This window comes from Peromyscus leucopus, chromosome 19 (assembly GCF_004664715.2).
Source record: "Peromyscus leucopus breed LL Stock chromosome 19, UCI_PerLeu_2.1, whole genome shotgun sequence".
NCBI lineage: Eukaryota > Metazoa > Chordata > Mammalia > Rodentia > Cricetidae > Peromyscus > Peromyscus leucopus.
The window spans coordinates 73,105,393-73,177,481 of NC_051079.1; positions in this window are offsets into that span (position 1 = coordinate 73,105,393).

The window sequence follows — 72,089 nt, forward strand, 5'->3', positions numbered from 1 at the left end:
ATGCTTACATATGTGCTCTAAGTTGATGTGTCGCTGAATGAGTATGAAAAGGTGGTTTTCCTTTACATGCCCTATGGACTGAGTGTTTGCATTTCTTTCAGAGTCCTGTGTTGAAGCTCTGGAGCAAGGGAGAGGTCATAGAATAGGGCCTTAGGGCTAGTTTTCATAAAAGATAAGAGACCGAATCAGGACAACAAAATTGACATGCTCAAATGAGTGCAGAAGAATTGAATCTTCTGACCTTCTGACTCTGAGAACTAACTTTCTTTGGCTTCCATTGCCTAGTAGTACATGGCTGTGGTGATATTTAGTTTGTGCTTTAACAAATAAAGCTTGCCTGAAGATCAGAGGGCAGAGCTAGCCACTAGATAACCATAGAGGCCAGGCAGTGGTGGCACACACCTTTAATCCCAGCACTAGGGAGGTGGAGACAGGAAGTGATATGGCTGGGTGGAGAGAGGAATATAAGGTGGAAGGAGAGAGGAGCTCAACCCCTCTTTTGAGGCTGAGGATTCGTAGAGGTAAGAATTCTTTCTAGTGGCTGGCTGCTCTGCTTCTCTGATCTTTCAGCTTTCACCCTGATATCTGACTTCTGGATGTTTACTAATACGACAATTAGAGTTCACACTAACACGGCGGCTGAAGGTAAGGTATTATATTTCAAATGATTTCAGTAGTCTAGTGTTTTTTTCTTTTTTCACTTGAAGTTTGGGTAGAACTTATAGGGAAAAATCAGATTCATTGAGTTTGCAATGGTAATTTGTAAATTGATTATGTTCTCAATTTATTTCATGATAGTTGGTCTAATCAAGTTTTCTAACGAGGCAAAATTTTAAATGTATATTCTTCTGGAGAACCATCAGTTTGTTTTTCTATTTTGTAAGACCCCCCCCCTTTTAAAACTCCTGCTCTTTCAGAACTCATTTGCCTTGGTTCATCTAAAATAAAGGTGCCAGAGGGTGGCAACGAGGGGGTGACTTTCCTGTTTTTCTGCCTCTGGTGGCAATGCCAATGAGAATTGCCTTCTACAGTCCCGTCCCTAGGGCAGAGACCCTCCTGGCGCTTGAGGCCATGGATTCTTTGGCTTTACAGTCTAGTAACCCCTTTCTCTTGTCTGCCTTGCATCAGAATCCTTGTCTTAGCACATTCCCTTTGTCACTGTGGAGAAAATAAATTGAGTTTTCCTCTTGGACCTTCACAAATGCAAAGCCATACTCCTCAAATGAGGGCTCAGAGACCTGACCTAAGAGTGAGACCCAGGATGGGACAGGGAGCAGGTGCTGGTCTCTAGGCTGCTCCCCATCTTGCCTTCTTCTAATTCTTAGTTTGCAGTTTGTGCAGTTGCCCACACTGCTCTATGCCCAGTAGCTGTCTATAGCCAGTGCCATTGCTGTATTTTGGAAATCCAAAGGCAGAAACATCTGCCTTCTCTAGGTGACTGTTCTCAGCATCAAGGAAGGATGGAAAACACAGCTTTTGGGTAAGAATGTAGCCACTCCACACAGAATCAGATTTATGTTATGAAGGAAAAAGAGAGAGGGAACATGGGCATGCCCACCTCAACTTCGTTTTTGTGGATGTGAGATGCATGCAGAATCCCTGGTTGAGTATTCATACTTTGATGGTGGACTCTAAGTCATGCATTAATTAGTGTACTCACCATGTCAGAGTTTATTCCCGATATTGTGCCTCACATACTAACTGTTGTGCGCATCTTCTCTTCCTTCCCATACATCTTTCTAACCTTCTCTCATTTGGGGTTTCTTCTTTTGTTAACTAGTTTTTTTTTTTTTTGTTATTTGATTTTTGAGACAGGATTTCTTTGTGTAGCTTTGGAGCCTTTCCCGAATCTCACTCTGTAGACCAGGCTGGCCTCGAACTCAAAGGGACCTACCTGGCTCTGCCTCTGAGTGCTGGGATTAAAGGTGTGTGCCAACACCACCCGGCTGTTTCCTAGTTTTATTTATTATTGTGAAATCTATCTATGTATTTATTTTACAGCCTGGCCATAGTTACTCCTCCCTCCTCTCCTTCCAGTCCTCCCCCCACCTCCCTCTGTTCTTCCCTACCCCTCCCCAATCTACCCCTCCTCTGTTTCTTTTTAGGAAAGGGAGCTCTACAAACTTCAGGGATGTTTTTTGGGTAGCTAACCTGGTGGTCCCAGAGTTGCGTATTAGTCCTGGAGACCGCAGCTAGTGCCTCTCTGGTTTATTTATGGGTTGCATTTCTTCAGCCTTTGGGTGTTTGCTTCTCTCTTTCACTTTATATCAGTTACATATACTTAGTCTTCCAGCAACAAGAAGACTACTCAGTGGGCTTTGGTTGTTCCTTATGACTGAAAGGTGGTTGCTGCACACCCACATATATCACCATATCTGTATCCCAGGTGGGAAAAAAAGACCTAACCACATAGGCATTTCTTTAGTCAGAGAGACAGGAATCTTCCCACAACTACCTTGAAGCAAATGCTTACTTACATCTCCATCATCACCTCTAACTGCAAGACAGAATTGGAAAGCAAATATCTTGCCTAGAGGAAGATGCACCATTAACAAACCAACCAGAAATGAATTAGCAGAAAAAAAAAAAGGAAGAAGTATGCCTTGGGGAGAGAGCTAACCTAACATATCATACTTTAGAGTTAAGTCCACCTTTCAGTGTCTTCTCCTGTGGTCTCAGGATGGGGGAGGGGGCAGTATTCTCATGTTAAACCAGAACTCTCATTCTTGTCTACGTCCATTTTTCTCTCTGAAGCCTGTATTTGGCTCACTACACTTTCATTTTCAATTGCTCTTGAGTTCATTTTCTTCAATAAGGAGTTTGATCAAACCGTTCCCTGATCTCCAGGGTTGAGCCCTGACTTCCAGCACAGCGTGGGAAACAGGTCCTTACCCACCCTGCCTTGCTCCTTGCTGCTGCCTCTGAACTGTGACTTTCTGGGAGCCTTCCCAGCGCCAGTTCTTCCTTGCAGCTCCTGTTCCCCTTGTCTGACTGAGATCTTCAATGCATCACTCAACAAACAATACAAAGTCCTTCTTCCAACAATTCTTCCCCAGCTCTGCAAATGCCATGGTATCTGCTTCTTAGGCAATCATGTCACTGCACAATGATCTCACCAGAGCTCATCTTTGTGTTCTAATAGCTACTGAAGGAATCACAGTAGCTTTAGTCATCATTTTACAACAGGAGTTACCAAGGTGCTTGCACCATGGTAGGAACTCAAGTATAGGATTAAATTAACTAATCTTTGAGTACTTTTGCGGGGGAGGGGGGTGATTGTGAAAATCCACATAATATTTGTAGTTCTCTATTTTGCTACCTGTCTATTTCTTTCTTTTCCACTCTCTTAATATCCCCCTGCCCCTCCCCCTTGAGACACACACACACACACACACACACACACACACACACACACACACACCACAGACTGACTCAGGCAACAGTGTTTGGGTCATTCTTTTATTTGCAAATTCCAAGTTTCTGTTTTCATGATATTTTTGCTTTTAAAACTCATAAAGAATTTAAAATAAAACTTTTATTTTTACTCAGCATGGATGAAAGAAATATTATTCCCTCTATTTGCTGCTTTTATAAGATTTGGCTTTTTAGATATGTTCTAGAAGGTAAAAAAATGCAGAAAGATGTGGGTAGTAGCGTGGTAGTGGGTGGAAACAGCAATGGGATGCCAGGAAGTTTCAGGCTTATTAAAAAAACAAAACCTGGAGATATGCTGGATTCCAAAAGTCAAAGTCTTCATTTGCTTTGCTGTTTAAATTTTTTGACTTGAAGATATTTCTTACTTAAAATGACAGGAGCCTCCTGCTCCAATATGCCCAAGTTAGGCAGGAAAATAAAATTTGCAAAAGTTTACTTTAGTGCCCCTGTCATGGAGGGAAAAGTGGTTCTAACTAAGCTAATCAGCTAGCCTTGACTCTGAGGGAAAAGTTTGCGTTTATTTATTTTCATTTTGGTAACACATCTGCCTCAAAATGTCAGCCTCTTCCTGATTCTCAGACTTTGATCAATGGGTTGGGGAAAGTATGTTATTGGTGTCCAATGACGACAGAGCTCCAGCAGTGGAGAGAGACAGTGCCTTCTTCCCAAGGGTCCCTAGGGCCAGTTCCCCATGGAGAGCTGAGTGAAGAACACAGTCAAGTTCAAGCACAGTCTGTAGAGGTGGGTTGCACTAAAGACTGTGAGAAATTCTACACCTTATCTTTGGGGAATGTCAGTGGCAGTCCTTTTGATTTCTTCTTCCTCTTTCCTCTGGACAATTCATCATTACTTTCCTGCCAGTCCTCCAAGTATTTCATGGTCTCTCTTAAATACTGTGCCAAAGCTACACTGACAGTGCTTTACTCTAAAATGCTCCCAGCTCCATTAACTGATTCTCAAAGTAGTAACTATAAATTTTCTCCCTAGCCCAATGAATTCTTCGGGTTCTTATATACATATTTCTAATTCTTTCATATAAGCTATGTTGTCTCCGATTTCCAAGTCACTTGGACTCCACCATAGCACTGACATTTACCCACTGCCATCTCTTCATTATTAAATCAGAAACTCCTGAGGACACTGTGGCCACATTTGTTCATTTTCACATGCCTCCCAATGTACAATATGTGATGTTGGGGGTGCTAAATAATTATTAGAGAAGTAACAAATGTGTTAGGGCAATATTATCATTTGTAAATCATTGTTTTTAAAGTAAAATTATACCACAATAAGGGATTAAGTATTGTTGCTGACCAAATTAAGATAATTTGCACTAGTGAATGTAAGGAACATGGGTGGTGTAGGCCAAATTTTCCAAACTCTTCAGAGGAAACACATATATAACTTTCTCCCAGATTAAGCCAATATATTAGAAACATCAGAGGCCTTTTTTTGACCTGAAAATGACACATGACCTACTAACACAGAGATTTTTAGGGTCCTAGACTTTGTTCTTAAGGAATTGCTGCATATTAACTTTTCTGTGAGTAAAAGAGTAATCTGTGTTTCCTTCCATTTGGGATATTTAAAGACCAAGCAATACAGTGACTGTATAAAAGAAACTGCAGGGCCTGGAGGAATGTTTTTGTAATTATCCAGCTCTACAGGGGACTCTTAGAAAGTCAAGACACAGGTCTTGCATTTTGTATTTGTGATGATTTTCTTTTTTTCCTTAAATCTAATAATTTAAAACATATTCAGAGTTGCCACCTGCTTGCTAATTCTTGGAAGACAGCAGAATTCTGCACAAAGTGAAGACCACCTTTGCATGCTATTCTTGTGGATTGTTGAAAAAGGATAATTTCATTATTTTTTTGTTAGAATAAGATTCCATTGTGAATATATATCACATGTTTATTTTTGGAAATAATCATATTTTACATTTAGCATTGTCAGTTGTATTCCTGGTGATAACCATTGTGACTAGGGTGAGATGGAATTTCAAATCATTTTAATTTTTATTTTCCTAATGGATAAGGATATTGAGCACTTTGAAAATGTAATATATATAAGGGCTGTGTGATCAGTTTGTTTTTTCATGCTTTTTGAGTGCTTCATACACGTGTACTGTATTTACACCGTTCTCCACACAACTTCTCCCATGCTCACCACTCCCCTTCAAATTTATAACCTCTTCTTTCATTATTGTTGATGTATATGAAATCTTCTGAGCCATATAGAATACAGTTTTGTTCCAATGTACATGGATTTACGACTGATTGGAATTTGATCTATTTAATCTACTGGGAGTTTGTCCCTAGAGAAGACTGATTCTCCCATTAGTTGCTTACACAGCTTCCTCTAGAAATTGATGTCGGGCCTTGTGAGATTTCCTCATCTGTGTTGGCATGTCAAGTGGTCTTTCCACTATATTAGCCTGGTTTCTTGACAGTATATTTTGTGGGACTAATTTTTTTGTTGTTGTTCTTTATATATTCTAGATATGAAATTCCCAATTGAAGATGGTGAGGATTTTCTTGCATTCTGTGGGCTGTCTTTTCCTTCTGCTGACAGTTTCCCTTTCTATAGAGAAGATTTTGTATTTTATGTAATCCCATTAGTCAATTTTTGAGGTGTTGGAGTCCACTTTAGAAGGTTCTTGCCAATACCTGTATCTTGAAGTGTCTCCCACTCTATTTTTCTCTAGCAGTTCCAGATTTTAAATGAAGACTTTTGATCCCTTTTTCCCCCATCAAGTGAGAGCTATGAATCTAATGTCATTTTCCTGCAAACAGGTTGGGGCATCCAGCTTTACCAGCACCATTTGATGAAGTCTTATTCCATTGGGCACTTTGAATCCTTGGTCAGAATGCAGGTGACTGTAGCTCTGTGGGTTGGTACCTGGATCTTTTACTCTGTTCTTGTCTCTTTTGTGACTGACATGCCTGTGTGTCAATAACATGATGACTTTGTCTTTGTGACTCTTTAATATAATTTGAGGGTAGATAGATATTTGGATCCCTTGAGCAGTATTATTTCTGCTTATGTTTCAGGTGTTTGTTTTTCTGCTCTCATATGAATTTTAGGGCTTTTTCCTAGTTCTATAAAGAATGTAATTGGAATTTTGTGGGAATTACATTGATTGTGTAGATTAGTCTTGGTAATATCTCTTTCACAAAATTAGTTCTGCCAATACAGAAGCATGAAAGGTATTTCCATTGTCTAGTATCTTATTCAATTTCTTTTTCAGTATTTTAAATTTTCATTGTAGGAGAAATTCACATTCTTGGTTAAGTTTATTGAGATGTACTTTTAAAATAATTTTGATAGGACATTTTCTCCAATTTCTTTCTTGTCATGTTAATGATTGATATACAGAAAAGCTGTTGATTTTTGTGTCCTTCGACTTTCCTGGAAGTGTCTTTCAGATCCAAAAGTGTACTTGTACCATATATAGTGCATTTTAAATATAACATCATGTCATCTGGAAATAGGAATAATCTCATTTCTTCCTTTCTGAGTCATATCCCTTTTATTTCTTTCTCTTGCCTTGTTGAGTTAGATAAGAATTTGAGCACTAAATTGAGTGATCAGGAGAGGCCAGGCACCCTTGTCTCATTCTGGATTTTAAAAGAAATGTTTTCAGACTTTTACCATTTAGTAAAAATACCTGGTTCTATGTTTATAAAACACAGCCTTTATTATGCTGAGTAATAGTTCTTCTATTCCCAATTTATCCATAATAAAACACAGCTTTTATTATGAGGGCACACTGAACTTCTCTGAATGCCTTTTCTAATGTCTTTTCTATGTTGAGATGCTCAAGTGATTTCTGTCAGTCTGTCTACTTATGTGGACCCCTGGCATGAAAACAAATACATTGCAGTATATTATTTTCTTAACATGTTTTTACTCACTTTGCAAGCATTTTGATGAGAACTTTAACACACATATTCATCAGAGAAACTGGTCTACAGGTTCCTTTTTATACTCTGCCCTTATGCAGTCTTAGAATCAGTGTAATTTTGGCTTTATAGAATGAATTTGATAGCATTGCTTCCCCTTTTGTTTGGTAGAATGATGTGAAAAGCATTGGATGTGTTTTCTTAAAAGTGTGGTAGAATTCAGCAGTGAATCTATCTGGTCCTGGACTCTTCTTTGTGGGGAGACTTACTCATTGCTTTGCTCTTGCTGCTTGGAATGGGTCTAGTAAAGTCACCAAATTTGAGTTTTATAAATTGTATGACCTCCATAATGTATCTATTTCTTCTAGCTATGTATAGGTTTTCAAATATTCTGGGGGACCTTCTAATTTCTACTGGAGTTTGTCATTATAATTCCCTTTGAACTTATTGTTTTTATTAATTTGGATCTTATTGCACTTTCTTTATATCAGTTTGAGTAAGGATCTTTCAATCTTGTTTATTTTTAAGATAATTTATCTTTATTTAATTGATTCTACACATTGTTCTTTCATTCTCCATTTCATCAATTTTCTCCCAATCTTTATTGAATTTTTTTTTTTGGTGTCTGGAATATTTGAATTTATCTTTTCCTTATTTATCTTGAACTTGAGATGCATCATTTGGTCATTTAAGATCACTTTTACTTTTTACTTTTATATGTAAGAATGTATAACTATGAACTTTTAAAACCATTATAACTGGTAGGTTGTAGTATTTTCTTTTGATTCTAGGATTTAAAAGCATTTCTTCCCTGAATTCTTTAATGATCCACTATTGTTTCTAAAGTGGATTGTTAAGTCGCCAAATATTTGTATAATTTTTGTAGTTTCTCTTGAGATGGACTTCTATTTTTATTTTGCTGATGTATTACAAGGTACTAGGAATTATTTCGCTTTATTTGTTAAGACTTGCTTTGTGGCTTATAAGCTGATTGATTTTAGAGAAGGTTCTGAGGGTTAAGAAGAATGTGTGCTCCATACATTTAGGATACTCTAAGGATGGCTGTTAGATCCAGTTGATATGTGATATTATTGATTTTTTTGAATTGGAATTTTGAAGATCTATCTGTCACAATTAGCTTCAGCTGGCAACTTGATACAAACCTAGAGCCTCTTGGGAAGAGGGAATGTCAACTGCAGAACTACCTCCATTAGACTGTACTGTTACCATGCCTGTGAGGCACACATAGTCTTAACTGCTAATTGGTCTGAGAGATTGCAGCCCACTGTGCATAGTACCATCTGTAGGCATGTGGGCCTAGGTGATGTAAGAAAGAAGGCTTACTGTGAGATTGTGAGCACACCACTAAGCAGCATCCCTCCATGGTCTGTTTCAGTTCTTGCCTCCTGGTTCCTTCTTTGACTGTTCTCACTGATGAACTCTGACCTGGAAACAGAGGATGACATAAACTGTATTCTCCCCCAATTGCTTCTGATCAGTGTTAACACAGCAACAGAAGTAAAACTAGAGTGTTATTTAAAAATGGCAGTGGGATATCGAAGCGCCACATTTGCACCATATTACAACTTACATTATTTTTTATAAATTTTAGTGCTTATTTTAGGAGTTCAAGATTTGATGCATAAATATTTACAGTTGTTACAGCTCCTTGGTGAGTTGTCCTCATTTTCTTATGTCGTGCTCTTCTTTATCTCTTATGACTAGATCTCATTTGAAGTCCATTTTAGAAGTCCTGAAACACACTATGCCAGGTTGTTTACGACTTCCATTTGCTTGGTATATTGACTTCCATCCTCTAGTGTCTAGTTTTTAGATGTTTCCCAGTGAGATGCATTTCTTGGAGAAAACTGATAATTGGTTGCTGTTTTTTAATCTAGCTAGTTAGTCTGCATCTTCTAGTTGAGGACATTTGCATTCAAGTTTGTTATTGACAAGGTTTTTCTATTTCAATGGTCTTATTGGTCATTCTGGATCATTGGATCTTTGATAGTTCTTTTCTCCCTCCCCAATCTGTATTAAGACTTTATTGTTTTAGTATGTTGGATGGGATACACTCCTTCCTGGCTCTCCTCTGTTTATTTATTCATTAAATGTACTCTTTCCTGTTCTGCTGGATGAGATTGTAGTCATTGTTTTGTTGTAGTATTCATTTATTTAATTTCTAGTTCTGGCTTTGTTGTTATGGATTGTCTCAATTTGTGCTTGTCTAGAAATGTTCTTGTTTCTCTATCAATATTCAGAAATAACTTTGCTGAGTACAATAATCTTTGTTTACAGTTATTTGCTTTCAAGTCTTTAAATATGTCTGTCATTTCATGTTTGCCTGTTTTTTTACTTTTATTTTTTTTGAGATTTTAATACAATGTATCACTTCACTCTTCCATTTCCTTTCTCCAAACTCTTCCATATACTCCTCCATGTTCTCATGTTCTCTTTCAAATTCATGGCACTTTATTTCATCAGTTATTGTTACATTCATATGTGTGTATATCTATATATCTATATAGATATCTATCTATCTATAAAATCATGACTCTCAGTAATTATTGTTATATTTATATATATGTGTATATATATCTATAAAGATATTTAATCTACATCTATCTATCTATCTATCTATCTATCTATCTATCTATCTATCTATCTATCATCTATCATCTGTCTATCTATCTATCTATCTATCTATCTATCATCTATCTATCTATCTATCTATCTATCTATCTATCATGTATCTATATTTAGGTTTTATATATCTAGTGAGTTATATTTAAGAATATGTATTTAAGAAAAATAGTCCTAAATATGACCTGCTTAGCTTGCATCGTGTTACTTCTTCTTGTGTGTTCTGTAATTGGATTCCATCTGGAATTGGATAACTAATTAGTTGCTCCTTTGTGGTTGCTGACAGGAGATTTGATATTATCCTGATGTTTCTAAGTCTGAATGGGAGTAAGCGTTTTTCTCTCATATGTTTTAGTATTATTTCTTTATTTTCTGTTTTATTGTTTGTTTGTTCCACATATTGGCTGCTATATTGTGGAATGGTCCTTTTCCTGTTATTTGGGATTTTAATTCCTTGTGTGTTTTCATGTCTGTTTCTTTCTCTAAGTCTAAGAAAGTTTCTGCTGTATTCCATATTTTTTCTTGGATTCTTCTTTTATTTAATGGGTTTTTAGATTAGATTTATGGAATGTATTGCAGAGTCCTTTGAATTTTTGGTTATATTTCTTTAGGTTTTGCTTTTGGTTTTTCATTTTACATGTGCGAATGTGCTATTGCTTCAGTTTTATCTTCCATTCTTCAGTGAGATGTAAGTAAAACAAAATAGCTAAGTAATTTCAGTACAAAATTGTGAATAATAATAATGTAGTATAAAGGGCTGGAGAGATGGCTCAGTGGTTAAGAGCACTGGATGCTCTTACAGAAGTCCTGAGTTCAATTCCCAGCAACCACATGGTGACTCACAGCCATCTGTAGTGGGATCTGATGCTCTCTTTTGGCATAAAGTTGTACATGCAGATAGAAAACTCATATTCATTAAATAAATAAGTATACAAATAAATAAATAATAACTCTTGTAAGAAATCTGTGTAGAATGCAATATAAAGTTAAATAAATAAATAATAATGAAATAAAACAGTAATATGAATTAGAAGTTCTTATGCCCCTTCTTCATCATTAGGATGGGCGTTTTCTCCCTCTCCTTGAACTGTGAGTTGTTTCAGTCTCTGTAGGTCAGAGAAGAGGCTTCTCATCTCAATATCCATGAGAGCTAAGAGGAATGGATCAATTATTCTTTAACATTTACTCAGAGGAAGACTTAGGTTCTGCTGAATTATCTCATCATTTTCATCCTACATGGGCAGGGAATCTGAGGAAAGAAAGAAAATAAATGAGACTTAAAAGTATTTAGAGTGGACTTATAAAAGTGGAGAGTAGAATGGTGGGAATAAGAAGCTTGCAGCCTTGGGAAGAGTTAGGCAAAGCAGAAAGAATTTCGCCTTGATGGGAGGAATAATTTCAAAGGCTCTAGGATGCAAACTGTGGCCATAGTTTGTAGCTAGAGTTTTCCTGCCTTGCCCACAGTCAGGACAAATCTTTGTCACCCGCCAGTCCCACAGCCACTCAGACCCAAACAAGTAAACACAGAGACTTATATTGCTTACAAAGTGTATGGCCGTGGCAGGCTTCTTGCTAACTGTTCTTATTGCTTAAATTAATCCATTTCTATAAATCTATACCTTGCCACGTGGCTGGTGGCTTACCAGCGTCTTCACATGCTGCTGGTCATGGCGGCGGCTGCAGTGTCTCTGCCTCAGCCTTCTGCTTCCCAGAATTCTCCTCTCTCCTTGTCCCACCTACTTCCTGCCTGGCCACTGGCCAATTAGTGTTTTATTTATTGACCAATCAGAGATTTGACATACAGACCATCCCACAGCAATAGTTAATAAGATAATACCTTGAAAATTGCTAAGAAAAAATAGATTTTATATATTCTCACAAAATATAATATGTGAAATAACATTGATTACCTCAAGCTAACATTGATTACCTCAACAGTCAGCATATTTCAAAGCGGAGTGCTATACACAGTATGAAAACAGCTAATTAAATTTCAAAGAGGTTGATCAGGGATATGTTTGGTTTTCTTGGGCTTAGAGAAAGACAGAATACTTGGAGCAACACTAGGATAACTATCTGGAGAAGGTGCACTTCTCCTGTCAGAGGGCTCCTGATCTAAGCATCAGTTGGCCTGCCTTGGCATTCATTTGGAGAGTTCTCCTGCAATATGAGGGCATATGTGACATCAGCAGGTCCTGGTTAGAGACTTCTAAACAGTCAAGAATGTTCATGTGGTGGTATCAGCAAGACAAAAAGAACAACAAAGATCATGGCCCTCCACGTACTCTAAAACTTCTGAGATGTATGCAGGAGAACTTCCTGTTTTCCATGGCTGCATTATGATGGAGTAAGTAGTTGGTTCCATGGGCTCTGAGAGGCTGATGCTGGCAGAAGTGGAAAAGGTCTTCAGTGATTCATCATTGTGGAAGATAATGAAGTGAACTACAATACTTCAGAACAGTAATTAATTGTTAAATGGTGTTGGATAAGATTCTATGTGTCATTGTCTCTAAGATCCATGTGGGTGATAGTGCACAGTTGAACACAAGTTTTCAGTGGGAAATCTGGAGCCGGGAGCCATAATTTACTCATCGTGAGAATCAAGGACTAACAGTCACATGCAGTCCTTTCCTGGAGACAGCTCTTGGCCTTACTCCTAGCTGTCTCCTAACTCTAGAACACCTAATATCTAGATCCAGAAAAGTCAGGGTAGGAAGTAGTCAATGTTCCCACCAAAGGAAACCAAACACATAGGAAGCAGGACTGACGAATGAGTTCTGTAATCAGCAGTGGATGCCATTATTGGATGTTATTAGAATCACACTGAATGCAATGAGAAGAGAAAATGAAAGTCACATCGTGTTAATATTTACCCGCATTATTGTTTTCCTCGTGGCAACCTGCTTCCAACACAGCAGCTTAAAACTACAGCCACTCAAATATACCTAAGGGCTCGGGGGGTGAATTGTTCTGTTGGCGAATTCAGTTATTCTTTCCCATGGGGTATAAACAGCTGACTCGTGCTGTTCCTCCTGTGGACTGTGCTCAGGAGGGTCTGTAATGCTTCAACCACTTCCCATCATTGGACTCCATCAGCTTGGTACCTGAGGGTAAGCAGACAGCTTTCATGGCACTTGAGAGCTCCCACAGACGACATCAGATGGGTCTAGTTGCAGTGTGTCATGAAGCTCACCTAGTGTGGAATCTCCTGGGATGAACCGATGGATTTTGCTTTACTCTGTGGCTATGTATGATATTTGGCTGTTGGTGCTGCCAACGTCCTGGCCTTACCTTACATTTTGGTTTCTAATGTCAAAACTAGTAACTATTGTGTATCGAAAGGACTTGAGACAGTCTAAGCTGACTTGTTTATCTTAGAGAAGAGAGTGCCCAGAAATGTTATGAATAAACACTCAAAACAAAGCAGCTAGGTAAAAAAGCAACAATGGTGGCTAAGATTTCTGGGGAAAGAAAACCATGTTTATGTGTTGTGAATGAGATGCAGGTAGGCACATTTTGTGGATGCAGACAGAGCACAGCTTTCAAGGCTGGTAGTGGCCTGGCAGCTGCAAAGCCAGCGTTGCTGTTACTTCCTCCTGACTGTTTCAGGAATGCTAGCTAAATGCAGACCTCACTCCATCAATAAAGTAGACACAATAACAATATCTGAACACCTGTACTTATTGATCCCATATGCCCAAATATCTGAAGATAAAGTACCACTATAAAAAACAACCCATGGGTAACAATACTCAGGAAGAGAGCTAGAGGAATTTTTCAACTGTAAGGAGAAAAGAAAAAGACTTTACAGGTCCCCTTGGAGTGGCATCAATAATTTAAGTATCGGGATGATGTTCAATGACTATTTTTTTCTGTAATTCACATCCTGAGCAGGATAAGGTAATAAAAGTTGGAGTGTCATATGAGAGCCTGATTGATTAGATCATAAATAGGAAGGAAGTATATGACACAGAAAAAAAAGGGATAAAAGTGGTGAATACCTTACCTATGAGATTTCAAAGATATTATTGTTCAAATGGCACAGCTGGCTTGGGGGTCTTTGAATGGGCTGAGAAGTGAAAAGACGGCATGTCAGGGTGGGGTCTGGTATGGCACTAACTGAAACATCACATAGAGAGGTGAATGTCACACACCTGCTACAAATGTGACACCAGAGAACTGTGGGTTGTTTATAGTCTGGCGTTTAGATGTGGGATCACTGCAGCATGGCAATGCACAGAGACTGAACACCATCTGCACAGATTTATGAGGGTGGGCCATCCAGGAAGGGCTGGTGGCTGGGAGTGGTCTTGACATCTACTATTGAGCGTGATGAGGCAGCAGGGATATGTGTGCTCCTGTTTCTGGTCTTCCGGTAGAAGAGAAAAGCCACTGATTTCATAGGGTCTAAAATAGTCTTTGAGAGCAGCACTGTTTCAGAGAGCGTAAATGCAGCATAATCTGGGTGCCGAAAAGAAACTCAACCCTCAGTCCCAGAACCAATATCTCACTTTAGTGTGACTATTTGATGCTGCGATGTGCTGAATATATTTTAAATTAATTAATGAAAGTTATCACTGATCATAGGAAAATGAATTCACTCCCATTTCATGCTACTAGGAACATCCAGCCATGGATGTGTCTCAGAGACTAGATAAGATGAGATGAGTGATTTATGTGGAAGGCATTGCAGCTGGTTCTTGGATGGCCCATTAGCTCCAACTCAGTTTTTTGTGGTTTTCTTCATTCTCCAATTATCATTCCACAGAGAAGTTATTAGGTCTGATGCTACTTTAATTAAAAAATTTCCTCTAACCCATACAGAGTCCTTTTTGGCATCAATACTCTGACTTTTATCTGTAACCTCTCCTGTGTAGTGTGCTGATTGCAATTTAAATTATTTATGATATAAGGTTGTTTCTCAACATGTTTTCTTTTCTTTTTCTTTTTTTTTTATACCCTGAATGCTACAAAGTAACTTTTGTATCATGGGATATTGGCCTTTGAAACTGAATTCTTTTTGAACTAGTGCTAATGCATTTTATGAATTTGATGCTACTACTCTCCATGAAGTGTTTCCTTAGTCATCAATAAAACGAACTGAACACGAGCCAAATGTGTTACTAGAGCAATCTTAAAACAGAAAACAAAAACAAAAACAACCAGCCAAACAATATACTGAGTTTTGATATGTATGTGCCAGTTAAATATATTTTAAGTAAATTGAATCCCTATGAATGAATAATCTCAAAAGGTACAGTACCTTTGCTAAGAGACTAAAATGGAAGAAACAAACGTGGAAGATGCAGGGGTTCCATTTTAAACTGTAATAGCCCTTGGCAGTGATTATCTTTGCAGACTTTAATGCACAACTTCTTATCTGAGATTCTCTTCCCTCTTTTTGTAAGTAGTGGCAAAACACTGGGTCATGGAGCTGATAAGGCCTGCACAGCTGTTTTCCTGTCTGATGGTCCTATGTGCCTAGTGTTTTAGTTACTACAGGGATTTTAGGGCTGGCCTTTACATGTAGACTTCAGATATAGGTAAAAAGCAGTGTATGAAATTCCTATGCAGACCAGGTAGGTTCAGGAGCATGCACATATGAATTATGGTTATTTGGACTTAGAGATAACTTATATATAAAATTTATAATGGAATATTGGCTCATTCAAAATTTACAAAGTCAAAAAATTTAATTTTTTTTGGAGACAGTATCCTTGGAGCTTTATCTTAATATTTGGTGGATTTAAAAATACCTTCTTCTAAGCAAGTAATTGTTACCTATAAAGAAACATTCTTTAACAAAGAACATTTGTTTTCATTGGCCCTCAGAGTATGGATTTTTAGTATGATAATGAAAACAACATAGTAATAAAAAATCAAAATAGAAACACTGATCTACAAAGAAATTTGAAACTATATTGAATGTATTACCTGTGGCATGAATCCTAATTGATCTTTTTTATTAAGAACATTTTTCCATTAATTTACATACCAATCAAAGATCCCCCTCTTCCCTCCTCCCAATCCACCCCCTTCTCTTCTACAAGAAATGAACCCATGGGGAGGTACATTTAGTAGAGGCAGGTCCAAGTCCCTCCCCCTGCCTCAAGGGTGTGTGAGATGTCCCATCATTAGGTAGTGGGCTCCAAAAAGCCAGCTCATGCACCAAGGATGGATTCTGACCCTACTGTCAGGGGGTCCCTTAAGCAGATCAAGCTATACAACTGTCTCACTATACAGAGAACCTAGTCCAATCCCATGCAAGTTCCACAGCTGTTGATCTAAATTTCATGATTTCCCACTAGTTTGGTTTGGTTGTCTCTGTAGGTTTCCCCATCATGATCTTGATGCCCTAGCTCATAGAATCCCTCTTCTCTCTCTTCAACTGAACTCCTGGAGCTCAGCCTGGTGTTTGGCTGTGGATCTCTGCATCTGCTTCCATCAGTTACTAGAGAAAGGCTCTATGATGACAGTTAGGGTATTCACCAATCTGATTAATGGGGTAAGCCAGTTCAGGCACCCTCTCCACTATTGCTAGTAGTCTAAGCTGGGGTCATCCTTGTGGATTCCTGGGAACTTCCCTAGCACCCATTTTCTCCCTATCTCCATAATGTCTACCTCTATCATGGTATTTGTCTCTTTCACATTTCTCTCTCACTCCATCCCTGTTCCAGCTCGGCCATTCCATTCCCTTATGTTCTCATCCCCCATCCCCTACCCTCCATTGCCAACCCCTCATCCCCAGTTTACTAATTGGTCTTAATAAAATCCTGGAGCCAGATATTAGGGTACATGCTGAAAGATCAGAGAGACAAAGGAACAAGCCACAGTCACTTCTCACCTCACCGACTAACTCCTCAGCCAAAAGGGACTGACTCTTGTCTCCTCCCACCTTGTATTTCTTTTCTTTGCTCAGCCACATCACTTCCTGTCTCAACCTCCCTAGTCCTGGGATTAAAGGCATATGTGCCTCCCAAGTACTGGGAGCAAAGTCATGAGATCTCCAGTGCTGGGATGAAAGGTGTGTGCCACCACTGCCTGGCCTCTATGGCTAACTAGTGGCTGTCTCTGCCCTCTGATCTTTGAGCAAGCTTTATTTGTTAGAGCATACACAAAATATCACCACAATTACCAATTTTATGTTTGTAGCCACAAATGAGAACTTGAAAATATGAACTATGTAGAGTTACCTAGTTAGCAAAGGATAGCTGGGTAAGAGCATTACAGTCTTCTATCTGCCAATCTGTAATAGGTAAAAATAGAGCAATAACATCTAAAATTGTTTTCAAAATATTTTAAGTCCTTTATTAAAATGTTCTGTTTGTGTATTTTAAAAGTAAATTTTCAGCCAGGCAGTGGTGGCTCACACCTTTAATCCCAGCACTTGGGAGACAGAGGCAGGCGGATCTCTGTGAGTTTGAGGCCAGCCTGGTATACAAAGCTAGTTCCAGGAAAGGCACAAAGCTACACAGAGAAACCTTGTCTCAAAAAACCAAAGGAAAAAAAAAGTAAATTTTCTATAAGGCTTCAAAAACTAATTCATTTTTAAAACATCTAATTTTAAATTTGTAAAACTTGTATAAGTTGAATGTCATTATTGCTTGGAACCTCCAATGTCTAGCAACTTGCAAAACTCATTCCACTTTTAGAAAATTTAAATCCAGGAAGATAATTTACAACAAAGCTAAGTGGTATAAATGTTTATTTTTGTATCACAACAGCTTATATTTTGCAATAATAGATTGTTTAAATCAAGTGTGCAATTGACTATGAATTTAGATTTTTCTCTAGCTTGGTTGATTGCCATAAATATATTTTTCAAATTTGTAAGATATTTTAAAGTTCAGTATAAAACTATATAGTTCCATATTACTGTGTGATATTATTGCTATTCTGGGAAAGCGAATGATTTTACATAAAGTGGGCCAGAGCTCTTAAATATCACAGTAATGATTGCTAATTAACTTTTAAAATAAATAAATAACTTTAAAATTTGTATCTGCTATTTAAGTCTTTTCTAGTGGATGTTGAAATGAAGCAGTCATTTTTGAAGCCTCTCCCAATGGAAATCTGTAAACGCCAAATAGGATCTTGGTTTTTCTACATGCTCTATGGCTGCCAGGTCTCCATCGCTGGAAACGTTCTTGCCACCCTCACAGCATCCTCATGCAACTTCCACAGAGCGATCAAAGTCTGAGGAAAAGTCGCCTGCTCGGGTGTTGTGGGAGGTTCTTCCAGGGGAGCCTGGTTGTTCCAGTCATGTGCATTTCTCCAACTCTGGTCACCACTGTTGTACCCCTGCTGGGGCTCTTGCTGTCTTCTTCCTTTGAGTGATTCTTTCTTTATGACTTTCAACAGAAAAATGTCAACACTGTTCAAAAGTACTTCCAGTGCTCTTGAAAATGGACATATTGTCTGTGGGGGCAGAGGCAGAAGCACCAAGCTGGAGTTCTGTTTTCAAGGGACATGCTTCTTGATGTGGGGGTCTTCTGAAAATTCACTAGGATTCATTATCCTAACAAAGACACCTTTGTTATACCAAACTTTGAATGTCGGTAGTATAGGGCTATATCCATCAATATTTCTAATAGTATCTTTCTCTTGAATTGCACATTTACCAGTATCTACAAAGATCAAATGTGTACAAGTGTATCACTATAGCACAAAGACTACAGAAGGCCTTTATAGATAAGAATATAAAGCTTCACTGCTGTGGGATGGTGTGTATGTCAAATTACTCTGATTGGTCAATAAATAAAACACTGATTGGCCCGTGGCTAGGCAGGACTAACAGAGAGGAGAAAAGAAAGAACAGGAAGGCTGAAAGAGTCACTGCCAGCTGCCACCATGACAAGCAGCATGTGAAGATGCCGGTAAGCCATGAGCCACGTGGCAAGGTATAGATTTATGGAAATGGATTAATTTAAGATATAAGAACAGTTAGCAAGAAGCCTGCCACGGCCATACAGTTTGTAAGCAATATAAGTCTCTGTGTTCACTCGGTTGGGTCTGAGTAGCTGTGGGACTGGCTGGTGACAGAGATTTGTCCTGACTGTGGGCCAGGCAGGAAAACTCTAGCTACAAATGGCGCCCAATGTGTTGGCAAGAGTTTCCACCTAAAACCTGAGAAAAAAGATTCTAAAACGGAGCTAAAAAACAGTTCCTAGATGTTTCTCTCAAGTTAGTGGCAGCCTGCATGTTTGAACTACTATGGAGGGTTTCTGGCGTGTGTGCTCGACCTGCTATATGGCGGGAATGAGGCCTCTGCAAATGGCACATTAAGCTGCGTGGTGGATTTAGCCTTTGCTAGTACAAAACAAAAAGAGGTTTCTGAGCTACACGCTGCTTGGATAAAAACATTGACCCAAGATGGCTCCCAGAGCTGGCGGAAAATGTACCACCACCATGTTGGGAAGCTGAAGTGAGCGGAGCCAGCAGCCCAGTCACAGCGCTGTTTCAGGCTTAGAAGGCTGCAGTTTAAAGCAATAGGCTCAAGGTAATATAAAAAATAATAAGCCATGTAAAGATGGCTTGTGGTGGTATTCTAATTGTACTGAAATGTGATTTTGATTGTATGTTAATAAATAAAGTTGCCTGGGGGTCAGAGCTATTAGAGCCATAGACAGAGTATGGTGGTGGTGGCACACGCCTTTAATCCCATAGATCTCTGTGTGTTCAGGGATACAGCCAGCATTGGAGACATATGCCTTTAAGACCTAGGGGGCTGTACATTCAGACAGTGACGAGGCAGTCACATGTTTGGGTTTACAACCAATGAGAAGGCAGAATGACTGGAAAATCGACTTACACACAGGAAATAGCTCTCTTTTCGGAAACCTGGGACAGCAGGAGGAAGGGTGAGGTTTTAGCTCTGAGCTCTGACCTCTCGGCTTTCTCTTTTACATTGTTTCTGTGTTTCTTATTTAGTAAGACGGTTGGTTACATCTACAATGGCTACCACACAGAGAATCTGGATTATGTTCTCTTTGATATTTGTAACTGAAAAAAAAAAAAACATTTAATTGCAAAAGCTGTTGAGTTATGCCAAAATGTATATTTTAAAGGTACCTTGACTTCAAAATTTGGATGTAAGGATGTGTTGCTCACTTAGTAGGGATGAGTTTGATTAGTGTGACATCACAAAACCTCTTAAATCTCTTTTCAGTGGTTGCTCCCAAAGTGTCAACTTTAAGAAAGCAGGAAAATGTGATGACTGAAACTGTGGATGACCTAGGGCATCCTAGCTTCCCTGGAGACCTCCTGTGACATGGGTTATGAGGAATAATATGACATCAGTGAACATAGGACAAGAGACCAGATGAATGAATGTCTGCCAGTGCTTTGTGATGAATGAAACCTCATTAATGTGAGTCTTAGGATTCAGGTAAAATATGTAGAGGTTTGTGGCTTCTGTCTTGTGCCTTAGCAAGTAAATTGGGCTCTCTGAGCTGTGAATGAGAGATATATCAGGTCAATTTCACTGTTTCCTGTAGCATGAACTGGCCAGGTCCTGGGCAGAAACTTTTCCCAAGCCTCCTAGGCTGGCCTCAAACTCGGGATCCTCCTGCCTCTGTCTCCTTCAGCAAATCCAGCCAGTGTGTACCACCACAACCGGCTTAGGGTAGCTGGGGTCTGAACAGGGGCCCGCACAGCCACAAGCAAGCAGCTTTTTCATGAATTCCTACCACGAACGTTGGGTGCCAGATGTAGCATGAATCTTAAAAGTTCTTATTAATAAAATCAAACCTGAGGCCAGTTATTGGGGTGAACACTGGAAAATCAGAGAGCCAGAACAAGCCACAGCTACCTCACCTCGCTGGATCCTCAGCTGGTCTTGTTTCCTCAGACTGGAGGCTTCTGAGTCCTCATCCAGAATGGGTCTCAACTGAATTGCTGCTCAAAAGCCTGAATGCTTAACCAGGCCAAATACTTAACCAGGCCAAATGCTTGACCAGCCAAATGCTTGTAGTTTCTGGTCCTTATGCCTTATATACCCTTTTGCTTCCTACCACCACTCCCTGGGTTTAAAGGCTTGCTTTCTGGGATTAAAGGTGTGATGAGTCACCATGCCTGTCTATATCCTTGAACACATGGATTTCTGCCTCTGGAAATGCTAGGATTGTAGGCGTGTGCTACCACTGCCTATCCTTTATGTTTAAAATTGTAGCTGCTCTGTCTCTGACTCCAGATAAGTTTATTAGCATATTAGTACAATATTTGGGTGAATACAATACCACATTTTCCAAATCAGAAAAATATGGGTGTCCAAGGGCATAGAAAGAAGCTGAGAATTTAGTGGGAATGCTGGAGACAGCTGGAGAGAGAATATTGGCGATTACTTCAAAAGTGGGGAAAAAAGAAAAAAGAGAGAGTTGCAAATTCCCTTCTACTTTTCAGCCACTGGAAACTCAGTATCATTTTTAGGTAGCCTAGAGCAGTGAACTAACAGACATTTAAATTAAAAATCTGCAACATGCCTATACCATCACACTTTTAAAGCCAGTGCTGCTGTGGTGTTCTTATTTTTTAAAATTTAAATGTGTCTCAAACATTGTTAAAGTAGGGAATCATGATTTTAAAAATGAACAAGGCAGATGTTTTATTAGGGCTACAAAATTTACTATAAACTCCTTTTGACTGTTGTTCCAGCTTCCTAGCCAACAAAGAGATTCTAAAATATAATATTCCCAAAGGAACAATATAGGAAATTGTGCTTAATTCACTTGTGGTTTCAAAGGCAGCAGATATAATGCAAACTGTATCAATGGCCAAGATGAAACATGACTGTCAGAATACTTACAAAGTGTCTACAATGAATGCATTGATAACACAATTGGGAAATATATACTTACTTAGTGAATGTAAATTTATAAAGTATAGATCAGTATTTTGGGTATAAGCTATTTAATGATGTAAATTGTGTAATATGTATGCAAAAATTTTCTAGCCTCAAATTGGATGTTTAAATAATTATTTTTTAACTTTTGATACATTGCCATTATAAAATAGATTCTTGTCTCTCTTCAAAGCAATTTTCATGCTAATTAGTATTTTTTCATTGTTTCAATATGCATATATTAACATAGTATCTGTTATATATCTCTAAGCTGTATGTGAAAATACTTTACAAGGTAAGAATAACCAGTCAGTATTCTATTATGGAGAGGGAACCATTTGTCTAACCTAAGAGCTGTGGGAAGTTGATGCCTTCTTGGAGACAAAGTTAGTTTTCTTAAATTGTATGGCCCCTGGTAAGCAAAGCATGCTTCAGTGGATAGACCCACAACCAGGAGTTTACTCTCAGCAAAAATTGGTCTCAATAGGTTACTAAAAAATTAGACCAAAAAGGTATGAAGTGGATGGGGTAGGAATGGATCTGTGAGGAGTTGGGGGAGAAGTAGAAGATGAATATGACCAAAATACATATTATGAAATTCTTAAATTACTCATAAAATAAATTAAAAGCTCAAAAAGTGATTAAGAGTAATTTTCTAATTTAGATTCAAAGGAAGAGTTATTTAATATCTGTTAAGTGTAATTTTGGAGGCTGGGATATAGCTTAGCTGTGGACTGTTCACCTGATATGAATAGGTCCCTGGGCATCATCCCAACCACCACCACACACACACACATAAACATTGTTATTTCTATCAGACTTTGTTAAATAAATAATATGTACTCAGTTAACAGTTGGTTTCAGTTACTTGCATATTAATAATGGTATTTATTAATAATCTGGAGAAATTGATACTTGTGTAAAATTATATATATATAATTCCTCTGTAATTCAGGCAGATGTAAAATTATATATGAAAATCTGAATCTTGTTTCCTTAATTCTGTAAAAAAGCATATTATATTTATTATCTATTTTTATGTGTATGGGAGCTTTGCTTGCATGTATGCTTATATATCATGTGCATGCTTTGTGCGTGTGGAGATCAGAAAAGGATGATGTCTCTCCTAGAACTGGAGTTATAGACAGTTGTGAGCCACCATGTAGGTGCTGGGGAAAAACACGGGTCTTTTAGTGTTTTACCTTTTCAGCTACCTCTGCAGCTCCACATACCTATATTTTAAAATGAATGGAAAATGTTCAGGCACAATAAATGGATACCATGGCTTAGATACAGAGCTTGGTGTGCAGATGGTACCTTGAGTGATTCAGCTGTGTATATGCGTCACCGTACCCTCTGGCTGGCACTTCCTACTCCAAGTGGTCTCTTTCCTGTGAAGAATTTGGTTTCATCCCAGCAGCTGCTCATTCTCTTGAGGGTACATGTGAGGGTACCCAAACAGTGTCAAAAGCTAGCTGTAAAAACTCAAATTAGAAGTGTGAGCACATACTCCAGTGGTAGAGAAGTCCCTGATGTACCATGAAAGTGTCTGACTACCTCTTTCCTTTGTGTGCCTTAGGGGAAGGCATGCTCCATTCATCTGATTATTCCTGTGGCTTGGGCAAGTCCAGATGAGGATGCAACTACATCTGTATCTATGCTGGCTGCTGCTCCTGGACTGCTCTCTACAACAAACCCCACCACAATTCCTAATAGATCCTTAATTTTCAGGGTGCTGAAAAAATGTAATCTATCATGATATGATCAATCTTTAGTAAATTTTATATTTAAGATTTAATATTTGATGTACAATTCATATTATTTTGTTTTATTTTCATTTTATACACTTTTAATAGAAGTGCTAGTCTTCTTCAGACCTTTGGAAGTTCTGTTGGGTTATGTAGTGAGAGCTTTGAAGACTTTTTTTCAGCATTGAGGATAATTATCAGACAAGAGATGGGTGTTGTTGGTTGTTTCTGCTCTTTTGGGGGGCCTACCACCCAGCTCCCAAATAAATCACACATGGAGACTTATTCTTAATTATAAATGCCCAGCCTTAGCTTGGCTTGTTTCTTGCCAGCTTTTCTTAACTTTAAATTATCCCATCTACCTTTTGCCTCTAGGCTTTTCCTTTTCTTGCTTCTGTATCTCTTACTTTCTGGCCGGTTCCTAGCATCCCCTTCTCCTTGCTCTCTTACTCCTCCTCCTTCCAGATTTCTCCTATTTATTCTATCTGCCAGCCCTACCTGTCCTTTCTCCTGCCTCCCTGTTGGACATTCAGCTCTTTATTAGACCATCAGGTGTTTTAGACAGGCAAAGTAACACAGCTTCACAGAATTAAACAAATGCAACACATCTTTGCATCATTAAAGCAAATGTTCTACAGCATAAACAAATTAACACATCTTAGAATAATTCTACAATAGATTGGATGACTATGTTCTGATTTGGGACACAGTGTTAGGTACACTACATGGTGTTTTTGCTTCTTATTCCAATCCTGTGGATCAGGCATGTTTACCTCTGCTTTTATGAGATGATAGGCAGAGATATCAAAGAACAAATGCAAAAGCTAGGGTATAAGTGTTAGCGGCACTGGATCACTGGATTGGCAGTGCTGGTGTTTGGACTAGTTTTTTTTTGACTGCAGGGCCTGAAGGATTTTACTATTTCCTTTAATGTACTGCTTAGGAAGTAGCTGATGCAGTCAAAGACAATTTTAGTGTACTCTGGTAATTTTTTTATGAGCTTTTGTCTTGTTATAAATATCTAAACCTGAATTCCCATTGTGCATCTGAACTAAGGGATGCTTTCTACACACTGAAACATAGATCCCTGTTAAATGCTGCTTGCTCTCACTTTTGTTATTTGAAGTGACTTGTGAATATATGTGTGTGTGTGTGCATGTGCGTGTGTGTATGTGTATGTGTATGTATGCACAGATGTGCATGTACGTGAATGGTGGAGACATTTTGAATATCTTTGCATTCCTATTGTGAAAGATACAAAAGGTATAGAGGGGCAAACTGCCACAATCTGAGAGTCATTAGCACTTTTTTGCTCTTGTCCCATGAAGCTTGGTTCTGAAAACCGATTTGGGAGGCCATGGAATGACAGCCACAGAAACAAATGTGCATAAAACCAGGGGTCACAAGGAAAGTGTGCACTGTATTGGCGTAGCTTCAGCTACTGCAGATCAACTTGGAAATGCCAGTGTGTTTATTAGCGACAGCACAGAGGGAGGGTTAGTGAGTCTAGGTAGGAGATGTCTGCAGATGAGCAGTCTCAGGCTATAAACACTCAAGAAGCTGAAGCTGCCTCTTTTTGCATACACTGCCCAACCATTTGTAAACACTTGGGACAAAAAGGCTTTGTTTTTTTCTGAATCTGACTCTGGGGGAAAGACCCACGGATCTGAGGCATTGGTCATTGACATGGCTATGCTCATGCCAACAATACACATTCATTCTGGATTTGATCTCCTGTTTGCATAGTCACTAAAGGGTCCTTCTATTCCATACGTTAACTCAGGGCTTCTTCAGCTCCTGACATTTCTTCATGACTCTGAGTTGACAACCTCATCTTGTCTCATGCAGTTAGTGTGGCTCCTGAATATATATCTTCCTTGATGTAAGGTACCTGCTAACTGTTGTCCCAGAGTGTCTCTCTCATTTCTGATACCTAAGCTGATATTTGGTAGGTCTAGCACTGCCTGGGCCTCTCTCTCTCTCTCTCTCTCTCTCTCTCTCTCTCTCTCTCTCTCTCTCAAGAAGTTGTCCTCCATACTTGGTATCCAAAAAATGAGAGGCATTTTGGAAAGGCGGCAAGTCTACAAACTGAGAGACACTTACTATGGTCAAGGCCTGAGTGTCGGACCACTATTTCTGCCCTATTCCCCTAATCTCAGGAGCACCTGACAATCTAGAAATGTGACAACACACCTACACACCTTCCTAGAAGCAATTGCAGGGAACAAGTCATCATGTCATCATGTATATTCATCTACCCTGAATATAAAACCTGAAAATCAATGAATGTTTCAGTTCCCCAGTAACTCAAAAGACAGCATCGTTTCCACGCAGCCTCACACTGTCGCACCCCCAGTGCTGTTTGCACACTTTTACTTGTTTTAGCGTGTGTGATTTTTTTCAGGTGACCTCTACCTACATAAGAAACCATTTAGAGGACTTGTCCAGTACTGAGTGTCCAGCTGAATGCAGAAAGGGTCTAATTTTGACATTGTCTGTTGAGAGTAGATGTTATACTTCCTCCTTTTATATAAAGAAAGCAACTGATACATCAGCTGTGGTATGGAACTTTTTCTGTTTACCTTGATATTTGAGAAATAAGAAGCATATTATTTATTTATATCACTACAAAATGCAAAATTTATGAATCCTAGCAATGCCTTTTTTTTTCCTAAACCAGGTAAACAAGTGATGTGTAATTTTAGATACAGTCCCAATATGAACCTTGGGTGCCATCAAAGAGATTATTACTCTGTAGTCAGCACCTAATGCAATATGTGAAGACTGCACCAGAGGAACTAGGGAAGAATGACACTAAGAAATCAATATTATTTTTCGGTGTAGCTGAATAAAAGCAAAATATTGAATTAGATGACAAAAAGCAAAATATTGAATTAGATGACAAAATGCTTCCTAGGCATTTTTCTGATCCTGGTAGGATGATCACACCCCAGTGGATGGCTGCAAATCCATGAGTACTCTTCTATTGCTATGATGAAACACCATGACCAAGGCAACTTACAAAAAGATGCGTTTCATTGGGGGCTGGCTTCCAGTTTCAGAGGGCGAATCCAAGGTCATCATGGTAGGGAACATGGCAGCAGGCAGACAGGAACAGTAGTTTAGAGACTATACTTTGAGGAAACAGCTATGAGTCAAGGAGAAAGTCAGTTGGAAAGGCATGAGCTTTTGAAACCTCAAAGCCCACCGCCAGTGACACACTTTCTCCAACAAGGCCATGCTTACCAATCCTTTCCAAACACATCCATTAAGTGAGAACCAAACATTCAAATATGAGTCTATGGGGGCCATTCTCATTCAACCACCACACCTGACGGCTGCCAAATGTGGACCCAGGAAGCATGCAGGCTTAAAATGGCAATCATTGTGGCTTAAAAACAAAAACAAAAACAAAACAAAACATTAAAATCCTCTTCAAACACTGTCATAAAATAGCCTAGGATGAAATGTCTCAACCAGGAAGAAATCTAAGCAGTAGCTGCTCTACTCTACTGAAAATGCTGTAGGAAACCTGGTAGGGCTTCCTGACCCAGAGCCACAAACATACAGGAAGGTAGATAGCTAAGTAGATAGGTAGGTAGGTAGGTAGAGTTTTTTTTATCTTTTGAGATAATGATATAATTACATCCTTTTTCTCCTTCATCACTTTAAACCCTCCCATGTATCCTTCCTTTCTCTCTCCTATAATTGTTATTACACATAACACACACACACACACACACACACACACACCTGTCAAAGGTGCAGAGAATCTGAGAGTAGAGAATGCTCAGTCCTAAAGGATACATACATATGACATAATCCCTCCCAGTCCTCAATGATCATTGCAAAGAGGAGGCAGAAAGGGTGAAGGAGCCAGAGGTGGTAGATGAATTCAAGGAATACAAGGCATTATCTTTTGGACACAGCAATGAAACTGCATTATAATCACAAAATGGTTGTAACAGAATGGATAAGACCCCTTCCAGCCCAAGGGTGACCAAGTCCAAGTATGGAGAGGGCAGTTAGGCACAAAAATACTCCCTGTAGCTGTGGAGCTGTTGGTAATTGATAGCTGCTAAGGGAAGGAGAAATAGTTTTCCCTAAGTGTCGCTCCTTGTAAGGTAACCATGTTCCAGTGCAAGACCACACACAGAAGAATACTTTGGAAGTGCAGATTAGTCTTGTAGTTTCAAACAAAAAAACAAAAAAGCAGGACACCAAACTGGGTGGGAAGGAAGAGAGGTATAGATCTGGGAAGTGTTTGGGAAGCGCAGTGAATGTTATCAAAACATGTATAAAACTTTAGAAGAACTAATAAAATTAAAAAATAGAAATACAAAATCAAAATGGAGTGTACTTCCAGGGAGCCATGGGAACCTGAGATAATTTATACCGTACACTTTATTTTGGAGAGTCACCGATAGGCTAATAATAATCTTTCTGGGGTGTCATTTTGTCCTTTGTAGTTTTATAAGCAAAATTTCAAGCCCTTTTTTTAATGGTTTGCTTACAAATTAGAAATTTCAAAAACATAAATAGCTTTGAAAATGAATAACAAAATAAATACTATGCACACTCATATTTTATATGTATAAAAATTTACAATGCAGATTAATAGATCTTCATTTTGTGGCATTTAAGTAGTGTGCAATGCATGTTATTCATACCATAGGTTTGCAATACATTAAAACTTTTGTGACTTACTCAAAGTAGTGAAGAAAATTCTTCCATCTAGCTGGGTGGTGGCGGCACATGCCTTTAATCCCAGCACTCAGGAGGCAGAGGCGGGCAGATCTCTGTGAGTTCAAGGCCAGCCTGGGCTACAGAGTGAGATCCAGGAAAGGCTCCAAAGTTACACAGAAAAATCCTGTCTCAAAAAACTGAAAATAATAAAAAAAATGAACACCAAGTAAAACATTAGCTATGTCAATTATGAAGTAAAGAAAGTAGAATTTCTGTTACTCATTTAAAAAGAGAATACTACTTCTCAAGGAGAATTATGGCACTAATGCAAGAGTATATCACATGCAGTCAGTGAACAACTGATGCAGACCACTCTCTGGATCTTAGTAAGCTCTGAAGGAGGAAGATGATGTAGATATGAATCAGAGAAAAGCAACCTGCTGTGGAGATTGCTCAGTGAATAAAATGCTTGCTGCTCAAGCATGAGGTCCTGAATTTGGATCCCCAGGAGCCATTTAAAATTCATGTGTGGCAGTGTGTGCCTGTAACTTCTACAAGAGGAAACAGAGATGGGAAGAGCTTGGAAGCTCTCTGTCCAGCCAATCTTTCTAATCCAGAAAACTCCAGGTTCAGCAAGAGACCCCCATCTCAAAAATAATGTAGAGAAAGCATTGAGAAACTCATTCATACATAAGTCTCTGCCCCCCTCAAGGCCTGCATGGGGAAAGTGTTCCCCAAAATAAATGCAAAGCCATATATACACAAACATGCACACACATATATGCACACACATACATTAAACATTCCAGTTTATCTACCTACCATTTATCTATCTTCTATCAATCATCTATCTATCTATCTATCTATCTATCTATCTATCATCTATCATCTATCGAATCATTTGATACCTTCAAATAGGTGTGAATATGATAGAGAAAATTGTAATGAATATAAAACTTGTAGGAAGCTGAGGGGAAATGTTTTAGAAATCAGTTATTGTTAAATTAGAGGTTTGAGCTAAAATAACTCAAAGAAAATTTTAGAGCATGACTAAATAAGCATAAAATAATCAAATATATGTTTTTTTTCCTCAAGGTCAGATTGATATAAAGTTGCTCTCTTTATCTTTATTTATGATCTTTATTAACACCTGTCAACCTATATGTTTATATCTGGCCTCTTTAGATTTAATCTTTGACTATGAAGTAGTAGGAAGTTATCATTATCGTTAGATAATTACTTTTAGGTGGAAACATGGAGGGATCTTTTTTTTGGATCTCAGAGAGGTTAGTGCTTTTTGGGCCACCAACTGAGCCATATTATTGAATTGCTAGGGTTGAATTCTACCCCCCACCAAGGAGATCAGTGGAACTTTGCCTTCTCTGCCCTGCAGGTATAACAGGAAACAGGTTGTGCAGTTTTAACTAGTTAGAATTTGATTATTTCACATGCCCCCATGATAAACATGGCCTGTGATGGGCCACTAGTCAAGAGCAGAGTCTGGAGTAATGCACTTGCAAGCCAAGAGATACTGAGGAGAGTGAGAACTGTAAGAAGCTGGGGGGAAATACCACTCCTGGGCATATACCCAAGAAATGTTCAATCATACCACAAGAGCACTTGCTCAGCTATGTTTATATTAGCATTGTTTGTAATAGCCAAAACCTGGAAACAACCAAGATGCCCTTCAACTGAAGAATGGATAAATAAATTGTGACACATATACACAATGGAATACTACTCAGCAGAGAAAAACAATGACATCATGAGGTTTGCAGACAAATGGATGGATCTAGAAAAAAATCATCCTGAGTGAGGTAACCCAGACTCAGAAAGACAAATATGGTATGTACTCACTCATAGGAAGATGCTAGATGTGGAACAAGGATGATTGGACTGCTACTCACATCACCAGTGAGGCTACCTGGAAAACAGGACCCCAAGAAAGACACGGAGAAATGGATAAGATCTACATGAACAGCCTGGACATGAGTGGGAGCAATGAAGAGCGAGGGTCGAGGGAAAGAGAGCGGGAGATCCTAGCTGGATCAAAAAAAAAAAAAAAAAAAAAAAAAAAGGGAGAACAAGGAATAGGAGACCATGGTAAATGAAGACCACATGAGAAAAGGAAGAAACAAAGAGCTAAAGAGGTCCACAGAAGTCCACAAAGATACCCCCACAAAAGACTGCTGGCAATGGTCGAGAGACAGCCGGGACTGACCTACTCTGGTGATGGGATGGCCAAACACCCTAATTGTTGTGCCATAAACCCCATCCAAGGACTGAGGAATCTGGATGCAGACATCCACGGCTAGGCCCCTGGTGGAGCGCTGGGAGTCGAATTAGTGAGAAAGAGGAGGGTTTATATGTGCAAGAATTGTTGCAACCAAGGTTGGATAAAGCACAGAGACAAATAACCAAATGAATGGAAACACATGAACTATGAACCAAAGGCTGAGGGGCCCCCAACTGGATCAGGCCCTCTGAATAGGTGAGACAGTCGATTGGCTTGATCTGTTTGGGAGGCATTTAGGCAGTGGTACCAGGTCCTGGGCTTGTTCCATGAGTTAGCTGTTTGAAACCTGGGACTTATGCAGGGATGCTTGGCTCAGTCTGGGAGGAGGGGACTGGACCTGCCTGGACTGAGTCTATCAGGTCGATCCCAGTCCTCGCGGGAGACCTTGATCTGGAGGAGGTAGGAATGGGGGGTGGGCTGGGGGAAAGGGGAGGGGGGCAGGAAGGGAGAGAACAAGGGAATCTGTGGCTATTATGTAGAACTGAATAGTATTGTAAAGTAAATAAATAAAAAATATATAAAAAAAGAAGAAGAAGCTGGAGGAAGCGAGGGGAGAGTCTCCTCTCTGTCTTCTGCAAGGAGTGTGGCCCTGCACCATCTTGAATGTGGACCACAAGACTGAATTTCTGTGCTTTCATGTAGCCCAGCTGAAAACTGATGCCTCAGCAACAGTGAAGGCTGTTACAACAGGGATGTGAGCCAAGGTCACCAATTAGCTTTATCTTCTCTTAAATATTGCTTTTATAATAAAGTTATAAGATGTTCAATGATATAGTATAATTAAGAGAGTTGGCCTAAAGCAATTTTAGTTCCTGCTGCCAAAGTGACTTTTGTAGGTCAAATAGAACTGCAAAGGTCAGTCATCAGGGAGTCAAGGTTAAAATAATGAGGAGAGCAAGGATGAGAAAGGAGTAATAATTGAATGTACTTTGTATAATACTTTCTTCATCTACATCTTCCCATTACTTTTGTATGTAGTACTTAGTTGAGTGTAGGAAATACATTGAGTTCAACAGATGTTTTTCTGAATGAAGACAGCCAAAGGTTTAATCCAAGGGTAATTAAGTAAGCACATATTCCTTACATTCTCAATAAATTGTGCTAATAAATATTGTCATTTTGTGGAATGAGAACATTTAAAATTTACTCGGCAGTTTTTAATAATATATATTGCAATGAGCTGTAGTCATTATATTGTACAATAGATCTATTATTTTAAAGTTTGTATCCAGTGACAAGCATCTTTTCAGCATTAAATTCTTCCTCAATTCTGGGGATTACCATTTTCATCTTCATGTTTATAAGATCAAAATTTTAGAGCTTTTATGTTTATGCAACTTAAAGAAATATGTCTCAGGTTCATTTACACAGTATCAAATGTCAGTATTGTATTTCAAAAAATTAAAGATTTTAAAAATTATTTTTATGTGAATTAGCGTTATTATCCTTTTATGCATGCATATGTACTGCATATGTGCCTGGTACCAATGGAGGTCAGAAGAGGATATGAAATCCCTTGGAACTATAGTTAAGGGTATTTGTGAGCCATTGTACAGGGGCTGGGACCCATACTCTGGCTTTCTGCAATAGCAACAAGTGATCTTAACTGCTGAGTCCCAGAATTCTCTTCTTTTCAAAGTTGAATATTCTTCTAGTCTCTCTATGCCAGTTTACTTATCATTCATCCTTCAATTGATGCTTATTTTGATTCCCTGTTTTGGCTACTATGAATAATGGTACAATGCATACAGAAGTGCAGATACCTTTTTGACATGTTGATTTCTGTAAAAGGAGGCAGATTTTTCCCATCTCAACTGCCTGGTCCCAAATAAACACACAAAAGCTTATATTAATTACAAAATGTACAGTCAGTAACTCAGACTTATTATTAACTAGCTCTTGCATTTAAATTAACCATTTTTTATTTATCTATGTATTGAGTCATGGCCTGTGGCTCTACTGGTCCTCTGGCACCTTGCTTCTTGGGTGGCTTGCTCTCATCTCTCTCTCTCTCTCTCTCTCTCTCTCTCTCTCTCTCTCTCTCTCTCTCTCTCTTTCTCTCTCTCTCTCTCTCTCTCTCTCTCTCTCTCTCTCTCTCGACTCTGCCTTTCTTCATCCCAGTTCTCAGTTTGATTGTCCCACCTAACTTTATCTTGCCTTGCTATAGGCCAAACAGCTTTATTATTAGCCAATGAGAATCATACATATTCACAGCATACAGAAGGATCATCCTACATCAGATTTCATTTAAATATGCTACAAGTTTCTTTCCTGGGTCATATTGTACATTTTTGGAACCTCAGTCCTAGTTTCAGGAATGACTCTATCACTTTATTCAAAGAGGCCTCCTCTTTTAAAAACACCCCTTTGCTTATATTGTTACCTTTCATAATTTTGGTGAAAAGCATTTTAATAAGTATGAGGTCATATATCCTTTGGAGTATTATTTGCATTTTCTATGGAAATGTAATATTATTCTGGTAATAGTAGATTTGGCATGTTGGTTAAAGCCAAGATATGCAATGTCTCCAGTTTTACTCTTTATACTTAAGATTAATTCATCTAGTTCAAGTCCTAGGAATTTTATATTATATATATATATATATATATATATATATATATATATATGAAAATGCCATTGATATTTTCATAGGAAACAACTAAATCTGTGACTAAGTGGGGGCTGCTGTGGGATGTTCTGTATGTAGCTGAAGAAAAACATTTGATTGCAAAAGCTGTTGAGTTATGCCAAAATGTATATTTTAAAGGTACCTTGACTTCAAAATTTAGATGTAAGGATATGTTGCTTTGGAAAAGAGGCTCTGTTTTTGTCTCTACAGAAAGCCAGAGGCTATGGATTTGTTCCAGATTAAGATACATCAGGTTTGACCAGCCAAGACCCCCTGAAAGGTCTCCGATGACACCATGGCCCAGATGATCCAACATCCAGAATCGTTTCAAGGCAACTGGCTCAGACGATACAGTCTCACGGACTACTCCATGAACCTAAAATTTTCTTTGTATCCCCATAAGATACTGCGCCCCCCTCCAGCAGGAAGTAGTAAGAGAAGCTACACCCAAATTCCCAAATATACCAAGCTGGCTTTAAAGATGTGTAAAAGTTAAAACCTTCCTTTTTAAAAAAAGAAAAGGGGAAGTGCTGTGGGATGTTCTGTATGTCCTGTGGGAGCCCTTCTTGGGTTCTTTGTGGCGTTACCCAGCAGGTCCGCATAGAGGATGATTAGGACCATGGGCCTGAGTGCAGGTGTCTGAGATGGTCTGCACTTGGCTGTGCTGGGGGATGGTCTGTATGTCAAGTTGTTCTGATTGATCAATAAATAAAACCTGATCGGCTGTGGCTAGGCAGGAAGGATAGGCGGGACTAACAGAGAGGAGAAATAAAAGGACAGGAAGGCAGAAGGACTGACTGCCAGATGCCGCCAAGACCAGCAGCATGTGAAGATGCCGGTAGGCCACCAGCCACGTGGCAAGGTATAGATTTATGGAAATGGACTAATTTAAGCTATAAGCACAGTTAGCAAGAAGCCTGCCACGGCCATACAGTTTGTAAGCAATATAAGTCTCTGTGTTTACTTGGTTGGGTCTGAGCGGCATGTGGGACATGCATGATATGCTCTTTATCTATTTGTGTTTCCTTAAGTTACTTTCATAAACGTATTTGTTGTGTGTGTGCAGGCATGTGAGCTTGTGTATATATGCACATGCCTGTGTTCATGTAGTAGGAAGCTAGAAGAGGATGCTGGGTGTCTTCCTCTATCATTCTCCACAATATCACCACGAGGCAGGTCCTTTTGCTGAACTGAAAGCTTGCTGTCTGGGCCAGGCTGACTCGCTGTGGGCCACTGAAGTCCAGCTGTTTCTGTCACCCTGTCTAATGCTGTTAACAGGCACATGCAGCCAGGCCTCTCATTGTACGTGGGTGCCAGAGAGTCAAACTCAGGTCAGCATGCTTGCACAGGAAACACTCTTCTCTTCTCCATGGGATCATCTTCTCAACCTCTCATGACTGTTTGAGACCTTTCCATCTATAGATCCTACATTGAATAGATCCATACATATTTATAGATATTATTTTATAGTTATTGAGATTGAAATCAATTTCTTGATTTCTTTTTGCTTAGTTAATTGCTAAAATATATAAACGATACTGATTTTTACATGTTGATTGTATACTCTAAGATTGAATTGATTAGTTCTCAAAGATCTTTCTTGAAACCTTTAGAGCTTTCTATATACAAGATCACATTGTATGGAAACATGGTCAATTTAACTTTTTCTTTTTCAATTTGAATGCATTGGTATTAGATATTATTCCTTTTCTAACTGTTCAGTTGGGGTTTTCTATAATATTTTGAACAGGAGGACAATACTGTGCTTTCTTGTTTTGTTCTTATTCTTAGGGAACATTTTTTTTCAACTTCACTAGAGTATATGGTACTTTTTCTTAGTCATACTGTCCTTTGCAGAGCTGAAGCATATTTCTTATATGTACAATTTGCTGACAGAAGGATGTGGAATTTTGCTATATGATTTTAGTGTTGGTGAAATCATTATATTGATGTTTCCTTTCCTTTTAATAATATAGCACATTTACAAAGTTATCTTTTTTGAACTAACCTTGGATCCCTGGGAAATATCCAACCTAATAACAGTTCTTTTGATAGGCTGTTGAAATCAGTTTGCCATTGTTCTGTTGAGGCCATCTATGCTATTCAAAAAACTGATAAGTGACTTTTTTTTGTATCAGCCCATGAAGCATTTTCTGCAATGACAGTATATGTTATGCTTGACTTATTCTTACATGTTTCAAGGTTTGTAGTTTCTGTCTTTCAGGGTCAGGTTGTATATGTCTAGGAATTTGTTGATTGCTACTAGATTATTAAATTTGATGCCAAGTAATTGTCCATACTGATCTGTCATGGTCTTTTCCATTTCAGTAGCATCACCTTTGATGTCTTTCCTTCAAGTACACTTAGATTTGAATCTTCTCTCTCTCTTTTTTCTTAGTCTTGCTAAATGTTAATTTTTAGGGACTTGAGAGATAGTTTGTGGATTGGCATGTTCTGTTTTACAAAATATTCCTTTAAGAAAATGCATTTTCCTTTGTTGGATGAAATATTCTGTGAACGTATGTTAGAGCTAATTGGTCTACAACAGAGATTAAGAGTGTTGGTATTGTTGATTTTCTTTCTGGATAATCTGTGGTGTTGGAGATTCATTTTCAATGTGTTATACAAAAGTCCCAAGGAGCACAAAGTCCTGCATATAAGCTTCATTTTCTACCGCAAGCCATTTTTAGTGGTTATATCTTTAAAAAACTTTTTTCCCTCAGCACACTCACTAACTCTCATTAGCAGTTTTATGACTTTGGGATAAATAACTTACCGAACTTACGTTTTTCAAATTTGATTGTTTGAAGAAAAAAAAGATCATGTATATTAAAGGTGGTTAGTTAATTTTAAAAAGTATGATTGTGGTTAGTTACTTAAAAAAAATTCCATGGTGTGGCTAATAATAATTTCCAAGACAATTTTTCCTCTTTCTCTTCTTAAAAGTTCATATAATATTATATTTTTTCATTATTGGTGTGTGTGTGTGTGTGTGTGTGTGTGTGTGTGTGTGTGTGTGTGCATACATGTATCACGATAACAGGAAAATATTCTAGAGCTGAGTCATCAGGCTTGAATGACACCTGTCATCATTTTTACTTGCTGAGCCTTCTCTTTGGCCCTCGTGAGTTTTTTTTTCCCCCCTACATCACCTATATGTATTTCTTGTTTCTTCTTTTCTAAAATGTGTATTATATTCTTTGAACAGTTTCCACCTTTCTTATTATATCAAAATTTTATTATGTTGCTCCATGTGACATTTCTATTGTGAAATCCTTAAGTCAGGGTTTCAACAATTGCAGCACCCAGTGTAAATTTGGTGTTCATACATTCTGAGTGAAGTGGAGGCTAAGAATATCATGAGAGAATAAAAGCATGGGAGATATCTGAGTATCTTTTTTACAAAATGAAAGATATGAACTTCCAGAGGGTCAATGCTAAAGAAGATTGGTTTCTGAAATCAGTAAAGGAATTACAACCCAGATAAAGAATTTTGATTCAGCCTAGAGCCAGCCCTCTTAGTAAACATTTTTTTTTTATCAGTTAGAACTTAGGTGAGCATTGTGCAGCTAGCTGTGGATATTAGGCATTCAGAATGCTGGCTTTCCATGACTTTAGCACAGTGAAAGAGAAAATGCAATGTCCATTTCCTAACTAGACTAGGAACATTTAAAAATCATTCTGCTTAGTCTTGCTTCCTTTTCATTCCTTTAGGCAATTAAACATGTTATGTGTCATGCTACCAAAGTACTCTCTAGATCAAAAGGACTTTTTGATGTTTCAGAGTCTCATTTCTCTCTTGAGATTATTTTATAATGGTTTATGTATGGGTCAGCGCTTGGAGGAGGAGGCAGGAATACAAAGTGCTTCTCATATCCTGGCACACCTATTGCTTGCTCTGTAGAAGAAGCAGTTTAGAAGCTTCCCAGTCTTTTATTGAGAGAAGGAAATCTTCAGGGTATCAAAGAATAGCATAACATAAAATATTTTATGAGATATGCAATTCAATTAATAATAAATTCTGTTCAATGAAAATTTAGAAATGATCAGTTTCAAGGTTTTTATCTTTGTGTGTATTAGTGTCTTAGGTAATGTATATACTTGTTATGAAGAACTCATACATAGAACATACTGAGAAATTTGGGGTGTGGTACTAATTTTATTAATTTTTACAATTTGCTATTTGTGTATTATGAACTACATGACAAATCTGAACAATGAAGAAGCAACCTATTTCTGATATTTTTTTCCCTTCAAATTTCTGGATTCCATCTAAAAATTATGAGGAAGGCTTTTTTTTTCCTTTCTGCTTATACCCATTGTGAAATGGGAATACTGAATGATTTATCTTGTATGAAATAAGCATTCAGTACTCATTAATTTGGTACTGATTGTAGAGGTTCAGCGAGAAACTTAAACCAAGCATGTGCAAATGTAATTCCTCATGTGAATCTATGAAAAGACAAGCTCATGGAAGGTGAGTAGGGTCATGAGGCCAGAACTGAGCCATAGAAGGGAAGCAAGACCTCAGTAGACACGAATCTCCTCAGCTCATCTGCTGATCTCAATCTTGGTCTTTATGGAATTTTGAGAAACAGATTTTTTTTGCTGTTTCTAAAGTTGTCCAATCCATGGTATCTTGTCATCGTAACTTGAGAATAGTACAAACTTCACCCTTCTCCTCATTAGTCCTGGGTGAAGATGTTGCTTCTAATTGACTTTATTCAATGGGATGTTCCAGAAGATTCTGAGGAAGTGGAGGAAGTGGGAGGAAAAATAAACGTCAGACTTCCCATTCTCCCCACTTTTCCCTTCTTGTGGATACAGTGTACTTTGGACCACAGCTTTAACATTGTGGAATCTGCAGAAATAAAGGATTCCTATGATTTAGTCCTTAAATGTATAAACATTTCTTCTGGCTCCTTTAATCCTTGGTGTATCTTTATTTTTTTCAGCTTTGTTACCTGAACTCATCTTTATTGATCTCTCATACATTCTCCTCTCCAATACCTCATTAAATGTTCAGTATTTCAACTCGTGTTCTTTCTCATTTTGAATATTTAGATTAGCTATCATCAGTTATCTTTATCATCAACCCCATAAAAAAAACCAGCCAAAAATGCTTTATTATTCTTTAATTCTGAATCTAAATATTATTTCCCTAAGGTTGCCTGTGGAAAATTCAGGGCAAGTTTTGCATAGATAACTAAAGGTCTAAAATAATGATGTCAGTAAATAATAAATAAAATTCCCCAGAGACAGAAATGTTCAACACATAGATAAGTGCGTAAAAGTCAAGAATGTAATAGGATTGGAATAGAGATGCATTCTTAGTGTCCATTGACAGCTGGGCAATAAAAGATGAAGTTGACCAGATGTTTTATCTGACGTGAAAGAAGCAACAGAGTGAAGACAACCCCACCTGATGAAATGTCGTCATTTACTAGGGGAAGAAATGGAGACCAGTGAAGAAGAGTGGCCCTTGTGAAAGTACCATCAGAGCAGGGCAGCTCAGAGACAAAGGAGAAAGGTCAAAGAAGAAGTCGGGTGTCAATGGTCCCGGAAATTCCTTTGGGAAACAGTTTCCTCTTTGGAATGCTTTGTATACTATTGAAATATGTTATTTTAAAATATTTTTTTATATATTTAGTGTTCACACCAGTAATTTTTTTGTCTACATTTACTTCATTTAGTGATTACTACAAGAGCAGCATTTAAATAGAAACATTTGTAAAGGATTAATCACTTATATTTATTCTCTTACATGCTTCAATTAAAAATCATAATTTTCATAAAATGACAATTTTTATACATATCTAGAAATTTTATTTTGTTAGGAAAACTTGTATTTCAAAGATTATTGAAAAAAGAAAATGAAAAAGAAGGTAGAAAGTACAGCAGGGAATATTAGGATCACATTTTCCACTAGATGGCTAAAGAAAGCCATGAATGACATTGTGATTATGTAGAGATTACAAATCATGCTCTACATACTTGTGTATTTAGTATAGAAACTAAATACCAAAAGCAATACTAAAAAATGAGGGTAATCAAGAGAAATAGAACAGAGCTTAAAAAACTGAAGGGCTAGGTCATTTGAGAAACCACCAGATTCCTGTTTATTCTCCATGCCAAAAATGTGGGCTGTCACAAAGAATGACTTGCAAATGAATAATTTAGTGGAGAAATAGAATTATTGAATTAGATAGTTTGGGGATCAGAAAAAGGACATCTTGTGTCTTCCAGAAACAAACCAACATCTTCTGTGTGATAAGGTTCTTGTAAACTGTAAAGATTTGTCACATGAATTGGTTTAATAAAATGCTGACTGGCCAGTAGCCAGACAGGAAGTGTAGGTGGGGCTGCCAGACTAGGAGAATTCTGGGAAGAGGATCAGTGGAGTCAGGATTCCCCAGGCAGACACAGAGGAGGCAAGATGAGAATGCTGTACTGAGAAAAGTTACCAAATCATGTGGCTCAACATAGATAAGAATTATGGGGTAATTTAAGTGTAAGAACTAGTTAGTAATAAGCCTGAGCCACTGGCTGAGCATTTATAATTAATATAAGACTCTGAGTGATTATTTAGAAGCCAGCTGCAGGACAAGGAGGAACACAGAAAAGGCTCTCACTACAAACATCCAAGGATGACAGAGGAGCAGAAGAAAGCTGCATATTTTGGGAAAATGTGAAGATGAAAAGGAAGTAGCATCAAGCCAAGCAAGCTGTGGGAAGTCATAGGAGACTTACATCAGTAGAAGCTAATGAGGAACTGAAAGAACAGTGAAAAAACTGCTTATTTTACTTGGATTTGATTAGATAATGGTAGATGTACATTTTGTTGATGCTGTGGGATGGTCTGTATGTCAAATTGCTCTGATTGGTCAATAAATACAACACTGATTGGCTAGTGGCCAGGCAGGAAGTATAGGCAGGACTAACAGAGAGGAGAATTGAGAGAACAGGAAGGCAGAGGGAGAGACTGCCAGCCACTGCCATGACAAGCAGCATGTGAAGATGCCGGTAAGCCGTCTGGCAAGGTATAGATTTATGGAAATAGATTAATTTAAGCTACAAGAACAGTTAGCAAGAAGCCTGCCATGGCCATACAGTTCATAAGCATTATAAGTCTCTGTGTTTACTTGGTTGAGTCTGAGCGGCTGTGGGACTGGCATGTGACAGAGATTTGTCCTGACTGTGGGCAAGGCAGGAAAACTCCAGCTACATGTTGATGCTTAGCTCAACTCTTTTCCACAAATGCTTTTGCATTTTCTGTATTAGACATCCAGGTAGGTTCTGAAGAGAAGAACAGAATGTAGTGCTTTGGACTCTGAAGAAATCATAGTCAGCAGAGAGGTAGGTTCACAGTTGAACATCATTACAACAAAAGTATTGGTAAGTAACTGGAAGTAAATGTCTACTGTATGCTAGAGAAGTGAGCTCACTAAATGTGAGTAATTTAGAGAAGCAAATAGACACTAAATATTGTACTAACATTGCCCTTTCAGACAACTGTGAAGTGGGATTCTTCTACTGACATTGACGCTGTAATCTATCTTTATGTGAAATATATACTTTGGTAGAAGTAATAGGTGCATCATACAACTTTCAAAGGATAATGGTTGGAGTCTCTTGGAGGCCTGCTCTTGCTGATGGAAGATGGATGGGGAGTGAATCCTGGGAAGAGGGGAGGTAGGGGAGGCTGGAAGGAGTAGAGAGATGGGAAACTGTGGTCAGGATATATTGTATGAAAGAAGAATATATTTTCCATAACGAAATAATTAACATCTCAGCTAAAACTTTAAGACAGTATTCTTTACCATGAGAAATTTATGCAGAGCTCAGAAAAAGTCAATCTTTTGAGATTTTTCAGTATTATATTAAATCATACCAATCAGTATTAAGATAAAGACAAGCAAATAAGGAGTTTGTAAGTCTGTAATGTTCCTCTTAATTGAATATATGCACATATACATTTCCATAGACATACACATATTTAGTATGGCTGAGGTGGAAATGAATTTAGGGATAATTCAACAAGACTATGATCAAAAGCACAATTGAAATTCTTTAAGTGAAAAAAATAATGGATATAAATTAGGACAGATTCAAATAATTCAAATAAATTCTGAGAGCAGAAATCTTCAGGCTCACTGACTGATTACTTACTCACTACTTAGCCCAAAGTGAAACTGGGTGATGTGTAGACACATAGCAGAGCCACCTCTGAGGTCACATGATGGGGAGATGAAGGGTTTGTCAGTGGAAAGATGAGTTCAGATTTTAGTATGTGGACCCTCTGTTCTTGTTGAATATCCAGATGGAGTTCCTTCCTGATGCTTTGAAATTCATTGTGAAGCTTAGGGGAACAGAAAAAGGTGGTAGGAGAAACTAACCTAAGAGGAATAAGCCTCTGTCATATATTTTAATTTAATCATTTTGGTTTTACTTCTTTGGACTTATTTTGTTCCTCTCGTCTCCTAATCTGGAGATTTATGTTTTATTATCAAGCTTCTTTTTATCTGAAATATGACTTCACATATTTTATTACAGTCTGCCAACTTGAAAGTAGTATTTTCAATGTTATTAATTAGGTTTAATATTATAGACCCAAGATTTACTTGGATGTATGCTACAAACACTACACACACACACACACACACACACACACACACACACACACTCTTCACACATACATATTTTTAAATAAGGTTTCCTTTTAGGACAGTTTAAATTTGCAGGGTCATTGAAAAGACAGTGTAGTTTTCCAACAACACTGAAGTATCTCTTTACTCAATATTGACTTCTTCAGTAACTGTATTAATAGTAATCCCTTTAGAAGGAGAATAAGAAAGGGTAACATCAGACAACGAGTAAGGATAGAATGTAGGTAAAAGGCACTTTATTCATGAAGATGTAAAACTAATTGCTTTGCTAGTTTTAACTCTGTCCTTCTGATCTTTTTGGTGGTGTATAAATGCAGAAGTATGCAACTGATAGTGAAAGTGTGAAATCTTCAGTGAAGCTACATGGTTTCAGAGTAGCCAATGCCTACTGTGATGTAGAGTTTTGGACTAGGCGAGTGTTTGTGTGAGTGGATACCTTAATCTAGCTGAGTGATATTTTGATTTATTAATTCACTACAATAGAGCAGTATTTATAATTAAAACTTCAGCCAGTATTGGTGGCTCAGTATTAGTTGAAGCTGGTTCCTTGTTTGGATCCCTCGGTTTTTATCCAAGCCGATTTTCCCTTTCCAGGATTCCATCCAGGATGTTATATCAAGATTTTTCGCCGTGTGTCCTTCAGCTTTTTCTTTATTACAGTTTATCTTATGTGTTTGCTCTGGATAGATGTGTGCATCTGCCTGTGTCTGTCTGTGTGTGAAGTGTGTGTGTTTTCTGTGTATATGTGTATGTGGGTGAGTAGGTAACTGTGTGGGTGCAAAGGCTGACTTTGGGGTGATGCTTCTCAGCGGCCATCCACCTCGTTTTTTGAGACAGGGTTCTACTGACACACGAGGCCACCAACTAGTTTAGACTGGTTGTCCAGTGGACTCCAGGTCTCCACCTGTTTCCGTATCCTCAGAGCTGGGATTACCGGTGCATGCTGCAACACCAGCTTTTATTTATTTATTTTATAATTTCAAATGTAGATACTATGTTTGGATCCTTTTGCTAGTCCTCTCATCCCTTCACCTCCTCCTTGTGTCTTCTCTAACCCCACTCAGATCTGTGGCTACTTTTTCTCTATTTACACATTATATACATGCCCTTTTATATATGTAATAAATACATTAATATAAATTATATGTGTGTCAATATATTTATAATTTGTCAGTATAACTTGTTGAGTCGATTTAGTGTTACTTTCATGTATATGTTTTTAGTGCTGACCATTTGGATTGGGTCACCTTCCAGGGGCCTTGTCCCTGGATGAGACTGATTATCTTTCTATCAGCAGCCATTAATCGCCTGTAGACTCCCCCGTCCACGTCTACCGGTGTTGTCGTTGTGCGGGTCCTGTTTTGTTGTGTCCATGTCTACCAGTGTTGTTGTGCGGGTCCTGTTTTGTTGGCCATATTTTCGAGATTCCACTAGTGCAGCTCCCCTGTCATACATAGAAGGCACTGTCTCATGGCTGACTTCCTGGTCCCCTAGAGGCCACAGTTTTTCTGGCCCCTTTTCCCTGATGTCTCCTTAGTCTTAGGAGTAGGGATTACGTTGCAGAGCACCCCAAAGTCATTAGACTAGTTGTGGATGTCTGTGGTGGTTTCTGCTGCAAAAAGAAGCTTCTTTGATGAGAGGTGAGAACTATGCTTATCTGTGGAAATGAAAGTAAGGATCTAGAATGTATTCTGAAGTGGTACTGGTTTAGGGAAATGACACTAATATATTCTCCTTTAGAGTCTATGACCGTAACAGCCATGGGTAGTTGGTTAGATTTACAGTACCAGGCATGAAATCCCTCCTGCTGAGCAGGTTTTAAGTTCAACTGGGCAGATATTAGTTACTCTCAGGATGTAAAAGCCATCACTGTACCTCTTGGGATATCTGGCCATTCTAGTCATTGTTGTGGTTCATACATGTCACAGCTGTGTAGGAATATCAATCGCTTTCCTCCATTGGCAGCTAGCATAGCTCTTGTCGGTATAAGAACTAATATTTAAGGAGGAGGATTCTGGGACACATTCAGCTCAATTCTTCTAACCCCTGTGTCCTAAGTGTGTGTCGTCTTCAGCAATAGGGCTTCACCTTTTATTCCTGGGAAGCAACCAAGGACAACAATAATAACCTACATTGTTTTGGGAGCCCCTAAGGCTCTGCTGACCAACAAGTCTAGAGGAAGTTTCCCATGCCTGGAACTAGACATATTGCTAGGTAGTCCATGACTTTTGTGGGGTGCACTCTCATCCCAAGTAGCATAACATCGTTTCAGCTATAAGCTTATGTATACATACAGTTACATATGATATTTAATTTTAAATAAACATAAAACCATATGGTTCCCTATGTCTTAAAAATGTTGTTTATATCCCCTCCCATCTGTATTGCCTGCCCCTCCCAGTTAAAACCCCTTCCTTTTCTCACTTCCCTCTCCATAGTACCTTTATTCCAGTATTTCCCGCTCCAAAGTGCCTGTGTTCTTCCTCTCCTTATTCTCTTTTCAATTTCCTGGTACCTGTGGTTATCTGCACATGAAGGTTTACAACTATGATGCACAAACAAGAGAGGATGTGCAAAATTTGTCTTTCTGGGTTTCATTACATTACTCAGTATAGTATTTTCTAGTTTCAACCAATTTTTTTTTCTTGCAAACGTCATCTTTCTTTAACAGATAAATCCTATTCATATATGTATTATATATAAATACATATATTTATTTATAATTTAAATATATATGTATAAATGCTTATATGAATAAATACACATATCCTATCACATTTTCCTCGTCCATTCATCAGTCAAAGGACACTGAAGCTGTCTCCATTTTCTAGGTCTTTAGAAAAGAGTCACAGTGACAGGGCTGAGCAGGTACCTGTAGAGTTAGGATATGGGCACTTATCCAGAATAATTAGGTTTTTATTTGGGTGCTAAGAATCCAACTTGGATCTTTGCTTTTGTGTGGCTAATGATCCCTATAGACTGAGCCATCTTCTTAATCCATTCTACAGTTTCAATGAGCTTGATAGTGTTGAGGAGTGCTAATTAGATACATAGTGGCATGTTGTTCTGGAATTAAACTGATATGTATTATATAATCGAGTTTCGGAGAATGATGGTAAAGCACCTTTTTTTACTATATCAAGGGCATATATTGATATTGTGATCTGACTGGTGCTGTTGACCTCAATCCCTAGCCAGACAGCGCTGGTGGGTTTCTCACAGGCTTCTCTGCTGCCGCTCTTCACTAACTGCACTCTTCACATGGAAGTCTCAGAGACGCGTTCGCGAGAGGAGAGAGAAGCTATTTTCCTCCCCAAGAGAAGTATGTCTGTGCTTAGGTAGATTCATTTCTTTTTTTGTCCTTTATTTTTTGGTCATTTATTTATAACAGAGTGAGCTTTGGGATATTTATTTTAAACATTGCATCATAATAAAATAATATTTTATTCCGCACCCACATTTTAAGATATCCTTTGTTAATAACAAATTTATGTATGTATGTATGTATTTATTTATTTTACATCCAGATCACAGTTTCCCCTCCCTTCTCTACCCGCAGTTCATCCCCCTATTCCTGCTCTGTTCCCACTCCCAATCCACTTTTCCTCTATTTCTGTTTAGAAGAAGGCAGGTCTCCCATGAATATAAACAAAACATGGCATATCAAGTTGCAATAAGACTCAGTACCTCCCCATGTATAAAAGCTGTGCAAGGCAACACACTATGAGGGCTACCCCCCAAAGCCTCTAAAAGAGTCAGAGACAGCCCTGTTTGTTCCCACTCTTAGGAGTCTCACAATAGGACCAATCTACACAACTGTAATAAACATGCAGAGTGCCTAGGTCAGTCCCTTGAAGGTTCCCTGATTGTTGGTTCAGTCTCTAGATATCATCTTAAAAGTGAATTTTGCACAACTTCACCATAATCAGATAATCAGTAAGATGCTTCATAATGGTCCAATCCATTGGAATTTATTGATACTTTCTTTAATTCCTAATACCTATTCTCTTCCTGTTAGAATTTTACATACGTTGAAAATTGATACGTATTTTTCAGGTGCAATGTACTGTCTTTATTGCTTATATCAAGCCAATTAATTTTAATTTTCCAAGTTGCTAATACCTTTCTCCTCTATAGTTTACAAACTCCCAAAATAGATAAACTAAAAGTTCTTTTCTTTTATGCTAGTGAATTTGTCAGCACATATGGGGAAGAGTAACCCTGTGAAGTTATGCTTTGTTTACTTGGAAGTTGATTGTATAGGCTTTGGGTGAATGCTTCCAATGCCACTTGCTGCATGCAGAAGTCCTTGACAGAAGGCCAGAGGGTGGCACTGAAGATTCTTTGGATTTCTTTGAACAAGAATCCCAGAGCCCAGTGCATCTGTGTATAATGACTCTGCTTCATGAAAGCAACACACACATTGCTTTCCTGCCTGGAGCTAACCATGGCAACATCACGGCATGTGAGGAATACATACTTTCTGCTTAGAAGTCAGGGAGCCTAAGCTTGCTTATTAGTCTTTACAGAGACGCTGGGAAATACTTGCTGTGTTTCCTGGACATCTTATTTGTCCTGGTCCCCTAGAAAGTTGACTGGAGGTATGGAGAGATATAGTTCTCATGTGAAAATTTTCCTTTGTTGTACTATCTAGGAAATCCCATGCAATGTTGAATGGAAATGATGAGGATTTGACCCCCTGTGTGTGTTCTAGATTAAAGTCTTCTGTTTTTCATGATGATATATGATGTAGTAAGATTTTCAGAAGTGCCCTTTGTCAGAGGAGTTTACTTTCCATTCCTACTTTGTTGAGTGTTTTTCTCAGGAACATGTTTGATGAGGTCAAGTGCTTTTACTGTAACAATGGGTTGAATATTTTATGTTGTTTACACTCAATATGTTGAACTACAGTGATAAACCCTGGTTGGTTGTACTGTACAGCATTTTAATATGTTACGTATTCAGTTTGATAGTATTTTGTTGGTTTTTAATGTGATGTGTGTTACATATTGGTCAGCTGTTTTCTGATAATTTAGATTTTGGTTAGTCTCATCAAAGTAGATGGGGCATGCTTCCTTTTTGTGGGTACGAATGTATGTGTGTGCACATGTTCATGTTTGTGGAAGACAGAGAGAGGCTGATGTGATTTGTCTTCCTCAATCACTCTACCGTATTTTGAGACAGGGTCTCCCACTCTACTGGAAGCTTGCTCATTTGGCTAGCCTGACAGGCCCATAAATCACAGAGGTCCTCCTTGTCTCTGGTTCCTCAGCACTTGGATGCAGATGTGCACTGCAATGCCTGACATCTTACATGGTACTAGAGACCGAACTCATAATTTTGCAGCAAGTGCTTCACTGGCTGAGTTGTCCTCCCAGCCACCTCATTTTCAATCTCTTTTGATGAGCACTGTCTTTTCTGATTTTTTAGTTTAAGAGTCATGTGCCATGTATACCAAACTTCTTGGCAGTTTTGTCATCATGTGAAGAATAGTTGATCTAATTCAAAATTATCCTTTGTGTTAGGAACTTTTGAAAACTATCTTTATTTTTAGTTGCAACACTTTTCCCTCTTATTAAAACATTTGATCATTTTATAATAATTAGAAGTTCCTAGTGCTATGCCACATTATAAAGGAAAAACCTACATGATAGTTATTTGTTAAAACAACTTCATTTTTTATTCAAAAAGTAATCATTATTTCTATTATTACTCCTCATTTTATCATTTTTCTTTAAATTATGAATATATATATATATATATATATATATATATATATATCTCCACATTTATTTTGTGCAGCTTATTTTCTTTTAGAGATATTTTCTGGTCACCTGAATGTGTTTGATATAAGAACTAACCATAGCTAACTCTATGATTTTATTAAGCAGCTTTAGTGAAAGTGACAATGGAAGTTTAATTTATTTGAGATGTGTTAACTTTGTGAGGAAGGTATTATTGCTATTAAATTATACTGAAGAGTGAATGCACCTCAAAAGGTGTTCATGGCATCAGTACTCCACAATAAATTAAAGGTCTAAGTTCACAGTATGTATTGCTAAATGTAGATACTTCCACACCACACCACGTAAGCACACACGTGTGAATCCATCACACAGGCATTGAATGGAGAATCTATTATTGTGTTGAGGGATAAAATTACTAAGGCCACAGCTCATTCTTGTTATAATTTCCTAACCTTTTGTTGAGCACACTGAGTCAGGCTGAGACAGGGAATACAGAAACTCTCTACATCATTCGCTTTTGATTTTTTTTTTGTCCACTTGCCATTATTATTCCCTTGGTAGATATTTTAACTCAATACAGAATTCTTCATTTCCAGTTTCTGGGGATTTGGAGGCACTGACAGTTAATCAGGAGGTGTGAAAAATGTAACTTCATTTTCTTTCTGACATCCAGGATTTTTGCCCAGGCTGTAGCTATTTTTAAAGCACAAAAGACACAAATACGTGATTTGTTCTTTTTCAAGCCATGTGATTTAATAGAAATGAATGTTTCTGGCTTAGTTTTATAATGAGTTTGAAATAATAGCTTGTCTACAATTTATCTCGATTCAAATGACTGATAGAATGATAGTCTCAAGACAATTTCAGATGGTACAATATTTTTCTTTATGCTGAGAAGGCAGACTTTGCATTTAGATAAATAATAGTATTTTCTTCATTCAGTAACTTGGGCATTTGTTCCCAGTTCCACTAAAGAGTAGTCAGTTTGGGAACAAGTAGAGTATAGCTCTCTTCCCATCCTGGAACTCTTTCATTATTGCCACGGGTGTCACCTTGCTGGTTAAAAGTCACCCCAGCTCTCTCCTCCACTTGGATGTCATCTCAGCTGCATTAACCAAGTAAGAACCTGACGGGTATAACATTTGCTTTTTGAGATAGTCAAGTTAAATATTTGTATTGCAGTTTCAGAAAGAATTGATTCATATTTCAGGAGCATGGATACACTGTACTTTCAGTTTCTTTTTTTTAAAAAAAAAATGAACTTATTTGTTTTTTGTGGTACTGGAGATTGAATTTGGATGTTGCAGGTGATAAATGACGCTTCTGTCACTAAGCCACAACCACAGTCCCCTGCTTTCATTTATTAGTGTCTCATGGCCTGTCTGTATGCCAGGGGACAATGCATGAGAAAAGTAGCAAGAAAATATGAAGACAGACTGGGGAGCCCCACACCCACAGGGGTTGTTTTAGTTGTGTGCCTGGACTTCTAACTTGCAGGGGCTGTTGTATTCCCTTCTTTGACACAGCTAAAATTAACTCCTCTATAGAAAAAGTATGGGCATTAAAATGTCATTGCTGAAAAAGAAAGCTTAATGAACAAATAATTGAATGCCAAGAAATCATTGTATAGACTACCCCTTGGGGCTTTTGATTAACCCCCAAACCCTCCTATACATGAGTTACAACCAGAGAAAACTCTTTACACAAAAATTGTCTGCTTCTCTGCTCCATTCTATATGTGCTAAAAAGAAACCGTATGCAACATTTTGTGTGATTGCATTCTATTTTGTGCAAATTCACAAATCTGTACACATATTCCTTAATTCAGCCTTTGCTTTTCTTGCTTTCTTTATGTCTGTAGTGATACATTATGAAGTGATCTTGATATATTTTAACAGCATCTAAATTTATCCTTCTGGTTCTCCTGTTACTTTTTTTTTTTTTTTTGCCTATGTTATGAAATGAAAACACTTTAAGTCAAAATAAAATTTCTTTTTAAGGTTTAATTTTATTATTTTAAGTTGTACGTATATATGAGTGTCTGTGTATGGGTGTGTACATGTGAATGTCAGTGACTGTGGAGGCTGGAAACACCAGACCCCTAGAAATGGAGTTGCAGATCTGAGCTGTGAGCTGCCTGACCTGGTTGCTGGGAATTGAACTCAATTGCTCCACAAAAGTAGTATGTATTCTTAATCACTGAGTCACCTTTCCAGGCCCCCCAAATACAATATCTTTTATGACAAACAATAGGTTTGAATTTTAAGAGTGGCAAATCTTAGTAATGGAGTCCCTATGTCGTAAAATTATGAATGAATATATTTTGTAAGTGGTTGCACTTGAAGATCATTAATTATGACACATATAAACTGAGAGTAATATGAGAAATCTTTTTAGTTGTATCCTCTTTTTAAAAATTATTCCTTGCTCATATATTACATCTGGATTGCAATTTTTCCTCAACCCTCCCTTTAGTCCCCCTCTCCCATGTCTCCCTTCACCTCAGATCATTTTCTCCTCTGTTTCCTTTCAGAAAAGGGCAAGCCTCTCAGGTATATCAACCAAACATGGCATATCAAGTTGCAATAAGGCTAAGATATCCCCTCATAGTAAGGCTGGATGTGCCAACCCAGAAGGAGCAAAAGGGTCCCAAAAGCAGGCAAAAGAGTCAGAGAAAACCCTTGTTCCCACTGTTAGGAGTCCCTCAAGAACACCAAGCTACACAACCATAATTTATACAGAGGACCTAGGTCAGACCCATGCAGGCTCCTTGGTTGCCACTGAGTTCTCTGTGGGTCCCTATGAGCCCTGACTGCTGTGGGACGGTCTGTGTGTCAAATCTGTTGCTCTGATTGGTCAATAAATAATACACTGATTGGCCAGTGGCTAGGCAGGAAGTATAGGTGGGACTAACAGGAGAAAAAAAGAACAGGAAAGGCGTAAGGAGTCACTGCCAGCCGCCACCATGACAAGCTGCATGTGAAGATGCCAGTAAGCCACGAGCTACGTGGCAAGGTATAGATTTATGGGAATGGATTAATTTAAGCTATAAGAAGAGTTAGCAAGAAGCCTGCCATAGCCATACAGTTTGCAAGCAATATAAGTCTCTGTGTTTACTTGGTTGGGTTTGAGCAGCTGTGGGACTAGCTGTTGACAAAGATTTGTCCTGACTGCGGGTAAGGCAGGAAAACTCAAGCTACACCTGACTAGTTGATTTTGTGCATTTTCTTGTGGTGTCCTTGACCCCTATGGCTCCTACAATCCTTCATCCCCCTCTTCCACAAGATTCCCCAAGCTCCACCTAATGTGTTGTTGTGGGTCTCTGCATATTCTCCCATCAGTTACTGCTATCTGCCTGTTTTTTTTAGCCTTTTGGAATTTGGGTGTATACAACCTGTTTCTCTTATTCTAGGAGTAAATCTTAAAATCTACTCTCATAGAGAACCTACACACACACACACACACACACACACACACACACACACACCAAAACAAATTTCTTTAGTTTCTACTCTCTAAGGTGAGACACAGATAGTTTAAGTAGAAGCTTAGTTAACAAAGCATGTACTCAAAGGGCATGTTGGAGTGGGCTGGCCCAAGGTGAGGAACAGTCGTATAAAAAGTATGCTGTAGCCTGGTGGTGGTGGTGGTGGTGGTGGTGGTGGTGGTGGTAGTGGTGGTGGTGCACGCCTTTGATACCAGAACTCTCGAGGCAGAACCAGGCGGATCTCTGTGAGTTCGAGGCCAGCCTGGTCTACAGAGCGAGATCCAAGAAAGGTGTAAAACTACACAGATAAACCTGGTCTCGAAAAACAAAACAAAATAACAACAAAAAAAAAAAAGCATGGTCTTTTCATGCTCTTATCTTGAGGATCGAGTCTCCTTTTTAGGGTATTCTGAAAATCTCACAAGGTGGGGAAAAAAAAACCATAGTGAAAATAACACTGCAATGAAGCCAGGGTCTTTAGAGACTGTAAACTCTTTGTCAGTGTGGATACGTGGCATTTGGGAATGCACCCCGGTACTTGAGTTTCTGATGTAGCAGGAATAACCTAGATGCAGCTTCAAGAGTGTTTAGCCACAGAAGCACATTTGACACCATGAGTCACAGCAACCCAGGTAGAGCTGCAGTTTTCCCTGCTTACTACGTATCTAAGTGTTTGCCTACATCATTTCTGAATTAGCTTTTTTAAATTCATTTTTCATACCAACCTCAGATCCCCCTTTCTTCCCTCCTTTCACCCCCTAGTCTTACCCCTCAACTGACCCCCCATTCCCTTCTCCAATAAGGTAAGGCCTACCATGAGGAGTCAGCAGAGCCTTGTATATTCAGTTGAGGCAGGTCCAAGCCCCTCCCCTGTATCAAGGCTGTGCAAAGTGTTCCACCATAAGTAGTGGGCTCCAAAAAGCCAGCTTATGCACCAGGGATTAATCCTGATTCTAGTGCCAGGGGCCCCTTAAGCAAATCAAGCTACACAACTGACTCCCTTATGCAGAGAGCCTAGTCCAGTCCCATGGAGGCTCCACAGGTGTTGTTCTAATTTCATAAGTTTCCACTAGCTTGGTTTGGTTGTCTCTTCACATTTCCCCATTGTGATTTTGATGACCCTGGCTCACAGAATCCCTCTTCTCTCTCTTTGACTGGACTCCTGAAGCTCAACCTGGTATTTGGCTGTGGATCTCTGGATCTGCTTCCATCAGTTACTGGATGAAGGCTCTGTCACAGCTCTTCTTGTTCTTTTTTCACATTCCAAGATCTCTCTGCTTGGCTCCAAAGACCGATCTCACTGTGAACTGGGTTGTTATGGGGGTAGCCATGGACATTTGGAGACAATTGAATTATCTTTTTTTTATCCAAGTCTTAGAAATCAAGAGAGGATTACTTTCCGCAAGCAGTCCTATTCCCATGGGTATTTGGGAGAAGGCGAACAGGTCTTCTGGAATGTGGAGTTGGCTGAAGCGCTGTACAGAAGCACCACTGGCAGGGATTTTAAACAAATGGAGGTGGGATAAAATAACCTTTAAAGGTCCATGTAAGAGAAAGGCAAACCAACATGTGGCCTTGATGGGGTCAATGAAATCTACAACATTGTAGATCTAAGGACCGATAATTAACACAAGGACTGTCTTGGTCAGGGGACTGGACTCCCAAGACAAGTAAGATTCTATGATGTTCTTTGCTGACTCTATAGTAGATCTCTCTCCCTTCTGTGTTAGTCCAAACTATTACATTCATTTTCTGGACTGCTTAAGAGTTTCCTAACTTCCTTCTTTCCCCTCTATTTATCTGTTCCAAGATCATCTGTTATGGTATGCTTGGGAACTCTTTTTATGTATAGGTTTCCCAGTCTCACTCTATTACCTTTTGAATAGTTTCACCTCCAGCTATAAGACATTCATCTGGTTCATGTAACCATATAACCATATATTCCATTTCCACCCATTTTATCCATGTATTCTTTGTTCTACTCAAATATTTTTTCACTCTAGCCATGGTTGTTTCTTGTAGCCTCACTCGTTTTATATCCTGTGCCATTTATCCAAACTACACCCTTCAAACCACATCCCTAGTGTGGCCACTTCCCTAGCACAGGCATACCCTCTTTCTGTTCCAGTCCTGTGAGCCCGTGTGAGCTGACTCAGAACTGAACGCCATGCTTCTGCCCATGAAGATGTATCTAGCAGTCATACCCTCTCTACAGGCACTTGGTGCTAGACCTCCCTTTCTTGTCTTAAAGTTTCTTCAGAAAGGAAACCTTCTCTCAGTTTTGCTCCCTCCACTCCAAACAGTGTTCCACACAGTATTCAGTGAGCACTCAATAAATGTTAGCCTACTCAGTAAATGATGAACCATAGGTAAGCAGTGATTGATCTCAGCTTCAGTACTTTTTTCACAAGCTACTAGCCTTCCCTGGTTACAGTGCAGTTACCCTGGGATCACTGTGATGTGGTGGCTAGGCTAGTGTCTCAAAATATTTTCCTAACTGTCCATTTTCCATAAGGTGACAACCTATGGATCTAAGCTGACTCTCTCTAATGGCTGTTTTATTTTCTTTACTTTTTAATCAACTTACAGAAACAAATGGCTGTACCATCATCCTCTTTCTTCTTTATAATATCTGACCAATTTTCTAATTCATTTCCCCCTCAGTCTCTCTGCATGTATGATTTTTTTTCCATTCACATTCTATGTCTGACACATTCTAGTAATATTCTCTCCATTTAAGTCAATAGTGTGTGATGCTTCTTTGATCATCAGGAAGGGGCGGCTGCTGGGAGGTAGGGGTGAATTATTCTGAGGTGAAAGGCACTGCCTGATAAGGGGTTTTACTTGTCCCTGGGCTCCTGGCCATCTCATTTTATTTCCTTGGAAAACTCAAATTGGTCTCTGAGAATTGTGCATGTCTGATGTCTTTCTGTGCTTTGAAATAGCAGTTTTTATGATGGTGCCAAGTATTCTTCAGGCAGATTAGACTGGTTGGGAGTCTGCTAGACCTGGTGTGTTCTCAACACCTCCAAGAATTTAAAGCACAGCACCGGGAAATCTTTACAGAGTCATTCATGCATTCTGATGCTGCTTACTAATTGTATAAGCTGGGGTTATGAATTATTCCTCATACATGTAACAAATTTATTCACCTTGTAGCCACATTTCACATACTATGTGTCTACTGTTGAGTATCTAAAACTTTAGATGGCATATCCTAACTCCAGGTGTTAGTAATTATCACAAATAGTATTTACTATCAGAGGCAGGTCACACATTTAAGTAAATTTATGGTACCCCTTTTTTACCAAGAATTATGGTCAGCCCTAGATCTTTGAAAATACTGAAGATATTCCCCATATGCCTCTTTGAGGATCTTTCCATATTCTCATCCTTTGGCGTGGGAAAATTTACTGCCAAATGAGAGCTAGATCCTTTTCCTACACTGTTCTATGTTGCTCTGTGCCTCAGGGACAGAGTTTTCTGAAAATTTCCTCATCATATTATATTGTGTATATGCATTTCTATCAAATAAATAAACATTTATGATTAAAAAAGAACATGGGATATTAAATGAGTATTTAATCAGCAACCATTTCAATAACACCCAACTGAGTACTTTGGCGAACAAACAACGTGGTTTCTCCACATACAAAACCCTTGTGCTCTATAAGTGGATGGCATTTTTATGGAAAGCTTTATGATCAGATTATCCAAACTGATAGTGGGAAAGTATAAAGAAATGTGTTTTTTTAAAAAAAGGAAATTTAGTGGTTTGAAGATATCTGAGGTCTTTGGCCCTGTGAAAAGAACAGATATAAAGACGGTAGCATAGACGACGACTCATTTAAGAAGGAGTTTAATTAAGTCACATAGTTTACAGTGCAAGAAGATGTAATGAAGTCTTATGCAGAGAGCAGCTTAGGACAGGTGTGATTACTTTGGGTAAACTGTGCTTCCCTGAAGGTTTTCAACAACTGTGGAAAATAGAAGCTCAAGGGTAGATTCTATTTACATTTCAAAGGAACAGCAGTGCTTAGCAATTCCTCACTTTATAGGAAAGCAAACTCCCAAGGTCTTGCTCCTGATATGTTCGGCTTCTGAATTAGAACACTGAGTCTGGTGCCAGAATTTCCTCTTTCCTGCCTTTATGTTTTCAAGTAAGTCTTCTTTAAGGATATTTCCATTTCACTTTATGAAATATATAGTTCCATAATTATCTTCCAGTATGAAAGAGGAGGTTAATAATTCAGTTTTCATGCTGCATCAGGCTGTACTTCAAAGTCCATTCAGAAAATGTCGAAGATTGTGTGGGAGTTAATGAGACTTTCGTGTCTCCAAAACCTGTTGTTGAGGACATGACAGGTCAACATGCTAAGCAATGACAAGAGTCAGCACAGCACAGCAGCCTCCAGATATGAAGGGTGGTCATATGAAGGAGACAATTGAGTCAGTGGGTGGAGATTAAAAGTAGCCGAAACTCCGTGGAAATTTCTAATGATAGGCACTCTAAATACATGGAATGACTAGGCCCACACAGCAATCATAGAATTATGTATTAGTGCTACTCCTCTACTATTTGTGAATCCCCTAATGCACATGTGGGTTATATTATTGGCTCTAGGTAAGAAACGAAGCAGCCATTCATGTCCATTGAATCTGGCTCTATAAAATTCATGCCTAAAGCACACTATTCCCCTTGAGGTTGACAGATGAACTCCTAGCATAAGACACAGAACTGGTTGATTCAGTAGAGGAGGTTGCAATGAGCAGGTCTCTACTGTTAAATGAGAGAGCAGAAGGTGTTCCCATCTGCCAAAGAAGTTGGATAATGTTTCCTGCTGTGTCTTTAGATGCAAATCATATATATATATATATATATATATATATATATAATATATATAATATATATGTGTGTGTGTGTACATATTGAATCTTTACGCAGCTATATAGTAAGAGAAAGAATTTCAATGTGCTGATTTTGTCTCATTGTCCTGCTTGAGAGATCTGACCCAAACCAATCCAGACATCAAGGAACTCTTCATTGAAAAGATGATAGTGGAAATTAATGCTAATGAAATTATCAGTAAAAGACTAGCAGTCATGAAAGCATCCCCTATGAATTTATAGAATGTATTGTACTCAGTTCTAGATAGAAACAAGCTAATGATACATGTGCATATGTATTGACCAACTACCTTGACACATGGCTGGCTAATCTAATTGCCTTAGTGCTATATTCTCCAAAGATTGTCTATATGCATTTACTTACAAAGTGACCCTGAGCAGGCACTGTAGCTGTGTCCAAGTCCCTTAGCTCTGTGTTTGTACTTGTATGCTTCAGAGTCTAGCTTTTCAGTACCAGGCAGGGTTGTCCTTTTTCTGAGCTGGTCTTAAGTTAGAGAGCTGTTGGTCACCTCCAAGGCAGTGTGTGCCACCCTGACCCTAGGGTTCTTGTGATATACTGGTCATTGATGTGGTCCATAGGAGTCATGGCTGGACTGGACTGTTGCCTGCCTCCCTCCTTTGGAAGCTGAATAGGTGTCTTCTGGTACTATGAAGCTAGTTGTCAGGGAAGGTGCATTCAGGTCTGCTCTAGTTGTTTCAGATATAGTCTACATTAATCTTTCCAGATAGACAAGTAGGAGCATGCTATGTTCATTTAAAAATGCAGTATGAGCGTCCTTAAATTTTATGTAAAGGGAGAGGCATCCATTTTCATAATATAAATTATTAACAACATCCAAATGATCACTTCATCTCTATCCTGTACCCTATGGTTCTAGTTTGCTATGTACATTATAAATTGGATGTAACTTGGTGTCCTTTTTCCATGCCACTCAACCATCCATAGCTTCAATTTTCCCAAAATAAAAATTTTTTAGTTAATTTTATGATTTATTTATTTTCATACAATATCAGGCTCCTCAGTCTCTTCTGTGCACCTTGCCTTATCAGCCTTTGCTTCTGCATCATCCTCTTGTACTTTCAATTCTAGCTTCTTTGGCCAACACTGTTTTATTTCCCTAATTCTTGCATAATTAGGGCCAGATCATGTATATATTTTTGCATTTCTTTCTTTGTTGTCTTACAGAATTTAAGTACAATACAGCCATTACTTATTTTCCTTTGTGTTTATTTAGAAATCAGCTTAGTAATATATTCTGATAAAACTTACAATTAAAAAGAGCTAAAAGAAGCTGAAGTGATAGCTCAGAGGTTAAAAATAATTGCTGCTATTCCAGACAAACTGAGTTTGGTTCCCAGCACCCATATTCAGCATCTCACAACTGCTTGTACCATTAGCTTTGGAGGATCTGTGGTCCTCTTCTGGCTTCCCATGACATCCCCAAGATGTGGCAATCAGTCACACAAATACATAAACATACATGTATACATGAATAAAAATAATTTTTAAGGTATCAGAAAAAAGGCAGCCTTACTATATTAGTAAGGTATATAAGGTAAACAGATGGAATATAGGGCAAACAGATGGAATATATCAGGTAAACAGATGGAATATATCAGGTAAACAGATGGAATATATCAGGTAAACAGATGGAATATACCAGGTAAACAGATGGAATATAAGGTAAACAGATGGAATATAAGGTAAACAGATGGAATATAAGGTAAACGATGGAACAACTGTGGTTCAACTGTTTAGATCTGGGGGGGGGGAGTGTTGTGAGGAGTGAAGGGAGGAGAAACTGGGGTCTCAATATGTTATATGAGAAGAATCTATTTTCAATATTAAAAAAGGGCAAGAATAAAACAAATAAATTCAGATAAAGACTAAATTTAAAGTAATTATATTATCTAAAGCCAACCTGAGAACATTTCCACAGTGTTTGCAATGCATCAATTTATTTAAGTGTATTAAATTCCAGAAGAGAAAAACACTTTTTTCATTTAGGCACAATATCAAGTATTTAAAAAACAATGTCTAGATTCAGAAGACAAATTAACTTTTACCTTCATCATCTGCTTTTTAGTTATTAAAGGAAAAGGATCCCGTTGAAGGATATTGATTGCCCTGTGGCACCCTGAGACAGTGTTAATAAAGTTAACCTTGAATCAGGGGGTGGAGCCAGCGACTAGCTGACTGGAATAAGCTAAAGAGAAGCCAGGAATATGCACAGAGCAGACGCACAGGAAGGAGTGCCGAAGGACTTGGAGATTTCGAAGTCTCTTCCATCTAGGAAGTGTGGAGAGAAGGTCAGCTGGTCACTGCACTGCTTCTTTGATCTAGCAGGTTTTCACCCCAATGTCTTACTCCTGAGTCTTTATTGGTAATAGAACAACTTAGATAAACACAACAGTAACCATTCTTCTGTAATTCCTTTATCAGATCCTCCATTTCCCATAACATATCTATCCAAACAGAACAATTGATGGAGCATGGTTTGCCTGTTAGCAGGCCAGGATCACAAGTATCTTTATGGAGGCATGGGGTCCGGGGGAATTTGAAAAAGGACTTATGGTGGTTTCTTTTTTCCACAACAAATTTTAAGGAAGAGTGTCCATGGAAGAACACCACCGAGGGAACAGCAAGGTCAGCCCCCCCCCTCCCCGCCCCCCCCTCCACTCTGTGTTTATTATATGTAAATGAGCTCTGAGAGAGGCATGTGAATCTGGCAGGACTTAGTAAGTACTACAGACACACAAGGGGAGCAAGGGTGAGGCCCTCATTACTATGCTATGCTTCTGTGGGGAAGTTGGAAAAAGCTATGCTGTATGCTAAAAGTCGCTCAGCACACATTTAGTACTCTCTCAATAAAGCTTAAATTTTAATGACAGTTAATCAGTCTACAGAGTTTCCACTGTTTTGTGTTTCATTAATTTATCAGTCTGTTTTCTTAAAGAAAAGGTAACTTAATTTCATATAAAAACCCTTCACCATTTCAAAAACTTTAGCATGTATCACCTTCTTTCATTTTGGTATACACTCACAAAACCCAGAGTTTTTCTTTGTACCTTAGGGAAACAAATGGGCAAAGGAAGGAAGATGGAGTGTAAGCTGTATTTGATCCCGAGGTACTGATGAGGACATAAACATCACAACCTGCAGACTGAATTACAAGTTTGTAATCAATCTCTTTCCCTATCTAGTATCTACCAGGAATAAATGATGGCAGGGATCTAAATCAGAGTTTTTCCAGAAGAACCAACAAATAAATGCAAGCTACTCTTTAAGCTTTTAAAATGAAACAACCACTTACTGGTAAGAAACAAATGAATTTTTTTTTAATTTTATTTTTTATAAAACAGGTATGGATAAACCCATCAGTTCCCTTTATGAAGACAAAGACAGAACTACATTTCCTGACCTGTCTTAATGAAATAATGCTCACACTTGAAATTCTGTACAGCTCTACAATTCACAAACAGTGAGTTCTTAAAAGTGGAACTTGAAATCTGGGGTTGATTTTATAGCTGTTGATTTGTGGGCTTAAAACACATAATAAATCAATTAAGGTCTGTTTGATAGGGTGATTCAAAATGAGATGATGTCATTAAAAATGGTTTAAAAATTTTTTAATTCCTTTAAATGTTTTCATTCTCTCTGCCGAAAAAACTCTCACCTCGAAGTAATAAAAGAAATGACTTATTATGGGGTCAAATATGAGTGACCATGTGGGGGAATAAGGTAAAGGTTTTATCCAGTTTTGTGATCCAATGTGGAAACAGTTCTAGAAGTTTTTTTTTTAGAAACATTATAAAGAAAATTGTAAACCAAGACATTTCTCCATATGTTGGGGAAGACATTAAGTATCCAGGTCATGGGAAATCCAGGAAACCTCTGGTGTAAGCCTCAGATATTACCTGAGAGGATTCTTGGCCTTTTGGGTGGTAGAATGTGGAGGTGTGCTTGTACATTGTGATGATTCACCTCATCATCACAAAGATCAGGTCACATCACAGAGGAAGAAATACATAGCTGTTAAGAGGGTAAATCTGCCCAAGACAGTTTCCTCGTTAGCCATCAATCAGCCTTTTAAGTCTCAGCTTCTCTCCAAGATCTCAAAAGTGAGATCTACACTATCAAGGAAAAAGTGCAAACCTACCATTGGGCGTCCTGTCTATCATAGTGTGATAATAAGCAACATGAATCCTAGCAGACCATTTGTTACATCATCAGTAAGGACTAGATCCAGAATTCAGTTTTTGAAGTTAGCACCATGTCATTTACATCAGCCCAAGGCTCATACTCACTATACAATTATACTTGAAGGATTTTCCTTGCATGATATATTCACAACTATAAATATATACCATTTTGAAATATTCCATTTTTAACATAACTCCACAAAACAAGAGATTTCCATACTAGTTCTTTATACATTTTTCTTTTTGTCATTTTGTAACAATATATTATTTATTTTTGTAATTTTTAAAACATTTTATCATCCATACATGCATATGATGATGCATATAATCATGAGATGCGATCCATCTCACGGTTCCTTCCCTCTAATTCCTCCACCATTCCCTCCATCACTTTTCCCTCCCAACTTCATCCCCCGCAATCTATACCACTGAGCACATTTGATGCTGCCCGTGTGTGCATGGGTGCAGAACTATCTACTGGACTATGGGTAGCCTCTCAGGGCTCAAATTCCTGAAGAAAACTATTTCATACTGGCTGATTCTTCTTCTCCTCCCTTCCTTCCCTGTCAGCCCCGTTCCTGGCTATGCCTCTTCTCCCACAGCATTCCCTTATCTACTTTGTTCTATTTTCTTCTCTAACACAGCTCCCTAAAGTCTCTTGTTCTTCAGTCTCATGAGCCCATTTCTAGTTTCCTGGCCTTTATCCATATTTGCTTCCAAATGGATGCATGCATTTAACAGCTTAAGGCTTGCATCTGTGTGAGAATATACAGTAGTTGTCTTTCTGAGCCCTGATCACCTTGATTACTATGTTTTGCAGTTCCTTCCATCTTTCTGTAAGTTCTGTAAGCCATTTTTTTATGGCTGAACAAAACTACATTGTGTATATGCATCATGTTTTCAGTATCTATTGATCTGTTGATAGGCATCTAGTGTGACCACAAGTATAGACAAGGATTTGGAGAAAGAGGAACATTTAATCCCTATTGGTGGACATACACAAGTACAGTCACTGTCAAAATTAGTGTAGAGATTCCTTAACTACCTAAAAATGGAGTCAGTGTCTGACTCAGCTGTATTCACCCTGGTATATATCCAGAAAGACTCTACATTATATTACAGAGTTGCATGTACGTCCATGTTTATGGCTGCTATAGCCACAATCACAAGGAAATCACATAAATGCATTCCTTTATAAAAGATACAAAATTACTTTGAATGAAGAATATTTCTCAGCATATTTTAAAATACTTTCTGATTGGAATTGTACACTGTTTCTAATGAAAAGAAACAGGATGAGCATAATTGGTACTGTGCTTATTTCTCATTCATAACTAATGGATTTGTGAAAGAACATAAGAAGAAGTAATTGTACTGCTGTATGTCCAGAGGTAGAAATGGCTTAACCATTTAGTTGGCATTTTTTCCACATGTTATAAAAATGCTAGGGTGTCAAGGTTTGTGTTTTAGTGTACTGGACAATACCAATCAAGCATCATTCAATAATCTCATGAAATATGATGAGTAAAAATATATTATAATAAGTTAAAGGATAATTAAATAGTGGTGGCTGAATAAGTTTCATAATATGAATTAATATCCTCTTATAGAGTTTTAGACTCTTAGATGCTATTTGGAGGATCTAAGGCTTTAATTCACTATGCCAATCATGAGATGAACTCATACATTAGAGCACTTTATAGGGTAAGAAAATGAGGTGCACATAAATCACATAACTTGGTCATGCCTGTGCAGCTAGATATTTTTAAAATGTGATTTAACTACACTAAGCCCATCTCTAGAGGTTATGTATCCATCACATTCTGCATCTCACAAATTAAGGTTAATCTTATGTACAAACTCATAAATTAAATGTTCATGTATTTAAGGATCTGTAATTTTTTATATCTGCTCATTTCAAAAGATGTACTCTGATAATCCTTTTAAAATATTTTAATTAGTTCTTTAAGACTATTGTGGAATGAATTTTGATCATGTTCACCTTCCTTTCAGAACTCTTTGCAGATCACCCTCCTATCTTTCCACCCAGTTTTGTGTCTTTTGTGTTCCCCATAAAAGTAAGTTGTGCTGCCCAAATATTCTTAAATGTGTCACCTTTGGGGTTTAAAGTCTTAGAGAAAAATGACTCTTCATTTCTCAACAGCTAACAATTTCCAATATCTCCTTGGCTGCATCCTTTCTCCATTTTGTGATTTGGTTGGACTTGGTCTTGTATAAGTTTTCTGTATACTGTTACAAACACTGTAAGTTCATATGTAGAGCCACCTTGCTGTTTCCAGAATTTCTTCTCAGTCATCCACCACCTTTGGCTCTTACCATCTTTTTGGCTTCTCTTCCAGAATGCTCCCTGAGCCTATAGGGGTATGTGTGCAGTGTATATGTTCCAGTTAGGTCTGAGCATTCCACCCCTTCTCGCTTTCTGCACCTTAGCCAAATGTGGGTCTTAGGTTGATCACCATTTACTGCAAACAGAAGCTTCTTTGGTGAGAGTTGAGAGGCATGTTATCTATGGGTATAATGATAAATCATTAGGAGTTGGTTATGTTTTAAATACTATGTCCACTTAGCAGATTAATAGTAGATGATTCTCTGCTACGCCCTTGACTTGTCTAGCCTTAGGTTCTCAGCCCAGTAATGATACCAGGTATGGGTTTTATCTTGTGGAGTGGACCTCATATTCATTTAAAAAAGTGGTTGGTTAATCCCATGATTGTTGTGCTACTATTGAATCCACAGGCATGTTTTTCCAAAGTCATTTTTACTGTTGTTCACAGGGTTCCCATCTGGATGAAACTGTTGACTCCTTTTCCCTCTCTGCTACCACGCATAGCACCTTCCAGCACTATGAAAGCTGGCCAGTAGATGAAGTATCCAAGTCTTTACCAGCTTGATCTCTGCAAGTTCTATGAGTTAAGTATATGATGACTTTAGTAATGGAGTCTTATCCTCAAGTTCTGAAGGATACCCAGGAACTTTGACAATAGCCTGTAATGGTTGGGACTCTTGTGCCCTCACTGGCCAGCAGTCAAAAGATGTAACTCATTTCTGGAACTGTCCTCCTTTCCTTCTTTTATTGGTTAGTCTCAGGTGTCTACTGGGAGTACTGTTGTACCATTATAAGAATTCCGATTTAACCCTTTTCACTTATGTGTATAGACAGATGCATTTTAGGAAGCTCCCACAGTAGCTGGTTTCCCTATAACATTTAGTCTTTAGTGTTTTTTTTCTAATTCAGTGTCACATTATTCAGTGTTTCTAGTGAAATTGAACCCACAATAAATATCCATAATCCATAATAGATCTACCATTCATTTATCATTTATTCATCTCATTCTGCAATACTATTTATTTTGTTTTAAGAAATTGGCTCATTAGATTGTGTGAGGTGGCAAATTCAAATTCAAAGTTTTCAGGATATATATATATATATATATATATATATATAGTATTCTTATGGAAATTATACAAAATGATCAATCATTTGGATCAAAATTGACATCTATTTTTTGAGATATCCAATCTCTTATGCTTTCTGTTTATTTATCTAGGTCTTTGCATTTTCTCATAACTAGTTTACAACTCACAGTATAGATTATATTATGTTTTTTGTTTTGTTAATTGTGTATAAAGATGATCACTACATACCATAAATTTGATTCTATATCTTCTTTCAGTGTATATATAAATTAAAATGACATTCCTGTGTTGTTTTATATCCTGTAGAATACTCTAACATAACACTCTTAATGCATCTGAAATTTGTTTCTTAGATGCTTCAAAATTTTCTAAAGAGAAAATTATCTTGAAATTTCATTTTATTTTTCTTATCTTTATGAGTTTTATTTTATTTTGTCACCTTACTGAATGTGCTGGAACTTCCAGATGTTTTTTAATATAGTTACTAAGAGCAAATACCCTTACCTTGCTTTCAACCTTGTGTGTGAGGGTGAATTTGATAATTTAGTATGCTTGTTAGATATAGGATTTCTATTAGTGGTTCTAAAAAAACTGAGCTAATTTTCCCTGATTGCTATTTTACTGAGATGTGTTTGTCAGGAAGAGCTACTGGGCTTGTCAGATGACTTCTTACGCTTACTGATTTGATGATTAAGTCATTATTATAATGGTATACTTGGTAAGTTATATTCATTGATTTTTGGAATATTCAAATAGCTTTGTGTGTGTGACTTCCATAATTACTGCTTGTTTATTGTATATCTTACTTCTGTAATGATACAGTAAGTTATGTTGAGTATTTTCTATTTCAGTTTATAAACATTTTTATCTAAATTTCTTATTTGAATGCCTTTTGCTAAATTTTATTATCAAGGTAACCACAGCCTTTAAAAATGCATTTGTAAGTGTTTCCTCCTGTTTTCTATAACTGTATAAAATTAGTGTAAATTCTTGGTTAGATATTTGTTAGAGTTATGAATGTGAGCCATTTATACATGCATTTAAGAATTTCATTTATTTATAATTTTATTAAAGTATAATTATACCACTTTCCCCTTTCTCTTTCCTCCTTCCAAGCCCTCTAATACAGCCTCCCTCCTCCCCTCCTTCCCTCTCAAAATGATGGCTTCTTCTTCTTTGACTATCATTGGTTATTTGGTTATAGTTATTGCATATTTAGACATGCATAAAATTAATTAAGTGCAAACTTCTGAGTCTGATTTTGTGTACATGATTTCAGGGATGACCACTTTGTATTAGTTAACTAATTAGGGATCTCATCTCTTGGTATGGCTAATTTGCCTTCTTTCAGCAGCCATTGGTTGTCTATAGTTTTTTTGTCTCGGGGTGAGATCCCATGAGATTCCTCCCTTCTATGTTAACATGTATATTATTGTACTCCCATCAACAGTGAACATCCTCTCCAACATAGACTGTCATTAGTGTTTTTTATCTTAGCCATTCTGACAGGTGTAAGGTGGTATCTAAGAGTTGTTTTGATTTGTGTTTCTCTGATGACTAATGATGTTAAACATTTCCTTAAATGTCTTTCAACCATTTGAGATTCATCTTTTGAGAATTCTCTGTTTAGCTCTGTAGCCCATTTTTTTTAACCCAGACTCAGAAGGACAAACATGTTATGTACTCACTCATAAGTGGATACTAGATAAAAAGCAAAGGACAATCAGACTGCAAACCACAGATCCAGGGAGGCTACCTAGCAGGGGGAACCCCAGGATAACTGTGGCTTATAATAAGTTTTGGTTTTGCCCAATCACTGGACAAGCTTAAGTGAAACATTTCACTATTAGGATAAGAATTTGTACTGTATCAAGCAGATGCAAAAATAATGCTGGCCATGCTTTCAGGAGGGGAGGCTAGAATCTTTTTAGATTATGGATTAGCCTATAGAGAAATGTCTGCCATAAATCAAACAGTGAAGGGGAAGATGGATAGGAATAATCACTTACACAACTTAAGTAAAACATAGTTCTCTGAACAGATGAAGATAGAAGTTTCTTCTGTATCCCAGAATCTAATCGATATTTATATGTATAATTCAGCTATCATTTGCCTTAAAAGGGCTTATTGGGAAATGTTATCATTTTTACTATTTTCTACAGAGAAAATATTTTACTGTTTGAAATAACCCTGGACTTTTGAGTTATAACTTTTGAATTTATGTTCAAGCTATCTGTGTATTATTTCCCCTGCAGTTGTACATAAAATGTTTTTACATTTAAAAAGAGGACAAATACTGTAGAATTGCATTAAATGAAATATATAGAATATTCAAATTTATAAAGACAGAAAAATTAGATGTTATCTCAAGATGGAGAAGAAAGGAATATAGAGCAATAATTTCCTAAGTACAGAGTATTTGTTTTGTGTGATGGAAAAGTCCCACAAATGGACAGTAGTATCAGGATATAATATCATGAATGTAATAAATCAATACAATTAATGCAATTGATGAATATCATAAATATAATTATTGAATGAATACCGAGAATGTAATCAATGAATGCCACAACTGTAATTAATATGAGTGTAATTAATGAATATCATCAGTGTAATTTAAAAAATAAGTTAATTAATTTAAAAAATAAATAAATAAAGCCACTGATTTAAATTATTTCACTATTTATTTATTTATTTATTTATTTATTTAGGGACAGGGTCTGTCACTGAACTTAGAATCTTCTGTTTCTGCTAGACTGAATATTCTGTGAGCCCTACCTATCTTCACCTCTAGTGCTAGGGTCTCACACTGCTTCATTTGGGGGTGCTGGGTATTTAAACCCAGTTTCCCATGTTTGTGTATCAATCACTTTACCCATTGACCCATTTCCCAATCCCCTAATACTTAAACTTTACAGATTAGATAAAGGTACTTGCTGCTAACCACCTTTAACTGAATTTGATTTTCAGGTCTCACATGGTGGAAGGAAAGAACTGATTCTTACAGGTTTTCATCTGATCTCTATATGTACACCATGGAATGCCCTTGCCCAAGGTGAAAGACAGACAGACAGACAGATAGGCACAAACACACACACACACACACACACACACACACACACACACACACACAATTTATGCACATCTCTGGAGGTTTCTTCCATTATTCACATTTATATTACATTTGTATTCCTTCCATTGTACTTTGTGTATCATGTGTCATCTATTATTGATTTATACTTCAAGCGCACACGTCAGCAGTTTGAATGACAGCTGTGTTTCAGCATGGGTTTGCTTTAGCTGTTTCCTAGGTGCTTTGCTTCCTGCTGGTCCCTGCTGTTGCTTCGCTGAGTAAACAGATGCTTCTCCTTCTGGTGCCTGTCTCCCAAAGGAAGAGGGGAGTCTCCTCTCATGGAGATGATCAGCTTCTGGGCCATCTGCAGTCTTAGTGACTGTCATTTTTAGATACTTTCCAGGTCTAGTGAGTCTTAGGCTCATCAGGCCACTTTAGACACTGCCCAGAAGTGGATCCAGATTGTGAACACTGAAGATACACATCTAGGGATGAAGCAGTTTGTCTGGAATTTTCATCTTCTTTTGCTGTTGTTATTACAAATAACTGCAGTGCTTCAAAAACCCTGTTTCTGTTGCAGTTGTGAAGAGATGACATGACCACAGAAACTCTCACAGGGAAAACATTTAATTCGGGCTGGCTTACAGTTTCAGAGGTTTAGTCCATGATCATCATGCCTGGACATGGTGCTGAAGAAGGAGCTGAGAGTCCTACATTTTTATCTGTAGCCAGCAAAAGGAAAAACTATGTACTGGGCATAGCTTGAGCATATATGAGATGCCAAACCTGCCCCCACAGTGACACACTTTCTCCAACAAGGCCACACCTACTCCAACAAAGCCATATCTCCTAATGTCGCTCACTGGCTAAGCATTAAGCACTAAGCATTCAAATTCATGAGTCTATGAGAGCCATACCTATTCAAACCACCACACAATCTAAACTCATTTGTGAGTAGAAGTTCTAGGCATCTCACAGTGCTAAGCTGAGGGTGATGATAGCAATAAGCACCAGAGATGCTCTGGGTAAGATTCATTTATTTGTCTTTCCCAGCCTCTAGAGGACATGTGGTCCATTCATTCAGCTTTAAAGTTAGCAATAGCATGTCGGTTTCTTCTCACATTTATATCACTTGGACCCACTGCTGAGAAGGCCCTGTCTTGATAAAACTCTCATTCCATGCTGTATTCGATTACATAAAGTCCTTTTTACATAAAGTCCATTCTACCATCCACAGTGATACATCTGAGAGTTCCAGTGATGAGAACGTGCACATAAGCCAGTCTCTTTTGCTAGGGCAGGTGGCGTCTCTGGTATCTGTGAGCTGATAAGCTAGGTGCAATATCCAAGATAAAGAGGTTTCTTGAGTTGAGCGCCTTTTGAGCTACAGTCCCCATAACTGGTGCTATGTCACCTGATCTGTCAGAAGGAAAACTCTAGGATAGCTTAGCAAAATGGAAGAGATTGTCCCTACTTCTGACTTTTTTTTGTTTGTTTTTTGAGACAGGGTTTCACTGTGTAGCTTTGTGCCTTTCCTGGATCTCGCTCTGTAGCCCAGGCTGGCCTTGAACTCACAGAGATCCGCCTGCCTCTGCCTCCCAAGTGCTGGGATTAAAGGTGTGTGCCACCACTGCCACTGCCACTGCCACTGCCACTGCCACCACCACCCATACTTCTGACTTTTGTTATTAAGGATTTTTTAGGTTAGTTTTGTGTATTTATTGGTTTATATTGAAAAATAGAAATATTGTTTACTGAAGATAAACCACACAGTGATTTGATATAATTATACACTATGAAGTGGTGGCCAAGTAGATGTAACAGATATATCTACATCTTCGATAGGTAAGTCACAAATCCAGTGGCTCTGGTTTATCTACCCATGATGCTGGCCTCACCTGTGGAGTTGGGTGAGTCTTTGTTCATCTCCAGGAGGAATAAGACTACTTGGGCTTTACTGTTGCTCATTTGAAAAATAGAAAGCATGGACTATGGCTGCTTCTGTTATTTTGAGTAATCTCAAATATCTCAATATATTTAGAACTTGTTAGTTGAGAGGGATAATTTATTACATTAAACTCTGTCTTATTTCTAATCTTTTAAATATCTTTGTCTGTTTTATATAACCATTTATTCTCCTACACAACTATCCAGGAGGTGAAAAGTGCATTTTGTCTTCATTATTCTGTGCATTAGAATATTCAAGGTTCAAGTGACATTATCATTAATAATATGATTCAGGCCTAATGATGGTGTAATAACAGATTACTAAAACATTTAACCTAGCTGATTGAACAAACATGATCATTTTTCTCATTTTTATTAGAGTCAAATTATAAAAATATTTCATATTTAAAATAACTATCCTCTTTAGGTTTTAACTCAGGCTTATTAGAAAAATAATGGCTTTATTTTAATCTTTTGGTAAATGTACCTTCTGAGTGTAATCTGGGGAATAAGGGAGTTTTTTGGAGAATTATGGTGCTGTACAACATTAAACAAACATTACAGGGAACAAAGGCTCACACTTTAATGTCCTGCCCCTCCTCACCATGTCTAGCTCAGCGTTCCCTCTCTGCCTCTGTAAAACTAGCTATTGAATCCTTTACAAAGGATTCAATGTCCTTTTCTGCACATTTCTAATCTCATTTTAATTCAGCCACATTTATTCTGTTATCTTTGTCTTTACAACGCTCAAGTAGAAAGGCTTGTAGTAGAAAATAAAAGGAAAAATGGAAAAGCGAAAGTCACCCAGAGTGAAATCAGAGACATACTGATTCATGACATTACTAGCCTCCGCCAAGAGAGGCCTGGAAGTGGGGGGGTGGGGGTGGCAATGGTCAACAGTTCCTCAGTAGCTCTACTTTGAATCAGTGTGTCTTCAACCAAAGACTCTTCTTGCCAAGGACAGTGACTCATCCCAGCTCCTTGTGCAGAACCTCATTCAAATTAGCAATTCAATTGAAACTCATTCAGTGACTGGATTAAATTATGTGATGGCCTGAATTTGCCATGCAAAACTCACAGATATTAATATTTTGTCAGATTTATTAAGTCATTCACTTATTCTTGCCTGCTCTTTATTGTGTGACAGACAATGATTACATAAAGGGTTGAAAGTTCTAATTCATTCTTGATGCATCCCATCAAATATATTCTGTGTAAAATGAAGGCTGTGAGGAGAGGACCATCATTGGGGGATGTGAGTAGAAAGCAGTTGAGTGTACTAGGACCCCACAATATTCAATACCTTGATCTCTATGCTGATTATTTGAATATTTCAGTTGGTCAAAGCTGACTGAGTTTCACCATTATGTATAACTTATTTTTCAATGAAACCATTTGTGTGGTATTGCAAATTCCCTTTATGAATACAATATATTTCATATGAAAGCAGGGTTTTTAAAAATGTTCTTCATTTGCACTGTATTTTCACTCAGGAAATTTTTACTTGGTTTTGGGAATTTAGGCATATAAAACAGGAATACAAATGTTTACTGATAAACCACAGAGAAATTTACTTTTAAATAGTTTAGTGTTGTTGCATGTATGCATTTACAATTTATCAAAGGTGAAAGCAATGTACATACTAATTAAATTAGTTTCTTTGCTTATTATTCATTTATTTGTTTTTACATAGTATTCAATACTGACTGAATATTTGATACTTCAGGGGATGGAGCATCTTAGTGTCTTTCACAAATGACCAGTATTGATATTTATTAAATATCAATGCCAAGAACTCTATATCACATTAATATAAAAATAGAATAAATACATTTAAGTCCATTTCAAAAACCGTGGCCTAGGCACTCTGCATATATGTGAGAGTGTATAACTTGGTCTTCTTGTGGGACTCCTAATGTTAGGAGCACAGGCTGTCTCTCTGACTCTTTACTGGCTTTTGGGACCCCACCCCTCATAGTTGAGCTCCTTCCCCAGCCTTAATACATGGGGAAATGCTTAGTCTTACTGCAACTTGATATGCTATGTTTTGTTGATATTCATGAGAACCTGCCCTTTCATGAACAGAAATGTAGGAGGACTGGATGGGGGAAGGGGATGGAGAGGGGTGGATGGGAGAGACTGGAAGAAGAGGAGGAGGCGGACATGGCAGCAGGAATGTAAAAAAAAAAATGTTGAAAACATTACCCTAATCACAAGCCAAAAATTTATTCAATATAGTTAATGAAACCCAAGTAACAATTTTTAAGTCAAGCATTCTAGTAAGTACAATTCAAGTATATACTACTTTTATGCATGATGAAAGTAGAAACATATTCAGTCCCTTTCCTCCACACCTAAAGAGTCATGTTTCTATATGAGGAGAAAGTTTTATATGTGGAGGAGAATCACTGGTCTTGAGTCCGAGTCTGGTATTTCAGGCAGTGTTTATTAGCACTCTGTGATGTGATGGTGTGTTGTGTGTTCAGAAGCAAAGCTTCAGGAAAATCACACAATGCAACACAGGTAAGCTCTACAGAAACACCTTGGCTTCATTATGTGCTTGTTTATTAAGTTTTAGTTAGGTTTGGCTCAGAAACACTTTGGTTAGCTCCATATGTGGTCACTACCCAGTTCAAGTAGCTGGGCTATAGAGGCATGATGAGTACTCATGATTGGTTGTCAAAGTAATGGAAAAATAGGTGAGTGTGAGTTTCAACAAATGACTGACTTTATTTTTCATGTATACTTCATTTTCTGAGTCCTAGAAATGCTATAAAATGTCCTTGCTCTGTAGGGAACCACAATCACCACAGATCAGCTTTAAATGAAGTCATTTTGTTTCCATTTCAAATTTTCTCTTTTATTTATGTATATGCATGTGCATCTCTCTGTGTGTGATATGTGCATGGATGAACAGGAAGGTGAAAGATTGGTACTGGATCCCATTGAGCTAGAGTTAAGGAAGTGCTGACTCACCTGACATGGTGCTGGGATCCATTTGGATCCTCCAGGAAAGCAGTGCTTGCTTTCAACTGCCCAGCCATCTTGGAGCCATTTGTCAGCCCCCCTCCGTTTTTCTTCACACTTAATTTTTACAATTCCATTATCCATTTAGTGGTGTGTGTGTGTGTGTGTGTGTGTGTGTGTGTGTGTGTGTGTGTGTGTATGTGTGTGTGTGTTTATAAGGAAAATTTGTAAGACTCAGTTCTCTTCCACCCTGTCTGCCCCAGGGCTGGAACTCAGGTTATCAGTTTGTTGACAGTGACTTAACCTGCTTAGCCATCTCATCAGACTCATTTGCTACCTCTCTTAAAACAGTCTTTATTTTCATTGGACTATGAAAAAGATCTTATAAATCTATTATGGCTAGAAAAAGTTAAAGACATTTTTTATTTCAAAAGGACGACAACCAGGCATAATTTTCAACAATCAATCAGG